Raw genomic sequence first — 72,089 nt, forward strand, 5'->3', positions numbered from 1 at the left:
CTTCCATCTTTATTTTTTTCTTGGTGACAACCTGCAGTTCTTTTTGGAACATCCCAAAGATATCTCTGATCTTGTACATCCAATTTATCTGTTGTCTTGCCTTTCTATTTCACTCCATCTCACCAAAAGAACTAAGGAGAAATTTCCAGACAGTTAGAACAATTAATCAGTGGAACAACTTGCCTCCAGAAGTTGTGAATGCTCCAACACTGGAAGTTTTTAAGAAGATGTTGGATAATTATTGGTCTGAAGTGATGTAGAGTTTTCTGCCTAAACAGGGGGTTGGACTAGAAGACCTTCAAGGCAGGGGTGGGTTCTACTTCCCTTTATTACCAGTTCGCAACGGGGCTGCATGCGTGCACTCGCTTCTCTCGCATGTGCAGAAGCTTCCTGATGACGTCGGGGTCAGTGGGCGGAGCCTCCCACTGGTTTTACTACCGGTTCTTGTGAACCAGTCTGAACCGGGGGCAACTCATCACTGCCCCAAGGTCTCTTCCAACTCTGTTATTCTATTCTATTCTATTCTATTCTATTCTATTCTATTCTATTCTATTCTATTCTATTCTATTCTATTCTATTCTATTCTAAATGTACGGCAATTGTTTTTATTATTATCTGCTCACATCACCAAAGTATGTGATTTCTGCTTGCCAGTCGTCAGCTCAAGGGAAGAGTCAGTCTTTATTTCTTCCAGAACCAATTGGTAGCTTCTTCTGGCAGTTCATAATAAACATCTTTGAATCTGTTTGTTTCTCTTTCTTAAGGTGCAGCATTCATAACTGTACATCACCAACAAAAGAAACATTGTTTTAACAATTCTGATCTTCGTTATGACATAGATAGCCCTCGTTTAGTAACCACAGTTGGGATTGGCAACTTACTTGTTAAGCAACATATTTGCTTATTGAAACTGCAACTGTGCTTATGACTTTACTTCATCTTTCCTTTGCTTTACAGGTCTGCAAGGATTGGTTGCAGTTATTTTTCTCATTACGGTAATAACTGCGAAAGGTTGCAAACAAAGTAGTTGCTAAATGAGGATTATCTTACAACATAGTGTAATAATATCTTTATTATTGTGAAAGTTTTCCACTGCCTTCTTGCCAGGATAAATCTCTACTTTTCTTCTCTCTTACTCTATTCGTGTTGATCTATCCTTGAGTATCAGAATACAAAATTAACTTAAACTTTTTTTTCATTAACCGTGAGTTCACTAAACATGCTGGTTGACATTAACTGTCTTACTGTTTGATCCTGACCCTGATTTTTTTCTTTGCTTTTTAAAATTTTTCCTAAAAAAATGTTTCAAGTTTTTTTATCTTCAGCTAATTCATCTAACACAGTGAGTGTCATCTCAATGTCATAGCTTCTTGTTCACTGTGAATGTTCTTCAAAAGAATAATCAGCTATTCTGGTATACTTACGGTACTAGCTTTCATTTTTTTCCATCATCAGATATGTTCTACATAATCAAGCATCTTGTTATAGTCAGTACAGGAAAGGTTAACCTTCTTTTTATATTTATTCACTCTGTAATTCATTTTATGCTAGCTATTTGATTTTACATTCCTTTGCCTGTTTTTTTTAAAGATTTACCGTAGTTATCATCTCTACTTCCACATATGGCTCTCTGTTTTTTAATACATCTCCTTCCAAGCATGGCTATCTTCTTTATAAAAAAATGATAGTTTGAAAATTTAGTATACCATCTCTTGCTTTTCTGTTCTTTGGTATAAGATATATCTATGAATCTATGATCTTTTCTAGACTCTAAAGTCTTATTTCACACTTTAACTGTCTCTCAACTTTTAAATAACCCACTGGGTATTTCTTCTACATCTGATGGTTTTCTTTTTGACAGGTGGTTATTATGTCTTCTAAGTAATTTTCTAGGGGGATAGGTTTCTGATTTAATGTTTCTGTCATTTTATAATCTTCTTTGCAGAATTTCAATATCAACTTTCTATATTTCTTTATGTCATTTGTCTCTATTGTAATGTCATATCATCCATGATTAGTTTGGAGTAATCTTAACTTAGGTGTAAATTATTCTGTGATTTTCTGTTCTTAAAAATATCTCTTTCTCTCTCTCTCTCTCTTTTTTTAACTTTTTGACATCTTTTTCTCTTATTCTTTCCTTTAAAAATGTGCATTCAGTTGTTCTACATCCTGCTTATTACCCCAGGCTCTCACTACCTGTCATTCTCCGTCTATCATAATAGCTTGTCCTGACAGTTGCTTGGATCTTTTCTTCTTTGAAATTTTGGAATATTTTTTGTTGCTTTGACTCCACAGTGGCCGGATCTGTACTTTCTCCTTGTCCTGGAGCCAGTGAAGACCACACATCATTTGTAGAGTGAAAGCATCATCAGCATGGGCAGGGGGTTGGACTAGATGACCTACAAGGTCCCTTCCAACTCTGTTAATCTGTAATCTGTAAACAGTATTGTCCTTGACAACTCACATCCCATCACAAATGCACCCCCCACGGGTGTAGGATCTTTCTTCCTCAGCCCTCTTATGCCCTACCGAGTGTTTGGTCTACCACGCTTCCTTCCAATTTAGCACCTTTTACTTCTTTAAAATATTTAGATGGTTGCCCTTCTTAAACAGCAGCTTACAACTTCTCAACACCAATCGGCTACAATGCCAAGTCTCTTAGCAATTTCCATAGCTGCTCAGTTTTTCATTTTGCAATAAATTAAAGGTATGCAATTTGCTTCCTTATGTTGCTCTTATATTCTGACTTTAGGATGTTGGCAGGGTATTTGCTGTCACTGTCGGTGTCGGGCACCCTGGTGGGCATCAGCCAGTGCAGGCCACACAACAGTTGGTTCCTCTGGTTTCTCCACCTGCGAGCCAGACCACCAACTGCTTTGTGCTCTCACTGGCCTTATCTGACCTTTGCATAAGGTTGCTGGCCATACTCTGCAAAGTGGCAGGCAGGGTATGGCTGTTATGACCCAGGTGATCAAGGCAATGCAAGCCTCTAGAGCCGTGATGGAGAACCTATGGCACGCATGCCACAGGTGGCATGCAGAGCCATATCTGTGGGCACATGAGCCGTTGCCCTAGCTCAGCTCCAGCGCGCATACTCGCACTGGCCAGCTGATTTTTGTCTGGCCCCACCCATGCTGCCCCTCCCCTCCCAGGAGTCTCCATGTGGGCCGTTTTGGATGCCAGGTAAGTACAGGGCTCACACGGAGGCTCTGGGAGGCCATTTTTGCCCTCCCCAGGCTCCAAGAAAGCCTCTGGAGCCTGGGGAGGGCGAAAAAACAGGCCTACCGGGCCCACTGGTAACCTTTTTGCTGTCACAGGCCAAAAGTGAGGGGAGCGCGGGGGGGCAGGGCACGGGGGGTATTGAATTATGGGTGAGGGCACGCACGTGCATGACCCCTTCTGTGCTCCCCCCACTCTTGGCACACAATGGCAAAAAGGTTAGCCATCACTGCTCTAGAGAGTTCTTTATTTCTCTTAACAAGTGTTCCAGCCAACAACTCTCCAATAACAGGTAAGGCTCCATCCCCCACACTACCCTGAAGGCAGCCACCCTCTGTCTCTCAAACACAGCCCCAGTGTTAACTCTGAATCAAACTTGGCTGAAGCCATCTTGTGCCGCTTCACAGTTGCCATGCACTCTGGTGGGATGATGAAGGGGAAATAGCTAGACCATCTTGTAGATAAAATAAAGAGCTCTCCCATGGGAACCAAGCAGGGGTGAAATCCAGCAGGTTTTGACAGATTCAGAACCGGTCACGGAAATTTTGAGCAGTTTGGAGAATCTGTAGCGGAAATTTTGAGTAGTTCGGAGAACCGGCAAATACCACCTCTGGCTGGCCCCAGAGTGAGGTGGGAATGGAGATTTTGCAATATCCTTTCCCCAGGAGTGGGGAGGGAATGGGGATTTTGCAGTATCCTTCCCCTGCCATGCCCACCAAGCCATGCCCACCAAGCCACACCATGTCCACCAAGCCACACCATGCCCACCAAGCCACGCCCACAGAACCGATAGTAAGAAAATTTGGATTTCACCACTGGAACCAAGGCCATCCCAACAGGTGGCACTTGGAAGAGGAGTAGAAGTGTTCGAGGGAGCCCGCCATCTGCTTTGATTGGACAGTGTGACCTGTGACACTTTGGGAGGGAAACGTTTGTTGTTTTAATTACATGGTAACCACGGAAAACTTTTAGAGTTGATTTTCACTAGCTGTGTCGATATGATGTGTCCAATAAACATGTTCTCTGAGGAACATTCCTGCTGTGGAGTTCTGATTTCTTTGGATGCGTTAATTGGAACACTGACACCCAGTAGTAAAAAGAAAACCCACAGAGTAGGAGCACACTCAGAGGGCAAGATCTGTTCTGCCCCAGCTACGGACCCCAAAGAACGCAACACACACAAAATCTATATAAAGCTTACTTTACTCAAATAACTCAGTCTTTTTCAAACAAAGGCTGTTAATAAACTTTCTTAACAGCCTACAAGAATTATAAGATAAGGTAATCACAGTTTTACTAGGGTTGGCAGAAAGCCCAGAAGCAATTTTGCAGAGAATCCAGATACGAAGGAGAGTGAACTAAAGTTGTTCCCTACAGCTTGTTGCAATCGGCGTTCCTCCTTAAATAGGCTAAGGGAGTGGCCAATTAGCCCCAAGCCTTACTCTCGAGGAGACCCCCTCCTGAGGAGCCACTCCTGCCTTTTGGCAGCTCTGCGCGCCCGTGCATTGAGAAGAGGCTCCTCCTCTTCTTCCTCTTCACTTAAAGGAGCTTCTGGAGGTTCTGAAGGCCCTGGCTGAATCCCTGCCTCTGGCACCACATCTTCTCCAGCCTCCTCACTGTCCGACTCGAGCGCCAGCTGCACAGGCTGCTGGCGCAGCACCACACCAGCCTCCTCATTGTCAGAATCAGCTACAATCTGCACAGGCTGCTGACGGGCCACAACAAGGTCCAGGGTTCCAAGTCCAATCCACAAGGCAGACTCCAGACACAAGACAAGGGCAGTCCTCAGGACAAGGAGCAGGTCCCAGGCAAGAAGCAGTTCCAAAGGCCCAGTGAAGCAAAGGGCCAAAAGCAGACCACAAGAGAAGGGCTAGATCCAAACAAAAGATGAAGAACGATCTTCCAAGCAAGGCAAGGCAAACAGCAACAGGCACAAGTCGAAGCCAGGGGAGTGTAAGCCAAAGCAAACAATTGTTCCTGGCAAAGACTAACTCCCCACTGCTTCTTATTTATTTATTTTTATTTATTTTATTGGATTTCTATATCGCCCTTCTCCCGAAGGACTCAGGGCAGTGAACAGCCACAGAATAAAACACATAAATACAAAAATTTAAAATAGAATAAAAACGAATTAAATAATTTGGCTGAGACAAATTTAAAATACCCAATAATTTAAAAACAAATTAAAATTTACATTTAAAAGGGGAGAAGATTTAGGCCAGGCCAGCTTGATGAAATAAGAAAGTCTTCTCCTTAAATTACTCCCCTTCAGGTATTCCTTGTGAAGAGGGGTGGGTGACTTCCTCCCAAGTACCTTGCAGCCTTTCTCTGGGCTTGCCTATGCTCCACTCTCCTTGCCCTTAGATCGAGTGGAGTAGACAACTATTCCTCATCAGAGGAGGTTGCAGCACTGTCGGTCAGCAGCTGATCCTTCCCTGTGTCTGTGCAGGCAGCCAGCTGTCTGTCTGGTGGACCACCTCCCAATGCCTGAGGGGTCCAGGACAGCATTGTCCGTCCTCAGCTCCTGGCATGTCTTTCCTGTCAGATGGTCCTAGTTCCACCTCTTCCTCCCCCAAACTGGGCTCTGAGGGGGACCATGATACTGGTTCTCTGGCAGCCATCTCTGTGACATGTGGGATGGTGTGTGCTCTGGGACTGCACGAAGCAGCCTCTGCATTTCCCCAAATGGCACCTGCTTCTGGGACAGTGCCACTCAATCTCTGTAGAGGAAAGTCACACAGAAGATTATTTGCATCTCTTTCCCAAAGATGATTCCATGAGGCATCCCTGTTCTTCTTAACAACCTGTGTGATCACTTCATGGCTGCAATGGTCAGAGCAGGGATTGTGGCCATTAGGGGAGACAATTATGTGGGGACTTGGTTTTACAATCACCTCAACCTACAACCATAGTTCTGGGCTCAATTATGGTCATAAATTGAGGACTACCTATACTACTTCAGAACACAAGGGACATTTTATCATTGAACTAGCTGATTACCCGGCGTTGCCGGGGTATTTATTTATCCCAATCTTGTATTAGACAGGAAAAGGAATGAATTATATCTTTAGTGTCAAATCAAAGCAATTTTATTTACAGGATTTTAAAAGTATAAGCACAGTATACAAATTATAAAGTAAAATATTATTCAAATTAAGTATAATATTAATTTAAGACAAAACTTGATTATAAACAACATTTTTAGTTTCACCTCCAGGAGCAAGAATAAATAAATTCTATGGTGAACCCACCCTTGAGCAAGCAACATAAAGTTATCTGTGGGAGAAACATGGTGATCTCAAATCCACTCCACAGTACTTAATAGACTGACCCTGTGACTTATTGATTGTGATTGGGAATGCAAGTATCAATTTAAAAAAAAATATTCATTTTTTCCCCAGAGTAAGTCATCTGTGTACCAAGTTTGGTTGAAATTGCTAGAGGTGTTCCAGAGTTATGCTGGAACACACACACACACACACACACACACACACACACACACACACACACACACACACCGAGGGGTGTTAGGGGTGTCTTACCCCCACAGTATTTGTTTCCAGAGAGTAAGTCATCTGTGTACCAAATTTGGTTGAAATTGCTTGAGCCATTCCAGAGTTATGCTGGATCATATATATATATACATACATAGATCCTTTTGCAAGTTTTGGTGTATTCGGGTCTTTTCCCGTGTAAGATTGAGGTATGAATTCATTCAGGAATGAATTATATCTTTAGTGTCAAATCAAAGCAATTTTATTTACAGGATTTTAAAAGTATAAGCACAGTATACAAATTATAAAGTAAAATATTATTCAAATTAAGTATAATATTAATTTAAGACAAAACTTGATTATAAACAACATTTTTAGTTTCACCTCCAGGAGCAAGAATAAATAAATTCTATGGTGAACCCACCCTTGAGCAAGCAACATAAAGTTATCTGTGGGAGAAACATGGTGATCTCAAATCCACTCCACAGTACTTAATAGACTGACCCTGTGACTTATTGATTGTGATTGGGAATGCAAGTATCAATTTAAAAAAAAATATTCATTTTTTCCCCAGAGTAAGTCATCTGTGTACCAAGTTTGGTTGAAATTGCTAGAGGTGTTCCAGAGTTATGCTGGAACACACACACACACACACACACACACACACACACACACACACACACACCGAGGGGTGTTAGGGGTGTCTTACCCCCACAGTATTTGTTTCCAGAGAGTAAGTCATCTGTGTACCAAATTTGGTTGAAATTGCTTGAGCCATTCCAGAGTTATGCTGGATCATATATATATATACATACATAGATCCTTTTGCAAGTTTTGGTGTATTCGGGTCTTTTCCCGTGTAAGATTGAGGTATCTTGGTGATGTTTCGACGAGGTCCCACTCATCATCTTCAGGCTGGTGTCTTCGGCCGAAGACACCAGCCTGAAGATGACGAGTGGGACCTCGTCGAAACGTCGCCAAGATACTCTCAATCTTACACTGGAAAAGACCTGAATACACCAAAACTTGCATACCTCTACCCGTGAAAATCTACGAAAACATAGATCCTTTTATGTTTGATTGGCAAATCTGGAATTTGGGGTTTTTTTTTCCTGAGGGGCCATATGCTCGGAGGTATTCTGCTCTTAATCACCTCTGTTTTCCATCTGAAGCTCCAGGTTCAACTATTAAAGAAATAAACTGGCTCCTATTCTCCTATTCCCTCACAGGAAAAGTAGAGGCAGGGGTCATAAGTCACACCAAATGTCTTGTCATTAGCAAGCAATGACCACACTGTGGTATTTAGGTTTAGTCACCCCTGTAGTCTAGATTCATTTGTTCAGTTTTAATGAGGCAATCTCTTATTTTCAAAAAGACTTAGAAGATTGTTCTAAGTTTATGATCAGTAAAATAGAAGAGCTTTAAAAAAAAAAAAACCTGAGGACAGGCTTAATTGGACGATTTTAAAAAAATACTACTTTGCAAAGCAAATCCTCAGAGATTACATTTTCCCAGCAATATTATTTGCAAAACCTTTTCCTACCAGTATATTTCATAGACTTTATTTTACACATTTTTAAGAAGGCACAATACACCTACAGCCTAGCATAGTCTAACAATAAACATGATTTTAAGTCCCAGTAAATATTCTGGCCTTACTTGAACATGTTCTCAACATCGTTTTCTAAATCTTTGGAAATTAAGATTTCAACAACAGCCAGCAATCAGATACTAAAGAAGGAATGGAAATGAAATCTTTAGACATAGCATATATGTCTAAACATCATATGCCTTATCACTTCCTTTCGACGTCTTAATTCCTTAAGCAATAATAAAAATGTTTGGTGATTTCTCCTCCTTCTCCTTCCAACTCCATGGAATTCTTTGATATCCTGTTTGATTCTGATGGTGTTCTGTCCCCGTCCCACACACGCACCCCCACAGACGGCCCGGAGTTAATAAGCCACACAACAAAATCTTTGAAGATAAAGCTGGCATAAACCCAGTGGCTAGCTGCCAATTCAGACTTTACTCACACAAAACAAAGATTAGACAGCAAGCATTCCGATAAAGCAGGCAAAGTTTCAGCAATACAAGGATTAGTCCAAATGCAGTCCGACAAGGCAGGCAGAAGTCCAGTAACGCAGAGATCATGGATTATTTCTAGTGTTTGCTCGTCACAAACTGAACCGGCCACCACACCCACATTTATACCCTGTGGGGTGTGGTCCAGTGACTCAGCTAATCTCTGGCACGCCTTCCCGTCTGCTGCACACGCTTCTCCCTGCGCCGCTGCCGAGGATCCAGCCAGCACTTATCTCCTTCGTCACTGTCCACCTGTGGCTGCGGGGACGTGCTTGGCTCTGGGCCTATCTCTTGGCCTTCGGTGTCCTCCAGAGGCATTGCCAGAAAGGAGGGTCCTGAAGATGGAGGCCTTGCCAACTCCTCTCCCTCACTCTCAGAGTCTGCATCTGTCAAGAGCGCAGGCTCAGGCAATGGAGCCACAACAGATGGCAAGAAAGAGAGGAGGAGGAAAAGGAGGAGAACATCTGAACTTCATAGAATAAGTACACGGCTTGAGGGCCCAATTAAAAATATCAGGACACCTCGTTTAATGATGGTTTCTTTATTACACTGACAAGCTTGTAATTTTGGCCATTTATCACAGAAAGGCATAAGCACTCTGAAGCAATCAGTCCTTCCACTGGTGGTTGTACTACGATTTCCAGCATCTCTCAGACTGGCCTTGGATGCTGGAATCTGTAGCTGAGTAATATCTGGAAGGTTCCCAGTTCTAAAGAATGACATGGAACATACATAGTACATATTTGTAGGAAGAAAAATCCGGTCCGGTTCCAAGCAAGGAGAAAAGCGTTGGAAATAAAATGGAGGCTGATTGGAAAGAAGGACTCTGTTTATTGATCAGCAAAACCAACAACAACATGTAGTTCTGGGACAGCTGACAAATTAGCTTGGTGAGTGAATGGATCTTTATAGGGTTCTGTTTGAGATGCTCCAGGGGGTTGTGCAATGTCTAATGACGGTGGGTTAATCCTATTACGTCGTAAAGGTCCTGTTCTGTCCTTAGAATTTGGGTGGGGGAATGCAAATTCTTAATCTCATCAACTCCAGCCTCCTGTGACTGAAGGTGTTTTTCTTATGAATAGGTTGGCCCAGTCTTTCTTAACAGGTACAAAATACCCATCTCTAAAGACTTGAGGCTTCTGCATGAGGCTGTTAGGAAAGACTGGAGCTGCATTCTGCCTTTGTTGAGATTTTTCTCCATTTCTCCTTTTGGGATAATATAATATTCTACCTCTTTTAATATTTCCCAAAATATTTCATTCTCTAGAAAGGGGTGGGGGCTTACCACAATTCTCCCTTTTTGGGATATATATATATATATATATATATATATATATATATATATATATATATATATATATATATTTAAATGTTATTGAGTCAGCAATATGAACATACAGTATATAGCTATGTTGTTCAGCCATCCTGTATAAGATACTGCTCTAATATTTCATTTACAGACTAATCTAGTATCTCATTTACAGTGGGGACGAACAATGTGTGGTTTTCTAATGGCAGGCATATAGGATAAAGGGGCTGCTGCTTTTTTAATTTCTTAAAATTATTTTTATGGCAATATGTTGAGAACCAAATATAATAAACAATAAAGACAGTAATAATAATTTAGCGTTGAAGATCAAAAGTGAAATTAAAACATAATGTGCTAAAACTAACAAAATCCACATACTATTACTATCAAACTAAGCCAGTCCTTTGAAATCTAGACCATAAGAAACTTAAGTGTTCCATTTTCTTATTTCTACAAAATAAAACTATTTTAATAAACCGTAGGGGACACATCTTTTAAAGCTATTCCTTAATATCCGCAGTGTTAATTTTTTTTACATGTATGTAGAATAATTAGTTTTGCCAAGCTATATTCTTCAATATGGAATTGAATTGTTTCTCTAAAACCTTCGGAAGACTACATCTTGCCCATACCTAGAACAGAACAGAACAGAACAACAGAATACTTTATTGTCACTTTGAATGTACACTAATCGGCATACATTAAAATGAAATTACATTACATACAGTTCTCAAAGGGTCTCCACCTCTAATATAAACATAAATATGACAAGATAAATAAATAAATAAACCTGTTTGATATGTCAGGCAGTTTCTTCACATTCAGTGGTTTAACACAGTGGCTCCCAATCTTTTGCGCACCAGGGACCAGTTCTGTGAGAAAAGGTTTTTCTGCGGCCCGGAGGGGCCTTGGTTTCACATCTTGCCTGCATCCCGCAGATGGGCATCACCTGTTTGCGCGACCTGGTTTCTGGCATGCCATGGCCCAGTGCCAATCCACGGACCAAGGGTTGGGGACCCCTGGTTTAACATGTTTCAGTAAAGACTCTTGTCTGCTTGATCAGTGTATTGATGAATAGATGTGCTATTTCACTAATCTTAAATTAGCTTATTAGGTATGCCAAATTAAGTGTGGTACAGTTGATCAGTTGTACAAAAAAGATATGCCTTGTACTTGCTCAATGTATTGATAGATTATATCAAGTGTGGTAGTGATTTCATAAATATCCAAGCAGTCCGTTTTCAGTTTGACTAGTACTTGAATTTATTTTCTGTGCTCCAAACAGAAGAAGCTCATTTAATTTCCAAAAATTTGGGATTTCTCTGATGCAAAATGAGGGCCATTGTCCAATGCTATCAAGAATCTTATTAGAGAAAAAAAGGTTCCTATATATCAAGCTCCATTAACAAGGACTACGTTTTTCCACAGCTGGGATGTGCAACTCACTGGGATGTGCAACTCACAGCTGTGGCAACTTAGTGGCCTCAGTTGTTAAGTGAAGTCTTCACTAAGTGAAACAACAAATGAACTTATGATCTTACTTCAGCTTTCTTTTACTTTACAGACTTGTGGGGGTCGTAATTGTGCAGAGAGATCATAAAGTTACTTTTCCTCGATGTCATAATGGTAACTAAACAAGGCAGTTGATAAAAGAGGACTATTTATTTCTCAATGGAGCATAATATTTCTCTTTTTCCTGCAGTTTGAAAGTAATGTGATTGATACATGTCAACTTCTGTAAAAAAAAATAGCTATTTGAAATACAGGTAGTCCTCAACTTATGACCACAATTGAGCCTAAAATTTATGTTACTAAGCAAGACATTTATTAACTAAGTTTTGCCACATTTTACAACCTCTCGTCACAGTTGTTAAGTGAATCCCTGCAGTTGTTAAATTAGTAACACTGTTGTTAAGTGAATCTGGATTCCCCATGGACTTTGCTTGTCAAAAGTTCACAAAAGGTGATCTCATGATCCCAGGACACTGCAACCGTCATAAATATGAGTCGGTTGCGAAGCATCTGAATTTTGATCACGTGACTATGGGGACACTGCAACGGTTGCAAGTGTGAAAAATGATCATAAGTCACTTTTTTCAGTGCCGTTGTAACTTCAAAGGGTCACTAAATGAACTGTTATAAGTCAAGGACTATCTGTAGTTTCATCTCTGAGACCACAAAACAGTTACTTCCAAAAAACTATCTGAAAGCATTTGAGTCCATCAAACCCAATTCTTAAGAAAACATGGAAAGGTGTATTTTGTTTGCATGCATTTAATTGTTCGTTGGTTTAAGCATTAAAGTTAGCTTATATTTTACCATTTTGGGGATTCTGCTTATTCACCATCTACCTTGCCTGGATAGAATGGAATATAAATCACATAAAGAAAGAAAAGAAAGGATTGCCTTGAACAAAATGGGGTTAATTTTTAAAAAGGCAAATGCTTAGTGCACTTAGAAGCCCAAACGGAAGGTTGTTCTTTGCAAATCTTATTTTGTATTTTAAATGATTGCTTAGATTTGCAACGTTAAAAATTCAATGTGGAGTACTTTTTTTTTTTTTAAATGAACATGTTATTACCAACGTGGATGCCAGCTGGTTTCTTCATTTAGAGCCAAGAGCTTTCACAAAACAACATATAATTTTCACAGCTCTAACATTAAAAAGGGTGAAGATGGCAAGTATCTGTGAGATCAGAAAAAGGAGCGCTCTAAAACGAATAAATCCAACACTGTAGTCTGTAATGTTTACTGCATTACTAATGGAGAAATCCAAAGCCAAAAAGTTGTTTGAGATACCCTAAAGATAGGGATAAGTGATAGGCCGCTTGGGAAAGCCAAGGGAAATTATCAAAAGCAAAAGTTAGAATATTTTGGACATGTGATGTGACACCTGGAAAAATATGGCATCCTTCACTTAATCCTCCAGGGAAAGATTGAAGGCAAATAAGGTCCAGGCAGAAGAACATCATGGCTTCAAAATCTAAGGTGAGTTTGGCCAAAACTCAACAGCACTTTTTCATGCGGCTGTTGATAAAAATAGGATTGCCAGCATCATCACCAACATCCAATGACAGATATGGCACAAAAAGAAGAAGAAGATAACACCCACAGATGTACCTTGTGTAAGAGCCTTATTTTATATTAATTTCAAACTCTTATAGGATGACACCACAAACAAAACAATTCTTGAAATCAGCATTTATTTTAAGTTTGTCATACAATAGCTAGGTGTGCCATCATGGCCCTCCAAATTTAATAACCACTTATTTTTAAGGGTCACCCAGTCTTTCATCCAGATCCAACAGCAAGCATCAAATTACAGGTAGTCTGTAGAGGTAGGTCAAAGGTCATGGTGCCAAGCTTTAGCAGCACACTGCTTTAGCTCATGCGCTGTGAGTCTTTCCTGCTTCTATGATCTCATTTTGGCTCTGATCTGGATTATCTCATCTCACCTTCAGAGGATGGCACCTTGAGAGGGGGGTGAATAGTTTGTCCAATTAGAACACTGTTGCTTGCCTGCCTTTTATCTGCTTGTGTAAAACTGTATAAAAATAAAGCTCTCTGCGAAAGCGGGAGAGACATTTTGGAACAGAGCAAAAGCCTGGACCTCTGATTTACAAAAGTAGTCCTTTGGCTTATGACCACAATGGAGCCCCAAATTTATGTTGTTAAGTGAGAATTCGTTAAGTTGAGTTTTGCCCCATTCTATGGCATTTCTTGGCATGGTTGTTAAGTGAATCACTGCAGTTGATAAATTAGTAACCCGGTTGTTAAATTGAGCTGACTTCCCCATTGACTTTGCTTGTCAGAAGGTTGCAAAAAATGACCCTAGGACGTTGCAACGGTCATAAGTATGAACCAGTTGCCAAACATCTGAATTTTGATCACATGACCATATGGGGTTCTGCTGCAAAGGTTGTAACTGTGAAAAACGGTCATAAGTCACTTTTTTCAGTGCCATTGTAACTTTGAATGGTCACTAAATGAACTGTTGTAAGTCGAGTACTACCTGCACAGTGTTAAATCTGATAACTCAAAACAGTAGTAGGTTGCCCCCGGTTCGGACCGGTTCTATAGAACCGGTAGTAAAACCGGCAGGAGGCTCCGCCCACTGACCCCGATGTCATCAGGAAGCTTCTGCGCCTGCGCAGAAGTGTGCGTGCGCGGCCCCACTGTGAACCGGTAGTAAAGTTAAGTGGAATCCACCCTGACTCAAAACCACCTCTTTCTTTTAGCATCTTGCAACAATTTATATTTAATCTTCTCAGGGTTTTTTTCTTGCCAGATAAGCTTAGAAATATGCTTTTGTCGTTGTTTAAATGGAACATCAGTTGTTCATATTGGTAGTGTCTGGAATAAAAACGGCATCAGTATAAAACATCTTAATTAGAGAGGTTCTATTCAGCAAAGATAATTGCCAAATAATCTCTAAGACATGATTCTCTTAATCGTCTCCAGCAAAGGAAAGCCTCCATATATCACATTAAATAATATTTCATGGAAGAAAAACTTTTATGCAGGCTTCCTGAATATGATATTCAAGGAGATTTGGAAAAGATTGCACTATCATATACAGCACAGGTAGTCCTCGACTTACAACGGTTCACTTTCAAAGTTACAACGGCACTGAAAAAAGTGACTTGTGACCATTTTTCACACTTACGACCATTGCAGCATCCCCATGGTCATATGACCAAAATTCAGACTCTTGGCAACGGACTCATATTTATGACGGTTGCAATGTTCTGGGGTCACATGATCCCCTTTTAAGACCTCCTGATCAGCAAAGTCAACGGGGAAGCCAACTTCACTTAACAACTATGTTACTAACTTGTCAACTGCAGTGATTCATTTAACAACTGTGGCAAGAAATGTTGTAAAATGGAGCAAAACTCACTTAACAAATTCTCACTTACCAACATAAATTTTGGCCTCAATTGTTATAAGACAAGGACTACCTATATATGTCACAATAAATGAAAGAGACTTTTTAATCTAACTGTTGTGACCCAGGCCCAAGTACGTAATAGTTGACGCAAACAGTTCTAAAAGAAACAGACTTTATTAGAACAGCTGAGAATTAACTCATTCTCAGCGTAGTCCAAACTAAATTAAAACAAATTCTTCATAACACAAATTCTTCAGTCTAATCACCAACCTTGGTATAATTAGGCAAACTGCCAAAGGCTTCTCTTGGCAAAAGTTCAGAAGCAGAAGACACCGACAAGAGATAAGTGCAGCAAGACAAGAACAAGTCTATCAACATTGTTTTCTGACAAAGAGCCCAAGAGCCATTGCTGGTCTTTTAAGCCTTATGGGAGGGGTCAATCATCTCTTGGCCCTACTCCCGAGTCGTCCTCTTTGCTTTAGCTGCTCCTGCCTTCTGGCAGCTCTTCTCATATGTGCACTAGGAACAGGCTCCTCCTGTTCCTCTGCCTCTCTACTGTCAGCTTCTGGAGGTTCCGGAGTCCGCACATCACTTCCCGATGGCCCTGCCTCCGACGCAGAGACCTCATCTGGGCCTTCCCCAGCCTCAGGTTCTTCCTCAGCCTCATCGCTGTCCGACTCTGCTGCCAGCTCCACAGGCTCTGGCAGACCACAACACTAACACTGCACACACATAGTGGTAGGAACATGGGAGGGGACATGTTTGAGACCGGCCTCAACCACAGAAATTCCATGAGTGACTTTGGAGTATTATAATCTCTTTCTCTCTCAGCCCAACTGACTTCAAATGATTCCTGCTTTGGAGAAAGTACGAAGAAGGAGCTAAGTAGGTTGTCTGGAGTTCTGGATTAAAAAGGTGGGATATAAATCTAATATGAAAATAGATAATGAACAAACAAGCTTTAACGGAAGGGCCAAACTCTTTGAATTGCTTTAACATGTTGCCTCATTCACCCATCATGCACTCTTGTGACATGGTTGGCTTGGACTTGACTTGGAATTTGTCAGCCAACAATTGCCATTTTATGCTGTGATTTGTGGCTTAGCACAGCCAACAGTGGCTCACTCAGTAAACCAAGGTTTAAGTGAGCCACAGTAATCAAGCCCTGGTAAAGAAGGCACCCATGATTTTAACCATCTGTGACCAAAACATATGGCCAAGTTTCTACGTTCCTGCATATGACTTGTTGATTATCCCACTAACCAATATAGAGTTTTGCCCTGGGAGCCTCCTTTTTCTGTCATGCCTTCTGATATTTTTGTTTGTTTGTTTGCTAATTATTTATCAAATTTTAAAAACTGCCCATCTCTATTATAGAGGGACTCTGTGAGGTGTCCATATATAATATTAGAAACATTTAATAGAATAACAGAATCAAAGACTTGGAAGTCTTCTAGTTTGCTCAAGCTGGAGACCCTATCTATACCCTTCCAGACAAGTGGCTATCCAGTCTCTTCTTAAAAGCCTCCAATGATGGAGCACCCACAACTTCTGAAGGCAAGACGTTCCACTGGTTAATTGTGCTCACTGTTAGGAAATTTCTCCTTAGTTCTAGGTTGCTTCTCTCCTTGATTAGTTTCCACGCATTGCGTCTTGTCCTGCCCTCAGGAGCTTTGGAGAATAGCTTGACCCCCTCTTCTTTGTGGCAGCCCCTCAAATATTGGAATACTGCTATCATGTCCTTCTTTTCAGTAGACATATCTAATTCCTGCAATTATTCTTCATATGTTTTCTATTTATATATTTATGTATTTTCTGCTCTGTATTTAAAAAGCATATAAAATTTTAAAAGATGCAAATAATGCTAACAGTTAATTGTATTGCCTTCATTTCATGTCCAATCCATGAGTGAGACTCTTAGCTATTCTGGTCTTAAAGGAGCATTCTCTCTCTCGTGTCAGCCTCATCTCAAGACAACCAGAAGGGATGTAAAATGTGTTTAGCTTTGCCACCTATTAACTTGCAGCGACTGGGAGTAACAAAATCAGGATAGAGGCGGACAATGAGGAAGGCAAATGTCAGGCTGGTATAATTTTCTTCTGAAGGATGGGAGCAATAAACTCTCCAAATCAAAACACAAAAGAAACAACTGAGCGGAATGGCTAACCACAATTCAGGAAACCCTTTTAATCAGATTAACTGCTGTCTCTCTCTTTTCAAAAGCCACAATAGCACAGATTAAAAACCCTCAGGGTGATTTCAGGGCTGCGATAAGATACACTGATAAACTGGGTGCTTTTGTGTGAAGGAGGGAGAGGCAGATCGATCCGCTTTGGTGGTTTATCTCCTTCCTGACAATCAAGGCAGGTAACCGCACATTGAACTCATGTCATTTAAGAAGGGACTGGACAACCATTTATTATCTGCTAATTTATTTACTTATTGTATTTATTTTCATTCATTTATATTATTTATAATATATAAATTATATATACTATTTTATATTATAAATATTATTATATTTATTCATTTATTATCTGCTAAACAAATAATTCCCTCAACACTGTCCAACTATTCATTACGGCTGCATTACTATTAGTCTTCCCATCGTTCCTATCACCCATCATCTCCCACTTATGACTGCATGACTGTAACTGTTGCTTGTATCCTTACGATTTCTATTGATATTGTTTCCTAGTATGATTTGATTGCTTATTTGTACCCTATGACCATCATTAAGTGTTGTACCTTATGATTCTTGAAGAATGTAACTTGTCTTTTTATGTACACTGAGAGCAGATGCACCAAAAAAAATTGTGTGTCCTATGATCACACTTGGCCAATAAAGAATTCTATTCTATTCTATTCTATTCTATTCTATTCTATTCTATTCTATTCTATTCTATTCTATTCTATTCTATTCTATTCTATTCTATTCTATTCTATTCTATTCTAGTCTAGTCTAGTCTAGTCTAGTCTAGTCTAGTCTAGTCTAGTCTAGTCTAGTCTAGTCTTTGTTGAAAATAGCACAGGGTCTCCTATTTGAGCAGAGGGTTAGACTAGTCCAGGGTTCTCCAACCTTGGCAACTTTAAGACTTGTGGACTTCAACTCCCTGGCTGAGGAACTCTGGGAGTTGAAGTCCACAAGTCTTAAAGTTGCCAAGGTTGGAGACCCCTGGACTAAAAGACTTCCAAGATCCCTTCCAACTCTGTTCTTCTGTTAATCCTGTCATTACTATCCCATTCAAGGGAACTGGAGAAGTGCCTCTAAGAGCCCTTTTCTCAGAGGCTTAAACTTTGCTGGCCCATTTGGAATTCAGCATCAGTTGACATTTCAATCCAGTGGGTTTTTTCTTTTCGGTTGTTTTTTTTTTTTTTTAATTGTAAGGCAGTACACAATTGTGCATTAGGCTCTCCCCCCCCCCCAATTCCTCCTTATCAGAGCGGAAAGCTGCACCTGTAGAATTTCTGCCTCCCTCCCACGACGCTGTGAAGAGCCCAGTCTGAAGCTGGCTCAGGATAGGAAAGAACTCAGAATATTATTATTATTATTATTATTTTTGGCATCGGTAATTTGAGCTGGCTTATTTAGACCCAGCGAAGGGAAGGCATCTTCCCCGTTCTTTCAGTAGCGAAAAACTGGCTAGACGATCCGGGGCGAGTTAATTCCAAACGAGACGCCGGCAAGCAGCTATCCTGCTTCGTGGGTGCATCGCACCCGGGACTGGCTCCTTCCTTCTTCGCCTCACCTCCTCTGCTCGCCTCCGCGTCAAGGGAGCGACAGAGCGCCCAGATTTCGTAGCATCCCAGCGGCTCCACAGCAGCCCCGACCGCTCCAGCTGGGAAGGAGCCGGCCGTTTCCTCCAGGACCATCCAACCGGGACCGGGATCCGTGCTCGCCGCAAGGAAGGCAAGGGAAAGTTTTGGCAATGGAAGCAGAGGCAACTCAAGGAGGAGACGCGCTGTCCACTTCGCTTCTCTCCTCGTCTTTTTTCCCCCCAGTCTGCATTGCCTTGGACCACTCTCAAGAATGAAGGCAGCCCGTCATAGAAGTCTTCATGGGCTGGTTGGACATTATGAAGGGTGATAGGAGAGCAGTGTTATTATCCCAGGATTTGAGGAGCTGCTGCCAGCAAAGAAGAAGGGGAGTCAACTTATTTCCCAAGGCACCAGAAGGCAAGGCAAGAAACAAGGGGTGGAAACTGATCAAGGACAGAAGCGAAGCTGGAATGGAGGAGAAACTTCCCAAGAGAAGTTTCATCGTTCTCATCGTCCGTTTCATCGTTCTTATCGTCCGTTTCATCGTTCTCATCGTCAGTGAACGGGTTGCCTCCAGAAATTGTGGGTGCTCCATCAATGCAGGTTTTTAAGAAGAGGCTGGATAACCATTTGTCTGAAATGGTACAGGGTCTCCTGCTTGAGCCGGGAGTTGGACTACAATAGCAATAGCACTTAGACTTATATACCGCTTCACAGTGCTTTGCAGCCCTCTCTAAGCGGTTTACAGAGTCAGCCTCTTGCCCCCAACAATCTGGGTCCTCACTTTACCCACCTTGGAAGGATGGAAGGCTGAGTCAACCTCGAGCCTGGTGAGATTCGATCTGCCAAATTGCAGGAAGGCAGCAGAAGTAACCTGCAGTACTGCACTCTAACCACGGCGTCATCGCGGCTCTTAGAAGACATCCAAGGTCCCTTCCAATTCTGTGATCCTGATCCTGATTTGAAGATGCTGGCGTTGCCGAACTGCTGATGAGCCTGTGCTGCCCAGGTTCCCTATAAGCCCCCACCAAATTCAGGCTTGGGGAGGGAAAGTTTTTTTTTCCAAAGAAGAAGCTGAGAAAAGGAGAAAGAGAAAGACCTTCCCTGATGGAGAATGCCTCCAACCACAGCTGGGAGGCCTGGGAGTCCCAGGGCCCAGTCAGTGGCTTGAGGGTGTTGGCAGGATGCTTGCTGTCGCTGTTGGTGCTGAGCACCCTGGTGGGCAACAGTGTGGTGTGCCTGGCCGTCCTCCGGTTCCCCCATCTGCGGACCAGAGCCACCAACTGGTTTGTGCTCTCCCTGGCCTTGTCTGACCTTTGCGTAGGACTGCTGGTCATGCCCTGGAAAGCGGTCACAGAAGTGGCAGGTGGAGCGTGGCTCTTTGGCAGCCACTTCTGTGACACCTGGGTGGCCTTTGACATCATGTGCTCCACAGCTTCCATCCTCCACCTCTGCATCATCAGCCTGGATCGTTACTGGGCCATTGCCAACCCCTTCTGCTATGAGCGGCGGATGACACAGTCCCTGGCCTTCACGATGATCACGTTGGCTTGGACCCTCTCTGTCCTCATTTCCTTCATCCCTGTCCACCTCCATTGGCACACCGCCGAGGTGACCCCTGGCCTGCTTCCCTATCACTGTGACACTCGTCTCAACCGTACTTATGCCATCGCCTCCTCCTTGGTCAGCTTCTACATTCCCGTCTCCATCATGATTGGGATGTACGCGCAGATATTTCGCATTGCTAAGGCTCAGATCCATCGCATCTCCTCCTTGGAAAGAGCAGGTGGCCTTGGCTTGGTCAAGGGGAAGGAGCCTGTTTCTTCTCTGCGCAGCTCACTGTGCAAAGAAACCAAGTTGCTTCAAACCCTGACCATCATCTTAGGAGTTTTTGTCTGCTGCTGGATGCCGTTCTTCTTGCTCAATTGCCTGTTGCCCTTTTGTGACACAGGGTCCATGGACAAAAGCCCTGAGCAACTGACCTGCATCAACCTATCCGTCTTCAATATTTTCATGTGGCTTGGCTGGGCCAATTCCACCATCAACCCAGTGATCTATGCTTTCAATGTAGACTTCCAGCGGGCGTTCAGGAGCCTGTTGGGGGGCCACCATCTTCCTTGTTGTGTTCCCAACCGTTCTGCCACCCAGAGAGTCCATCTGAGCGGTGAATTGACCTCCTACCCCCACAGAAAAGAGGAAGATTCCCCATTGTCATTACCCGCACATGCCATTGTAGCTTGGAATGAGCCACTCCCCTCCACAGCAAGCATCCACGAAGAGCACTATGGAAGGCTCGTATCAGAGAAAGAGATGCTTCCACCCTCTCCAAGGGCTTACAGAAGCAGTTCCAATATGCCAGTTTTGCTTCCCTTTCAGTGTGAGAGTGAGCTAATTTTGGAAACGGATGTTCTCCATGATGGAACTTAGAAACTCTCCAACCTCACCTCAGAGTGGTACTGCTGGCCCACGTGTGTTTAGATCTAGAAACCACATGAGAACATGTTAGGACAGAAGAAGAAAATGAGGGACTGACACGCCTGATATGCTCTCTTAAGGGGCTGTTCTGAGTGATTGCTATGCAGATGTAGGCTATCTCTAGAAAGTATATAGCAACCCAACAGACTGCTGAAGTTGGACTAAGTTACTCCGTGAATACAGTCAATTCCTTTCCACAGTCATCTAATTTGGTCGCCATAATCATTACTGACTTTTCTAACTATGGCTGCTTCTGGATAGCAGTTCATATGTTAGTTTGAGAGGATAAATTGTACTTTTTACAAGATGGATTTAACACACATACAGACACATACATTTCCTCTTCCCATATAATGTCAGAAGAAAGAGTTTTAACCTAGCTTTTTAACTAGTACTAGTTACAACTAGTTAACTAGTTTTAAATAGTACTGACATACTAGTTTCCAGTAAGGAAGGTGAGTATGTGTGAATAGGTATCCCTATTTGAAATGCTACAGCTCAGGTTCAAATTTAGCACTGCAGAAAATAGGATGCTTTGCAGAATAGTTGAATTATTGTTGGTTGTGAAGTCAGCCAGATGTTTGGATTGGCCATTATGTTATGTCTATAACATAATGTTTATAATTGTTTTATTATAACAATTGTTTATAATCAGTTTGTGTGATCTTGTGATCTATTGTTTTTTCTGGTGTTTTTTTTTTGTGTTTTTTTTTTGCACAATCTGCACTTTAAATCACTTGATGATTTTTCAATTCGAATCTTGATTTTATTAGTTCAAACAGCTGCCTAAATCAAGCCTTCACTTTCTTTTTTCATGTTCCTGTTGTAAGCCATTGCCAGATTTTATCCTTATCCACCTTCCCCTTAATCTTTTGTAGAAACTGACCACATAATGGATTTTCCTTGCCAGCATTCTGTTTATGTATTTATTACTTTATTTCAATATTCATGTTTTGTTTCCTGTACATTCAGTAAATTCCAATTTTTAACTTGCATCAGTTCTTGTTCTTGGCTGTCTTTTACATAAATACCTAATGCATGCATTTCTTTGACAGTTTGTTTGACTTGAAATAAATCTCAGCCTCCATTTCTGCAGAACAGGTATAATCTATCAATATTACTACGGGGATGTAGTACATAATAAATAGTAATAATTCCTTCCTTCCTTCCTTCCTTCCTTCCTTCCTTCCTTCCTTCCTTCCTTCCTTCCTTCCTTCTTTCCTTCCTTCTTTCTTTTGTCCAAACAGACCAGTACAGCTAGTGCTCGGTTATTGTTATTACTATTATAGTATATTGCAAAGACCCTTGACCAGGATGGAGTATCTAAGAAAATAAGAAATTCCATATTAAATATTAAACTGATTAATGCAGATTTGTACTAAATTAAACCTATAACCTAATTACAAAAATTTAGATTGTATCCAAGTGGAACAATATTCAGTTCTTTCCATCTGGCCCAAAGATATGAGAAAATGTTTAAATCATGCAGATTAATTATTTATTGGGTGTAAAGAAAAAAATAGATATAGTAGTGTAGTGTAGAGATTTTGCTTGAAATGCATACTGCCAATAAATACATTAGGTATGCATGTCTTTGTTGACATAAATTTTGAAAGCTCTGTTCCATGAACTTGGCAGGATGTACAGTTGCAATTGTTTATTTTGTTTGTTTAATTTAGCAAAAAGCAGCTTTGTGTGAAGAGGACAGGTAGCTCTAGGTAAATGATATATCCATTACCACTTTGCAGCCAAGGAATTTAGCTGGTGACTAGGAGAGAATTGTTAAGACTCAAAAATATTTTACTCTATGTCTCTTATTGGATTAATGATATGTATTTTCTTCATGCATAAGAGTTTATGTGCATATTTTAAGGTTCCCATCCCAACCTTTCACAGATGTACAATTTCTAAAGCTAAAATCTTTTTGCTTGTTTTTTAAATGTTAAATAATAGAAGATCAGACATGGTTTCCTTAATACATCTCTGTAGTTTCAAATATTATCAGAATATAATCACTTGGCTAATTTACTTGTGTCTATTGGAGTGACTTTGAAAATACAGTATACTGCTTGTATGCAATTTAACACTTTTGCAGTTGTGTAAGTTACTGTTCTGCACTGTTGTTACTGTGCACGTAAAGTCAGTGGTCTACATCAACCCCGGTGAAAATGTGATTACACAGGAAACGTAAGTATTTGTTTCTCACTTCTTTTGTTCAGCTCCCTGGCAAATAAAATATTCTAGCAAAAATAAATTTCTTTTTGAGGACAAATCAGTCGGACATTAAAGAAGGCATTTTCAAAGCTCAGTATGGTTTTGCCCTAATTGTACCTTTTGTATTGGAATCCAGTGTAATTATATGTGCATGACAGCCTTATTATACTCCTTTTTTGGTCACAGTGACAAAATTCTAATAAACAAAAGAATCTCTACTGATTCTACATTCTGTCATATCTCTATTAAGAACCAAAGTCACATCCATATTCTTAAGTTCCTGCTGCTGTTGCTACCATCATTGCTTATGCCCACCAAAATCTTTGGGGCCAATGAGACTATAATGCTGTTTGCCATTTTGGTTTCCCCCATAATTGTGTTGGAACATCCAACAGAGCATTCCAGACCTAATTGCTGTGCATAAGGAGGTCACATGAATCCTGGGAGTTGGAGTCCTAACTAGTGGTGAAATCCAATTTTTTTTACTATCAGTTCTGTGGGCGTGGCTTGGTGGGCATGGCAGGGGAAGGATACTGCAAAATCCCCATTCCCTCCCCACTCTGGGGCCAGCCAGATGTAGTATTTGCCAGTTCTCTGAACTACTCAAAATTTCTGCTACTGGTTCTCCAGAACCTGTCAGAACCTGCTGGATTTCACCCCTGGTCCTAACCCTACTGAAGAGCACCAGGATCAGGATGGCAGGAGAAGCTCATCCAATATGCCTGGAATCATAGTCTTATAAAATGGAGCAACCAAGGAGCAAGGAAGTCTCTACACCTCAGATCTCCAAAGGTGAGCTTTGACAGTATGATTTTTGGTTTATAAAAGGATGCATGTGTGTTTAAAGTGGTGCACAAAACCTCTGCGACTATCAGCCCTTTGAGATAAACAAGACTAGGAAAGAAAAGTTATGAATGATAATACTACTTATGGTTAGAGTAAGAGAATGCTGCAAGTGTGAATATGCTTCCCCCTCCCTGCTCTTTATCTTCATATCTGAGACACAGTCTCAAATTACATTTCTGCTCTGGACTCAAATTTCTTTTATCAGATCCTTGCCTTGAGAAGGTTGCAGCTCTTCTCAAAGTTATTCCTTCTGCGCAAGACTGCTAATCTTTAAAAAGAAACTCTAGGAGATAATCTCCATCCCTACTCAAAGGGATTAGAAAAGTTGAATTTTTTTCTCCTTGCCCATTGTGGTAATATCACTGCATATTACCTGCAACCTCAAGACTGAAAAAAAATAATCCCAGTCCTATCATCTTTCTGAATGACTTTGGGCCACTGGCAATTTGTCAGGTCAAAGGTCTATGGAGATTCTCACTCATCCACATCATCGTTGCTCCAAGGGAAAAGCATCTTTGGGGTTGCCATCAAATCAACACAATCCAACTATTTTCCAGAATTGTTCCTGGGGAAAACCATTGAAGAACAACGAATGGCGTGTATGTTACTTCAAGCTCCTGGGTGACAGAAGGGATATAAATCCAAAGTATAGATACATTAATTCTATTGATTTAAATTATAGGTAGTCCTTGATTTACAACGGTTTATTTAATGAGTGTTCACAGTTACATCACTGAAAAAAGTGACTTATGACCGTTTTTTCACACATGACTGTAAACAACATCCCCATGGGCATGTGATCAAAATTTGGATGCTTTCCAACTGGTTCCTATTTATGCCGGTTACAGGTGTCCTGGGATCATGTAATCACAAAATCGATGGAGAAGTCAGATTCATTTAACAAATGTGTTACTAATTTAATAACTGCAGTGATTTCACTTAACCACTGTGGCAAGAAATGTCATAAAATGGGGCAAAATTCACTTAACAACTGTTTCACTTAGCAACAGAAATGTTGGGCTTGATTGTGGTCGTAAATCAAGGACTACTTGTATGCCCACATCTTCATCCAACAGAATGATCAAGACCATTGTCAGGGTTCCAAGTAATAGACCCATAACAAGCAAAACTCTGAGGCAGGTAGATTCCTCAAAGAACAGCTTTATTGGATATATTATATTGGCACAGATCTGGTGAAAACCGACTCTAAAGGCTCCCGTGGTTTTCACCTAAATAAAAGTAAACGTTTGTCACTTTCTCAAAAGAATCAGTCACATGGTCCAATCACAGTGTGGTTTGGTTGCCTGGTGATATCACTCCGCCTTCCTCTGACCAGGTGTGAGAATGTCCTTGGTTCCCAAGAGAAAGTATTTTGCTTTGGCTACAAAATCCCAGCTATCTCAAATCCCACCTCCCTATCCCTCAGTTCCAGTGTGGCAACACTGAAGCTGTCAAGATGGCTTTGGTCAGGTCAGCTTCAGAGTTGACAACCATGATATAAAATAAAATTAGTGCCAGAGCTCCAAATGGCACCATATCTATTGACAACCTTCATCTCTTCTGTAATTTTTTTCCAGAGCAAATCTGTTAAGGAGAAAACAATGGGGCTGTGGTGTAGTGCCTTTTAATTAGTAGCTCTCAGGAGCCTTAACATGGAAGCGCCCAGAACCAGCTAATTTATTATCTTTTACATTTGTCAAATTCAGTGCGTGGGTAACTTCTCTTTGCATCAAGCAGATAAAGTGTCTTTAGCTCTGCATTCTTTGCAGGAGTATCTCAAGAGTGTTTTCTTTTTCAAAACAAGGGACCAATTTATCCAATTTGGATAAGCTGAAGCCTTATTTGATTTTTAGATCTCCAGAGATACTTAGCAATGCTTTGAACTAAAATAGGAGCTGGCATCATAAGAAACGAAATGGTGAAATTCAACAGCAACAGCTCCTTTATTTCCTGTGGACTTTTTGCTATTGACTACATGCTATAAAAGGAGATATTCTATGTATAAACTTTGTTTTCCTAGCCCTTCAAAGTTAATGTTCATGGAAAATCTAATTGTGTCTGGGTTTGAGATGATTTTTTTTTAATATTGCTGATATAAATAGCTTAGTTAACAGTTAAAGACCCTGGGAGTTTGGAGGTTGCATGTTTAATTTATAAGGCTCATTGCATCCAGCTAAAAAGTATTCATAAATTCTTCTTATTGGATTAAATCCTTTGATATGCCTCCCTTGATAAATTTATTTTTAACAATAGAACAGAAAGCGGTGACTCCTCTTATCTCTGCACTTCCTATATTCCTTTAAAATACTCCTGCATGGAAAATCCAGTTTCAAAATTAGAATGTGTATTGTTTGTTTGTTTGCTGGTTTACCAAATTTATATCACCCAACTCACAACAAGTGGCTCTTAGCAGCATACGGGCAATGTTGAATTTCATCTATTGTCATTCATATATATGTTGACTACAGTTGCACTGCACTATTTCCTATTCTCAGAACAATATAGATTTACAATTTAACATATGACTTAAGAGGCAGTTTCTTATGGAATAAGATTACAAAATGATTTAGACTTTTTTTTTTTAATTTGATTTATATGCCGCCCTTCTCCGGAGACTCAGGGCGGCTTACAATGCGTTAAGCAATAGCCTTCATAGTTTTGTATATTTATACAAAGTCAGCTTATTGCCCCCACAAACTGGGTCCTCAATTTACCTACCTTAGAAAGGATGGAAGGCTGAGTCAACCTTGAGCCTGGTGGGATTCGATCTTACTTTAATTGCAGACAGCTGGTCTTAAATTACAGAGCTCTGTCTGTTGAGCTATCCAGACTTTGAGATGAAATGCAACACAGGGAGAGGGAATCCTTGTCTTATAGCAGGGGTATCAAACTCAAGGCCCAGGGGCCAGATCCGGCCCACGAGAAGCTTAGATCTGGCCTGCGGGGCCACCCTGGAAACAGCAAAGGATTGGCCCACAGTGCCTCTGCCAGTAAAAACAAAGCTTGTGAGGGCCATGGGCAGCCCACCTGAGTTCTGTTTTCGCTGGCAGAGGGTTGCAGGAAGCCATTACAGCCAAAAATAGAGCTTGCGAGACCGTTTTCACTGTCAGGGTGCTTGGGCCATCACAGGCGTCCCTGACATGAGTAACATTGAGCTGGCCACACACATACCTTGGCCACGCCCACCCCAGCCCCCTGAAGTCAAACACAATCCTGATGCGGCCCTCAATGAAATCGAGTTTGACACTTCTGTCTTACAGAGTCTAGAGAGGAGCACGGTAGCTCTTGTGGTTAGGAAGATGGGCCAGACGTTAGCAAGCCTGCATTAGAGACCAAGTGCTGCTGTGGGACAGGGTGAGCTCTTGTCCTTTGCTCTAGCTCCTGCTGGGGACATAAAAGGAGGCTTTTGATACTTTTCCAATTTAGAATTTCCAAATCTAAGTGCAAATTTTGTAACGTTTGTTGGATTTTAACAGCGATCCCAAGTTTTGGAAAGCTTTACCATGAAACCTTTATTTTTCCATTTAAAACCATAAAAACTTTAATTTGTTTCACAATAATTTTTGAAAGAATTAGAATCGGTATGTAAGCCTCAACATTACATAACATTAAGAGTCATTATACTATCTTAAAATAGTGGTGTACTTGAAAAAGCATGCTTCCATCTGCTCCAATTGAGCCCAGAAGGAACCTCCTGTAAGTAGCCTGCTAATTCCTATGTTTATGCATATAAACTAGACATACATTAATTCATAAGTAGACCCCAAAAAAATATAGTTGCAAAGCTATAAATCATTTGTTACTTGACATCTGTTCCTTTAACTTGTGTTGGTTAGTTTTTTTAAAAGAAAAATCCTCTCTAACAAGGGTGGGCAAAGAAAATATCTAGATGTGTAAAAGATTTTTCCATAAACCAAAAATTGTTTTGAGTGTATTGCTTAATAATATCATCAATTGCATGCTTTTTTCCCCTCACGACTGTTGAGCTGGATTCGAGATAAGGGGTGGGTGGGATTGAGGGATTGTGGGCAATCCATTTTTCTATGGGTGGTATCTTGCCTTACTTTACCACCTGGTTTTTAGGTTTTTAGATTAATTAGTCATTAATCTCTGTTTTCCTCCCACTATCAATTTCAGCATCCTATTCGTGGCTCCTTCCTTATATGTATTGCTTAAAACTGATCACCTTCCTTGCCAATTCAACCATACCAGCAACTGGGGAAAAAGACCTCTGGTTATAACATTTCAGAGATGATATTATTTCACCTTCACAACTCCAGAAGGTTGATGAGCCTTGACACATTCTTAATATCGTCATCATCATCACACAAATGCTATGTGTTATATACTTGTAATTGTGTAGGGCGTTATAGCGGCATGGTGGTCTAGAGGTGAAGACACTCGCCTCCCATTTGAAAGGTTGTGAGTTCAATCCTAGGCAGCGGCAGATGTTTCTCTATCAGGGTGCAAAGAAAAAATATCTGCTGTGAACTCCACATAGGCATCAGGAAGGGCATCCAGCTAATAAACTCTCAACTCCATTCAGTTGCCGCAACTCCACCCCAAAGAAAGGGATTAAAGGGTCGTAAAAAGAAAACAAATGTGTAGGGGGTTATGACACAAGCATGTAATGGCAACATGCGCATGATATCATGACACCCTTGCCCTTTTGGCATCATTGTAGCTTTCTCCTGGCCCTCAGTGGAAGCGCTTAACAGGGGAAAGGAGACAAGATGGTAAGAAATCGTCTGAAGGCACTACAGTAGGTCTTTGTGTAACACCAGCAAAGGCTGTTTTTAAATGAATAATTTAAGACAGATTGGTTTAAGCCAGTTTTTCCTTCATTTGCATGATAGCAAATGTATGTTTTCTTTGGTTTCAGCACGATGTGTTTGGTGTACCTTATTAGGAATTCGATAGCGGAAAATTAAAAAAAAAAGATTCCTTACCTGCTGTGCAAATCTATTAGTGATGTAAAACAAAACATGGTGTAAGTGAGTAAACAACTCTTAAAATGTTCTTCCCAAGGAGATCCCAGGGTAGAAGCAATCTGTTATTTCAGGCCCAATTGCATTCACTTGCAGCAAGGAAGAATGTTCCATTTACATAAAACGTGTTGTGTATTCAAATGTGATACATTTTGCTTATGAGAAGAGGTCTCATCTATTGGTATGAAAAGAACAATAGTTCAAAGGAGCTTTCTATAATGAAATTAGAATCGGCTAGAAAAGTTAAAAAAGAAGAAAGAATTGCTGATAGGGAAGAGGGGGAGAGAGAGAGAGAGAGAAAGAGAGAGAGAAACCTCAGTTCAACAAGTATTGATTAGTCAATAACTAATCATTGTGGCTGGAAACAGAAGTCTCATGCATCTCTTTAAACAGACCTACATATGGCTAGGGAGGCTTTTTTAAAAAATGTATCCTTTTATCCTTTTAATTCTTTCAGCAGAGTTTCTCAACTTTGGCAACTTAAACATGTTTGGACTTCAATTCCCAGAATTCCCCAGCCAGCTTTTAATTGAGGAAAAACCTTTACATTCTATTATTCTGGTTTCTAGACTTCTAAAACTCCTGTAAGCCAGAAGAGGACAAAGAGCAATGCTGAAGCTCAAAGCTTCCAAGGGGATGCCAACAAATACACACACGAACAAAATATTTGTTCTTTTGATAAATGGAATAACACACTGGCTAAAAGTTCAGAGGTATGCTTTGAAACAGGGGTGAAATCCACCAGGTTCTGACAGGTTCTGGACAACCGGTAGCGGAAATTTTGAGTAGTTCAGAGAACCGGTAGTGGAAAATTTGAGTAGTTCGGAGAACTGGCAAATACCACCTCTGGCTAGCCCCAGAGTGGGGTGGGAATGGAGATTTTGCAATATCCTTCCCCTGGAGTGGGGTGGGAATGGAGATTTTGCAGTATCCTTCCCCTGCCATGCCCACCAAGCCACACCCACCAAGCCACACCCACCAAGCCACGCCACGTCCATCAAGCCAAGCCCACAGAACCGGTAGTAAAAAAAAATGGATTTCACCACTGCTTTGAAAGGTAGGCGAATATGTCTGTTGTGTCCCATTGTTCTAATTGTTATTAAGATTGTGAGAAGTGGGGGCTGGACACACAGCTGATGTGTAAATGTTCCAAATCTGGCAGCAGCTGTTAGGAATCAAGCAGGAATTTTCTCAGCTTTATTTGGAGATGTTCAGCTACTGGGCTAAACCCATCCCACTCACTTTCTTTTTGCATAATATATCATAATTAACATGTTTTTGTGTTGTTAACATGTGTATTTATGTTTACCATTTATTGAATAATAAATATTTAAGAGATAGAATTTTGAGAATGTTATTGGGCTCTAGATAGAGAATGTCAATAACCAACAAGCATCCAGCTTCAAGGATGTAAAGTCCATGGGAGAACATAGAGTGAATTAAAATTGCCATGGGTATAAGAAGAAACTCTATCTTCATGCCAATTGAAGGCAATCAACTGTCCTGTGAAATTGTGGCTTTATTCTAGTTTGCAATAAAGATTCTATTTGCAACTTGTTATGTCTGAAAAACCTCAACTTTGTCTTAATCTTGCAGCCAAATTTGATTTTTTTTCTTTTTGAGTAAGGGGACTGAGATTTACTAGTAAGTCCTGGCTCAGAAAGCTTGACAGCTACCATGTTTCCCACAAAATAAGACCAGGTCTTATATTAACTTTTGCTCCAAAAGATGCAGTATGGCTTATTTTCCGGTTAGGTCTTATTTTGGGGGAAATACAGTATTAAACGCCTCTGTCTGGTTGACAATCTTAACTGGGGCTTATTTTTGGGGGTAGGGCTTATATTATGTGCATCCTGAAAAATCATGCTAGGGCTTATTTTCCGGTTGTGTCTTATTTTTGGGGAAACAGGGTATTAGTGCCTAATAAACATATTTATTTTTCTTTCTTTTTTCAGCAAGCCGGGCTGGCTTAACATATTTTTTTAATATTTTTTAATTTTTAATTGGTCTGTTATCTTAAATTGGGGCCAAATTAATATATATCCTTTTAACTGTTTTTAATGTTTATATTGTATGTTTTTATCTGGCTGTACACCGCCCTGAGTCTCTCGGGAGAAGGTGCGGTATATAAATTCGAGATAAAATAAAATAAAATAAATAAAGCAACTATTTAGAATGGAGACATGAAGCCATGGATACCAAATGCCTGGGTTTGCTGGTGAATGATGAAAAATTATATTCCACTATTTTAAAGGAATTATTTTGAATGAGAAAAAGATGAAATGGAGATGGTTAAATAATGGAAAGATGGACTCAAATGGTACTGATGGCTGTCACCAAGTGAAAATATCATCCAAGAAAGTAAACCAGACTAAGAAACCAATCCCATATATACCAGGGCTACTTTTATTCTAACCGCTACAGTAAATCTGAACATGCTTTAATTTTAATTTAATTTAATTAATTCGCTTCTGGCGAGTCTGAATGTGCTTCTCCTCTCCCCCACCCCCTTATTTTCAGTGAACTAGGGAGGGGCTCACTGAAGATGTTCTCTGAAGTTATTTTGCTGGCCAAGCAAAATAAGCCCTGCTTATCTCACTGTTGCCTTGGTAGCAGCTCTTCTGCCTGTCCTTCAAGGCCATTCCATATGCCCTCTACAGAAAGTGGAAACTGGAGCTGACCCATTCATTAAAAAACCCATTACATGTAATATGCTGATATTCTTTCCCAAAGAAATCAATTCCTCGCAAGACTGAAGTGTAGCAGCTCACCTGATAAAGCTATTGGGTGCAGTTTTTCAATTTATCCCTTTTTTCAACATCATCTATTTTCTGCCAAGTCTCCAAGGAACTTGTTTTCCATGGATACCTTCCAATAATATTGCCCAACCTGGTACGTTCTAAACAGGTTTGATGGTAATCGATGCAATTCTCACTCAGACATTGATCAATCTAGTTAATAGGATAACAGAATAATAGAGTTGGGAGGGACCTTGGAGGTCTTCTAGTCCAACCCTCTGCTTAAGCAGGAAACTTTATACCATTTCAGACTAATGGTTGCCCAATTTCTTCTTTAAAACTTCCAAGGTTGAAGCACCCACAATTTCTGGAGGAAAGTCATTCCACCGATTAATTGTTCTAACTATCAAGAAAAATTCTTCTTAGTTCTAGGTTATTTCTCTCCTTGATTAGTTTCTATCCATTGTTTTTTGCATTGCCTTCTGTTGCTTTGGAAAATAGGTTGACCCCCCCCCCACTCTTCTTTGTGGCAGCCCCTTAGATATTGGAACACTGCTATCCTGTCACCCCTAGTCCTTCTTTTCATTAAACTAGACATACCCAATTCTTGCAGCTGTTCTTAGTTAAATTACAGGGACTGCAACCCACACATTTGGGATCAAGATCATTTGGTAAAGTTGCTTTCAAGCAATAATCTAATAAAAATTCTGGTGCTCAATTCATTTTTTTTTTTTTTTGCAGTAGAGTTCATCTACATTTATTTGGCCATCCTGTATATTATCTGACCTCATCAACAAGCTTGCTTCATTTTCAGTTCTTTACAGCTTCTGGAGTCTGTGGGAGGAAGGAAAAATCACGCCGTGAACAGACTTCTGCCTCCACATTCATCTCTATCCTTGCCTCTTCTCCCTTCTCCTGATATATCTCCACATATGTAAGAGCTAGAGAAGCCGTGATCCTTCAAACATTGTCAAAACTCAATAGCCGGTAGCTCCAGCTAGCACAGTAGTCAAGAAATGTGGAGGTTTCTGAAGCTTAAGGAATATATTTTGCTGAAAAAAATGCTTTTCCACTATTGGAACTTAGTGGCAAAGGACAAAAAGGGAGCATCCTACTATTTATTAGATCTTGGAGCAATGGTGAAATGTAAAATTTGTTACTACCGGTTCTGTGGGTGGGGTGTAATATGACTGAGTGGGTGTGGCCAACTTTTTTTTTTAACTTTTAAAACCATTTTTTAAAATGGGCTCTTCGGCTGAAGAGGTTGTAAAAAAAATGCTTTTAAAGCCTCTGATGATCCCAGCTGACTTCCCTGATCGGCAGAGGCTTTTTTTTTTTAAAGCCTCTGACGATCCCAGCTGACTTGCCTGATCAGCAGAGGCTTTCTTTTTTTAAAAAAAGTTTCTGACGATTCCAGCTGAGCTGCGCAATCATCAGCGGCTTTTTTTTTTACTTTTAAAAGCATTTTTTCAGCCAGAGGTTATAGAAAAAAATGCTTTTAAAAATAAAAAAAAAGCCTCTGATGATTGCACAGCTCAGCTGGGCAATGGGGGGGAGCAGGAATTTTTGCTACCAGTTCTCCAAACCACCCGCCTCCATCACTACCAGATTGGGCAATCCGGTCCGAACCGGGAACATTTGACCCCTGTCTTGGAGCCATTCTCTACTGTGTCTCTAGAACAGGAGTAGACAATAAATTTTTCTCGAGGGGTCACATCAGGGGTGGGTTCTACTTACCTTTACTACCGGATTGCAATGGGACGGCGCGCACGCACTTGCTTCGCTCGTGCGCGGGCAGAAACTTCCTAATGATGTCCGGGTTGGTGAGCAGAGCCTCCCACCGGTTTTACTACCAGGTCTTGCGAACCGGTCCAAACCGGGGGCAACCCACCACTGGGTCACATGGGAACTGAACCCCTCTTGGAACTGAACCAGATGGATATTTCTTCCAACAGCCTGAAAAATGAAAGAAATCCATATGGCCCGGAGAGGATCAGCCAAAGGGCCAGAGACTGTAAAATGCAGAGGTCTGCTTTTTACAGTCTCTGTAAATAAAATAAAACCAACAAAATAGAACAAAATAACAAACAACAAAATAGAACAAAATAAAAAAAACGACATTAGCTCTGAAATTGACATTATTGTCTTTTCAAATATTTAAAAAGTAGTAAGGTATAGGAACTCATGGTATGGTACCAAGGCAGTGGTAAAATCTAAAATTTGTTACTACTGGTTCTGTGGGCATGGTTTGGTGGTGGTGGTGGTGGTGGTGGGTAGTGTGACTAGGTGGGCGTGGCCAATTTTTTTTTTTTACTTTTAAAACCATTTTTTTCTACAACCTCTTTGGTGAAGAGGTTGTAAAAAAATGCTTTCAAAAGGCTCTGACGATTCCAGCTGAGTTGCCTGATCGGCAGAGGCTTTTTTTTCTTTTAAATGCCTCTGACGATCAGGCAACTCAGCTTGGATCGTCAGAGGCATTTAAAAGAAAAAAAGGTTTTTTTTTTTCTTTTAAATGTCTCTGACAATCCAAGCTGAGTTGCCTGATCAGCAGAGGCTTTTTTTCTTTTAAATGCCTCTGACGATCCAAGCTGAGTTGCCTGATCAGCAGAGGCTTTTTTTCTTTTAAAAGCCTTTGACGATCCCAGTTGAGTTGCCTGATCAGCAGAGGCTTTTTTTTTTTACTTTTAAAAGCATTTTTTCAGCCAAAGAGGTTGTAGAAAAAATGCTTTTAAAAGTAAAAAAAAAGCCTCTGATGATTGTGCGGCTCAGCTGGGCATGGGGGGACAGGGATTTTTGCTACTGGTTCTCTGAACCACCCACCACCATCACTACCGGATCGGATGATCCGGTCCGAACCGGGAGCATTTCACCCCTGTACCAAGGGTATATATTCCTTACCTGGCTGGAATTTCTGTAATACATTACTATCTTTATAAAGGCCATCCATAATAATAGTCTCCAAGAAGCTCCCAAAATATTAAAATAAAGCATTTTCATAATGATGCAAACTCAGTGAAATGTAGCATAAACTTTCTTGTACTAGCTGGAAAAAATGCAACCAAAGTACAGGCAGTCCTCGACTTACGACCACAATTGAGGGCAAAATTTATGTTGCTAAGTTAGACATTTGTTAAGTGAGTCTGGCCACATTTTATGACTTTTCTTGCCACATTTGTTAAGTGAATCACTGCAGTTGTTAAAATAATAACATGGTTGATAAGTGAGTCTGTCTTCCCCATTGACTTTTCTTGTCATAAGGTCGCAAAAGGAGATCACATGACCCCAGGACACTGCAACCATCATAAATGTGAGTTAGTCATCGAGCATAGGATCCGGGTACCTTCGAGACCGACTTCTGCGACCAACAGGCTCCCACCGGCCAGTTCGCTCCCACAGAGAGGGCCTCCTCAGGGTGCCATCAGCCAAGTTATGTCTACTGGCGACACCCAGGGGGAGGGCCTTCTCTGTGGGAGACCCTGCCCTGTGGAATGAACTACCCCCGGAAATGCGTAAGATCTCCGACCTCCGTGTATTTCGTTGTGCCCTCAAGACCCTGCTGTTCTGCCAAGCCGGGCTATCAATGTAATGATTTTTAAATTGGGTGTTTTAAATTTTTGGGGTTTCAAATCTGAGCCGAAATTATGTAATAATTTTAATTATTTTTAACTGATGTTTGTCTTTGTGTTTTTAATAGGCTGTACACCGCCCTGAGTCCTTCGGGAGAAGGGCAGTATAGAAATAAAATTATTTATTTATTTTATTTATTTATTTATTTATCCGAATGTAAATCACGCCACCATGGGGATGCTGCAATGGTCATAAGTGTGAAAAAATGGCCATAAGTCACTTTTTTCAGTGCTGTTGTAACTTTGAATGGTCATTAAGTGAACTCTTATAGGTTGAAGCTCACCTGTATAGGTACAAAGGTAAAGAGTCTCTCAAGTTCAGTTCTCCTGGTGAATACAGCAATATGGATTCTGTTTTCCCATTCCTTTTTACCACCCAAGCTATCCTAACTCAATGGACTTTTCCAGTGCTCACCATTGAAGTACTAGTCAGGAACAGTGGTGGGGTTTCAAATTTTTTTACTACCGGTTCTGTGGGTGTGGCTTGGTGGGCGTGGAATGGCTTGGTGGGCATGGCTTGGTGGACATGGCAGGAGAAGGATACTGTAAAATCTCCATTCCCTTCCCAATCCAGAGGAAGGTTACTGCAAAATCCCCATTTCCTCCCGATCAGCTGGGACTTGGGAGGCAAAGAAAAGATGGGGGCGGGGCCAGTCAGAATTTTTACTACCGGTTCTCCGAACTACTCAAAATTTCCACTACCGGTTCTCCAGAACTGGTCAGAACCTGCTGAAGCCCACCTCTGGTCAGGAAGGAGATGTTGGTATCATGTTGAGAACCCTGATTCTGTTCATGGCATTCTGGATGACACCGATGTCCAAATGCAGATGTTGGGATGACTGCATTCATTAGTTCCAAGGAAGACTCCATGAACACAATGGATGAAACTCTGAAAAAGGCAGAAATCAGGATCTCTTTTCTTCTTTGATGAAACCCTTATTCTTGGCTGCTTTCCTCAGTCAGATAAGGTGGAACTGTAGGTCACTGTTCTTAGCCAAGTAACTGGGATCCCTGGAGACCAGGACATTGCCTTACCTGGGAGGCCAAGTTTGGTTTAAGCCAAGCTCTTCCTTGGATGTTTCAGGAGATGCGCTTTGTAGTTCCTGCAGCAGACAAGGAATATGCCCCCTCCCAATTTTCCAACAATTTTCCAACTTTATTTACAGAAGGTCAGATCATCAAATATATATACAATGCAGTCTCCATACAATCAGCTGAAAACAAAGGGTGAAACAAGAAATAGAGCCAGTCTGATATAGTGGTTAAGGCATTAGGCTAGAGACCAGTGAGTTCTAGTCCCAAATTAGTCACTAAACCAGATGGGTAACGTTGGGCCAGTCCCTCTTTCTCAGCCCTAGGAAGGAAGGAATAGCAAACTACTTCAGAAATCTTGACAAGCAACTGCAAAGACTTCTCCAGGCAGTCACCAAGAATTAACACTGACTTGAAGGCACAAAAAAAAGAAAAAAAAAAAAAAGAAAAAAAAATATAGCTAGAAGGCAAAGCAAAATTAAGTTACTACATATGCACCAAGACAAATTCCTTGTATGTCCAATCACACTTGGCCAATAAAAAATTCTATTCTATTCTATTCACATTAAAAGAACCAGAAGAATGAAAAAAGAGTGAGGAGTAGGAGCAGAAGAAGAAAAGAGGGAAAAAGGGAGGGAGGGAGCAGTGGTGAAATTCAATTTTTTTTTTACTACTGGTTCTGTGGGCATGGCTTGGTGGGTGTAGTGTGGCTTGGTGGGCATGGCAGGGGAAGGATATTGCAAAATCTCCATTCCCACCCCACTCTGGGACCAGCCAGAGATGATATTTGCTGGTTCTCCAAACTACTCAACATTTTTGCTACCAGTTCTCCAAAACCTGTCAGAACCTGCTGGATTTCACCCCTGGGTGGGAGGGAGGGAGGGAGAGAGAGAGAGAGAGAGAGAAGCATTCATTTCAATGAAGACTTGCTTTGAAAGACAATAAATAATATTGCATTAATAGCCATTATGGTCTCTTAAGAAATTATCCAATTCAGAGATTTCAATTGTCTGAGAAAGTTCAGTAAATGCACTGGATAATAATGATGTATTCAGACTGAAAATGGCTTCTTTTCTTAAATTAACACATTTCCATCACTTTCCAATTACCTGTTTCACAGCATGACGTTAAAAGGCTGCTGTTGTTTTAATGTGTTTATGAGCGGATGATATAAAAAGCAGCTTTGAACTTTTGTGAGGATCACTTTAAAATATCTAAATCTGCCTCCTAGCCATTGATGGATGCTACTCCAGAGATGGCTTTTACAAGGTTTGTTTTAAAAGATGCATTTTAAATCCTAGCTAGATGTGGCCAGTGGTGACAGAATCTCTCCACAACTGCAGGGTGGGCTCTGTTACCCACTCTGGCTCCTAGGTTGAGATGCTAGAGGGTCCTTCTTAGGGCTACTTTATCTAGATTACAAAAATCTACTGTCAAAGAGTAATGATGGCAAGATGCTCCTGGGAAGGAGCTTTGTTGTATTTTTCTTCCATGTCTTTCCCAATTACCATATGACTCTTTTCGATGACATTTTGGCATTTTCAAGACTCAATTTCATTGAGGACCACATCAGGGTTGTGTTTGACCTCAGGAGGGTCGGGGGGGGCATGGCCAGGATGGGCATGGCCAGCTTGACATCACTTGTGTCGGGAGGCGCCTGTAGCCCAAGTGCTCTGCCAGCGAAAACAGGCTCCCAAGCTTTCTTTTTGGCTGCGATGGCCTCCTGCAGCCCTCTGCCAGTGAAAATGGAGCTGAGGGGGAGGCCACACGCAGCCCTCACAAGCTCTGTTTTCGGCCACGATGGCCTCCTGCAGCCCTCTGCCAGCAAAAACGGAGCCATGAGCTCCGTTTTTGGCCGCAACAACTTCCTGCAGCGTTCTGCCAGTGAAAAAGGAACTCGGGAGGGTAGCACACCCCTCGGGAGCTCTGTTTTCAGCCACAACGGCCTCCTGCAGCCCCCTCCATTTTTGCTGGCACAGGAACCGCAGGCTGGACCTTCACTGTTTCCAGGGCAACACCATGGACCAGATCTAAGCACCTGGCAGGCCGGATCCAGCCCACGGGCCTTGAGTTTGATACCCCTGTTCTAATACATCTATTTATTCCAAGAAAATGCCAAGCATTTTTCAAATTAACTTTATTAACTACAATGATCCTGATTCATTCAAATATTTTTCTTTTGTTTCTGTTGCAATATTTTCAGGATCAGACTCAATAAAGATAATAGAAGTTAGAGATTTAAATATATTTCTCTTTAATCATAATAGGCATTCTATATTCGCTGAATATTCAAGATAGAAGCAAGGAAAATGGGGAGGATGGCTCCTTATATATACAAGGGGTGGAGCCAGGAATGGGAGTGGTAAATTATGAATACATTAAAGTCTAAAGAATAAGTTAACCCCTGATGTTCCATATATACATTATTTACATATTAGAGAATAAGGCATTTACATCTGACAAATCCCCCTCTAAATGCCGGTTCGTTATACAACACCAGTTACATTCAGATTCAGGACAATATAATACATATAATTTAGAAGTTAAATATTTGTGTTGTTTAGAAGGTAAGGGTTTTGTTAATATATCAGCTAATTGTTCAGAAGTATCACAATGTATTGCTTTGATGAATCCGTCTTGAGATAGTTGTCTCACGTGCTTAAATTTTATATCAATATGCCTGGACCTTTGTCCAATTGCATCGGATCTAGATATTTCAATGGCCGCTTTATTGTCTTCATGCATAATAAATGGTAAAGTAGGTTTCTTCCAAACATCTGTGATCAAATCATTGAACCATACAAGGTTATTTGCAGCTTTAGACAAGCAAACATATTCCGCTTCTGTGGTAGAAGTGGCTACCAGTTCTTGTTTACCAGTATACCAGTAAACTGGACAATCGTTCAAAAGAAAAACATAACCAGAGGTACTCTTTCTGCATGATGTATCACCAGCCCAATCTGCATCAGCATAACAAGTAATTTTTGGTTCTTTGTCATTATTTGGTTCCAATATTAAACAAAAATCTAATGTACTTTTCAGATATCTTAAAATTCTTTTGACAGCTTCCCAATGATACAAGGTTGGTTTGCTAACATATCTTGACAATAAATTGAGAGGTAATGCAATATCTGGCCTAGTCCAATTAGATATATAAAGGAGTGAACCTATAACTGATCTGTAAAATGTGTTGTCTTTAAACTCAGGGGAAGATTCATCAGTGTTTCTAAGAAAATCAGTTTGCATAGGTGTGTCACATGTTTTGGCATTATTTAAGTTACATTTGTTTAGGAGTTCAATGATTTTATCTTTCTGAGTAAGTTTGAATCCCCTTTTAGTTTTGTTAATTTGTACACCAAGGTATTTATTCACTCTACCTAGTGATTTCAATGAGAAATGTTCGTTTAACTTATTTACAAAGATTTCCCTGCTCTCTTTATGCTTTCCAATATATAAAATATCATCCACATAAATTAATACAAATTCAATATGATCATTACTCTTTTTTACAAAGAAACAGTTATCAGCAGTGGTGGCGTTGAAATCCATGGTCTTAAGTACTTTTACCAAACAATCGTACCATCTTTTGCCAGATTGCTTCAATCCGTACAGACTCTTATTTAATAACCAAATTTCGTTCTTATTAGTGTATTGACTGTGTGGTGCTCTTACATATATTTCCTTATCTAATTTTGCGTGTAAGTATGCAGTCTGTATGTCATATTGAAACACGTCCAGATTGAGTGCAGATGCTACTACAAGAGCTGTTTTGACACTCTCTGTTCTCACTGTTGGTGAATAAGTGTCAGTATAGTCTTCTGGATATTTTTGTGCATAACCTTGTGCAACTAGTCTGGCCTTGTATAAGGTATTACCTCCTTCTAAATTCTTAATTTTATAAATCCACCTGGTACCTATAATTGTTTTATCCTTAGGTGCGATCGCAGGTGTGAATACATTTAATCCTTGTAAACTTTCCATCTCTTTTTCCATAGCTAGTTCCCATTTTTCTCTTTCTTCACGGGGAAGTTTCAATACTTCCTCATATGTATTAGGTGTTATTTGTTCTCCATCCATATGCATTATGTAATCTTTGTATTTATTTGGTATTTGGTTTCTATTGTTTCTAATATTTCTTTCAGGTTTGCTATGGTTGTCATGCAAATATCTGGCTTCCTTTTTTGTTAATGTGTCTGTCTTTATTTTATGCTGACTATTTGTCCAAGTTTTGGTTTTGTTCTTACTTTTGTTAATATTTTGATTTTCTGTTGTTCCTTCCTCGCAAGATATATTATCTTTGCTTTTATTAGGAAATATTTCATTAAGGTGCAATTTAGACCAATTGGCCTGCTCATGGAACACAGCTGTTCTGGATACTATAAATTTGTTATTATTATCAATGAATCTGTACCCTTTGGTTCCAGTTTCGTATCCCATGAATCTTAATCTCCTGGATACGTTTTCTCCCTTTCTCCTCAATTGTTTAGGTATGTGTACGTCTGCAGTAACTCCAAATATGTGCATGTGTGCTAATTTGGGTTTTCTATTGTACATCACCTCATATGGTGTCTTATTCACAATACTGGACCATGTTCTATTTTGAGTGTAATTTGAATAATGTAAGGCTTCTGACCAAAATTGTTTGCCTAAACCAGCATCCTCTAATGTGCATCTAATCATGGTTTGTAGTGTGGAATTCTTTCTCTCTGCAATCCCATTTTGAAATGCAGAAAATGGATTGGACGTGAAATGTAGCATCCCTCTATCCTTTAACCATTGGGAGAATTCTTTAGACATGAATTCACATCCCCTATCTGTCATAATTTGTTTTATTCTGATATTATGCTGTGTTTCTATGCGTTTGTAGAATTCCTTAAATTTCTGAAAGGTTTCATCCTTGTGCTTTAATGTGTAAACAAAACCATAGCGACTGTAATCATCCACTATTGTTAGGAAGTAACGTTTTCTATAGGTAATTGATGGAGTTAATGGACCAACTAAGTCCATATGTACCAAATCAAAAATATTGTTAGTTGATCTGTTAGATTTTTTTGGTCTGGGACTGGTTTTTAGTTTGGTGGATTTACATACTGAGCATTCCAAATAATTTTCACAATTTTTTATTTTGACACCTTCTGCGTGTTCAGTCATTTTTTGTACTACGGGAAAGCTTGCATGTCCTAACTTCCTATGTAAGATGTGAGCACACTCATCATGAATTGGTTTACCTATTTTTGGTTTCTTCTCATTGTGTGTATTTTTGTTATCATGAGTTATTTTACATTCATCATTGTCACTGTTACTGACATTTTCATCATCTGCTTCAATACAATCTTCCATATTTGAATCAATGTTATGTAACCATCTTTCTTTGGTTATCAGATAGGGTAGACCCCCTTTTATCATCACAGTACCTACATTTGTTTTGTTCTTTTCTATAGTTGCTTTCCCCTTTGAGAAAACTATATTGATGTCAGATTCTCTGCTTAGTTTTATAGCACTCAGTATGTTGTGAGGTATTTCTGGGATTAATAATACCCCCTCTATTTTCCCTAAACCAGGCAAGGTCACATTTCCTCTGCCTAATACTTGAACCTTTTCTTGATTAGCTACCTTTATCACAAACTTATCTTCTGTAAATGAAGATAATATACTTTTGTTGTTAGTGGTGTGATTTGTTGCACCAGAATCAATAAGCCAATTATTGTTCTCATCTTGTTGTGTTCTGGTGCTGTCTTGTTTATTTAGCCCATTTAGTGACCCAGATTTTCTCTCTTTTGAATTTTCTCTACCCCCTCTACTTTCTCTGTAATTTGGTGGACTTCTATATTTGTGTCTATCTGTGGAAGATTGTCTGTAATTGTATTTGCTCCTATATTCTGGCCTATGTCTCTCCCTTGGGACTTTGGGACAGTCTCTTCTACTGTGTTCCCTGGATCCACAATTGTGGCATCTAAAGGCCTCATTATATTTATCTTGAAAGACTACTTTCCTAAAAGATTTGTGTTCTGTTTGGTTACTGGAACGATTTTTTCTTGAATTGTCTTCTGCTATCAATTTGTTAGATAGACTTTCTATTGATAAATATCCCAAATTAATGGTATCTAAGTGTGACATAAAGCTATCCCATGATGGATCAAGTGAATTGATAATAACACTTTTCATTGTTTGATCTGAAATCACTTCCCCCCTCAATTGCAGCTCAGCTCTTATTTTGTTTAGATTTATCAAATGCTCACTTATAGAAACCCCTGGTTTCACTCTAGAAGAAAAGAAATCCTTAGACATTCTTGTGGTTGTGGCTACGCTATCGCTGTGAAATAGATTAAACATGCATTGAATTATTTCTGATACAGTTAGGTTTGGTTTGATGCTATGATACATTGCAGGAGACACGCTAGAAATTATTATGAAAAATGCTCTATGATGTAAACAATCTATTTTTAAAGTCCAAGGTCTTCTTGGAGGACTAGTTATAAAGAATAGTAAATTTTCTTTCATGAAAATAACCTGAAGCTGTTGGTACCACTCTTGTAAATTAATGCCATCAACTCTAAGTTTTGGGAAGTCACTGGGTAAGTTCCCCACATTATTTTGTCCATTACTTACAACCTGAGGCAGTCCGTGGTCTCTCAAGTGCAGGAAATTACAGAACGGCATTGGGATGCTTGTAACGAGTCTGCGCGGTTCTCTGGCCAGTTCAAGTCTTTCGGGTCCGTCTACGTAGTTTTGCACATGCGCGTTGCTCATTTCTTCTTTGGCGCCGTTGTGGAAGGTTCTCTCCATTTCAGCTCTCTCGATCCGCTCCTCTTCAGATGAGTCGGTCTCTGGCTCGGTTTTTGGGGCTTTGGTGATGGCGACGGTTCTTCTCTTTCTCTTGTGTGCGCTGGCACTCGATTCTGTCTGCGGTGTAGGACGGAATCGGCATGGCTCTCTGGGCTCGGGTGTCGTCGTTTTCGAAGTCAGGATGGGAGCGTGCAGGTCTTGAGTTGTCGGTTTGATTTCTTGCTTCTTCGTTGATGTCTTGGAAATTTTCAATCTTGGCCCAAAAGCAGCAAAAAGCATTTTCATTGCTGACTTTACTTGAGACTTTGTTAAATCGTCTTCACTTTCTGATTTTGATTCATCTGAAGAGTTTGAGACTTCTTTTTCACTTTCTTCGTCTGATAGCGTTTTTCGCGCCAGAAATTTTGAACTGAGCGTTTTGATTGGCTCTGCTTCACTCTCTTTTGAAGTTCGTTGAAACCAAGATGGCTGCCATTCAAAATTTTGCGCGAGGTCACATCTTTTCTTTTTTACAACTATTTTCTCAGTAGTCATTTCACTCACAGTTTTTTGATCTTTGGGTTTTTCTTTAATGACGTTTTTCTCTCTCGCTGCTCCGCTGTTCCTCAGCATCTCTTGGAGGTCCGCGATGAGGCTTTCATCATTCTTTTGGCTTTTTAGTATCTTTAATATCTCTGACCTGAGTTCGTTATTTTCTATCTCAATTTCTTCCTGGTCGTTATTTTCACTCATCAGTTCTTCTTCTTCAGTGGTGTATTCTTCGGATTCTCTCGAAATCGCATTAGTGGATTCGTTGATCGTCTCTTGATCAGTTTCTATTTCTTTGCTGTAGGCCCTGGTGTTGGGCCTATCTTTCTTGGACATTTTTAATTACTTATCGAGTCAATTAACCATCCTCTGCTACCAGCTTGTTGCAATATTTTCAGGATCAGACTCAATAAAGATAATAGAAGTTAGAGATTTAAATATATTTCTCTTTAATCATAATAGGCATTCTATATTCGCTGAATATTCAAGATAGAAGCAAGGAAAATGGGGAGGATGGCTCCTTATATATACAAGGGGTGGAGCCAGGAATGGGAGTGGTAAATTATGAATACATTAAAGTCTAAAGAATAAGTTAACCCCTGATGTTCCATATATACATTATTTACATATTAGAGAATAAGGCATTTACATCTGACAGTTTCAGTTTTTAAAGAATCATTTTTTGTACTTAGTAGGGTATTGTTATTGTTATTCGCCATGTAATTTTTTGCATAAACTTTATTGTTCCATTGAGAAAACAATACTTTCTTCCATAAATCAGCGCATAGTAGATTTGTAATAACTGAAATGTTGCAGGCAATTTCTTTGGCCTGGTTGTCTAGCAGCAGGAATTCAAACCCATAACGTGCTTGTCACATGATGCCAGGGAACTGTAACATTCATTGTGGCCCCTTGTGATTGACTTGGATGACATTGATCTGGGAGGAAAAATTGTTTACTAGTCTTAACCATTACAAATGGGTTGTAGGATGCACTTACTCTGGTTAAAAGTCTATGGAGATTCTCAGTCATCCAAGTCATGGTTGTTCCAAAGATGGTTTTTCAGGAGGCAACTGGATTTTCTTGTTTATACTCCTTGCAGACAGCTGGTCATTTGCATCCTTTTAGAGAGTCATTGAGGCACTTGGAGGCACTTCCAAGTGGCCTCAAGGACTCTCTAAAAGGATGCAAATGACCAGCTGTCTGCAAGGAGTATAAATCCTTCCATTCCCCACTATCCTGTCAGAGCTGAAGAAGCTTCTTGGATGAGAAGTGAAACGTCTTCAAAGAAAAAACAAGAAAGTCCAGTTGCCTCTTGAAAAAGCACCTTTGGGACAGGGGTGAAATTCAGCAGGTTCTGACAGGTTCTGGAGAACTGGTAGTGGAAATTTTCAGCAGCTGGGAGAACCCATAGTGGAAATTTTGAGTAGTTTGGAGAACCAGCAAATACCATCTCTGGCTGGCCCCAGAGTGGGGTGGTAATGGAGATTTTGCAATATCCTTCCCCCAGGAGTGGGGAGGGAATGGGGATTTTGCAGTATCCTTCCCCTGGAGTGGGGTGGTAATGTAGATTTTTCAGTATCCTTCCCTTGCCATGCCCACCAAGCCACACCCACCAAACCACATCACGCCCACCAAGCCATGCCCACACAACCAGTAGTAAAAAAAATTGGATTTCACCACTGTTTTGGGACTTACTCTAGTTCCTCAATTGAAGTCTTCTTGAATGGACAATCCTTCCAGCACAAGGTTTCTACCAGAATACTTCTCAGTATCACTGAATCACCACAAGAAGCCATCCCATAATGGGCTCTGTATTTTGTTATTGTTACAATTATTATTATTTCCCTCTAAACACATATGTTGCCCAATTCCTCCCATGGTACTATTTGGTGTTTTCTGAAATGGAAAGGAAGGAAAGAAGGAAGGAAAGAAGGAAGGAAGGGAAAGAAGGGAGGGAGGGAGGGAGGGAGGGAGGAAGGAAGGAAGGAAGGAAGGAAGGAAGGAAGGAAGGAAGGAAGGAAGGAAGGAAGGAAGGAAGAGTGATGCTAAGTTTAGGAGAAAAGTTGAAGAACTAAATCTGAATAATATTTTCTCCCATGGTTTACTGTTCCCATGGTTAGTCATATAGTAAATATTTTCCACCAGTAAAATGTTATGATAGCAATATCCATGTTGCTGGACTATACTATGTCCACCTGCCATAACAAAAATAACATAGACTTCCTTGTCTGTAACACCACTTCACTTGACATTAAAGAGTGAAAATGGTGTAAATTGGGAACCACACTGAACATTATGTTGCATTATTTTATGATACTAAATTTATAAACATTTACTCAAAATTATGTAATGATTTCACAGATCACCAAGTGTGAAGTTATTCAACTTTGCCACATTCCTTGAATGCATAGGTTGGAGCGGTGTTTCTCAAGCTCTGTAACTTCAAGATGTCTAGAATTCAACTCCCAGAATTCTCCAGTCACAGGCCATAACATTGCTGAATTTGACAACTCGGTGTGTTTGTGTCTGTGTGTGTGTGAGAGAGAGCGAGATGGAGAGAGAGAGAGAGAGAGAATTTCAAATACCACTAGGTGTCTCTTTTGAGCTGTAAAAATATAGATATTCTCCAGTAAGTTCTTTCACATTTCAAAATAATTAGTGCCTTCACAGTATGAAATAGAAAATAAATGTACTTACTTTCTTAATATTTATTAAATCATTTGTAAATAGTCATCTGTTTATTCAGTTGTAGCATGAATCTTCATACATTCGTGGAGATGTATATCTTTTTGCCATTTATATCTTTCTTCTCCTGTATCTTTCTGCTGTTGACTATAGATCAGGGCTGTCAAACTCCCGGCCCACGGGTCAGATGCATTACACGCTGCCAACGCCCAGTTTAGCAAAAGGGGAAAAAAATCCCGATACGTCATGTGACACCCCTGCTATAGATCATCCCCAAACCACGAATTAAACAAGCTCACCTTAAAATTAGATTGTCACTTATAACAACCATTTTAAGAAATACATGAAATTTTTGAATAAAAACAATAAAATAGTAAGGGTAAAAGGCATGAAGTATGTCACCCAGAATATCCTTGTTGAGATGGGCAGTTATAGAAATCAAATAAATAAATAAATAAATAATAACCAATTGTGCAACATAGCAAGAATGTTAATAAAAGGAAAGGAAAATAATTAAATTCCGAACAGCCTGCTAAAAATATTCACAGTGGGATGAGAGAGGCTCTACCAGTTTAATGCTGCTAGAGAACATACATTTCAGTGTAGCAGAACTCTGAATATTAGCAAACTGTACAAGGTCAGAGACTTCTTTGGGTAAAGACTGAGTAGACCAAGGAAAGTATAATTCTGATAGCCTTTATTGAAAAGTTACTATTTACATTTTCCTTTCAAAAGCAACTGAGGTCGTCATCGTCATCATCATCATTTTTTAAAGATCACAGTTCTAGACTCAGTCAGGCCTCAAATAAATAATTTCCACCTTACCTAGCCCAAAGGGATTATGGGAATAGTGGTTCAGTACCTGGATTTGGAAACGTTGATGAACATCCTTCGAAGAGCAGTTCCATAATATCAGAGTTACATCAGTGAAGCCTATCTGCCGGTCACACAACTCTGTTCTTACTTTCCTTATGTGCGTACTCCAGAACCTGTCAGAACCTGCTGGATTTCACCCCTGCCTTGAAACAGTTTTAAAAATATAGAATCAAAATAAATGAAAGTAGGACTTTCACATTTGCATGTTCTATTTTTCAGTTACATCACAAGATTGATTATCCTGAAGATGGTGGGACATATGGTTCAAAAGATACTGAAAGCACCAGATGGGTGAAGATACTTATCAAGATTTTTCAGGGAATGAATCAGAAAGTTAACTCTTTTGCACGACCATTTTGGAAGCAGCAAATTATCTGGCCAAAATGGTAATCTAGTGATCCCTGTTAACATAGATGGGTAGGATTATACACACACGCACACACACACACACACACACACACACACACACACACACACACGCCGCCCTTCTCCGGAGACTCAGGGTGGTTTACAATGCGTTAAGCAATAGCCGTCATACTTTTGTATATTTATACAAAGTCAGCTTATTGCCCCCACAAACTGGGTCCTCATTTCACCTACCTTAGAAAGGATGGAAGGCTGAGTCAACCTTGAGCCTGGTGAGATTCGAACTTACAGTAATTGCAGACAGCTGGTGTTAATCACAATGCTTTTAGTCTGCTGAGCCACCAGGCCCTTTAACAACAACCCAGGTCAAACATTAATGGATCTTGATGAGCAATCAATGAGAATGTTTGGTTTGAGAAGTTTTCTCCTCAACAGCCCACCTGCCACAATATCATCATGGGTCATCTGCACATGCGCAGAAGAGCGCACAAAGCACGTGCACGCATTCCCACTGCGAACCGGTAGTAAAGATAAGTAGAACCCACACCTGGTGCAGCTAACTGGTCCACTTGATGCTTCCATTCAAACTGCTGGGTTTTTTAAAGCTAAACTATAACTCCAATCAATGGTCGGTACAGAACTCCCTTCTTCAATTTATCCTCACAACTCAGCAAGGTAGATTAAACAATGCAGTATTTTCTTAGTCCAAAATAACCAATGGTCTTTTGTGGCTCAGATTGCTGTTGATGGGAACCCCATAAAGCTAAATTTAGCTTCATCTTGATTGTGCAATGAGATTAATATTGCATTTGTATCATATTTCTAATTATAAGAAACCCAAAATACAGAGAAATTGCTTATACATGTGTGTGTGTGTGTGTGTGTGTGTGTGTGTGTGTATGTTTGTATGCAATTTTAATACATACCTACCAGGGGTGGGTTCTACTTATCTTTACTAACGGTTCGCAGTGGGGACACGCCCACGAGAAAAGTGCAGAAGAGTTTTGATGACATCGGGGTCATCGGGGTCATCGGCGAGCCTCCCGCTGGTTTTACTATCGGTTCTATAGAACCGGTGTGAACCGGGGGCAACCCACCACTGATACATATATACCAGTGGTGAAATCTAAAATTTGTTACTACCGGTTCTGTGGGTATGGCTTGGTGGTGGTGGTGGTAATTTGACTGGGTGCGCGTGGCCAATTTTTTTTTTTACTTTTAAAACCATTTTTTCTACAACCTCTTCAGCAAAGAGGTTGTAAAAAAATGCTTTCAAAAGGCTCTGACTATTCCAGCTGAGTTGCCTGATCAGCAGAGGCTTTTTTAAAAAGCCTCTGCCAATCAGGCAACTCAGCTGGAATTGTCAGAGGCATTTAAAAGAAAAAAAGGGTTTTTTTTCTTTTAAATGCTTCTGACGATCCAAGCTGAGCCGTGCGATCATCAGAGGCTTTTTTTTTTTTTACTTTTAAAAGCATTTTTTCGGCCGAAGAGGTCGTAGAAAAAATGCTTTTAAAAGTAAAAAAAAAAAGCCTCTGATGATCGTGCGGCTCAGCTGGGCATGGGGTGGGGGGCAGGGATTTTTGCTACCAGTTCTCCGAACCACCCGCCTCCATCGCTATCAGATCAAGCGATCCGGTCCGAACCGGGAACATTTCACCCCTGATACATACATACATACATGCATACATATATATGCACCTGTATTAGAATAGAGCAGGGGTGTTAAACTCAAGGCCCGGTGGGTTGGATCTGACCCATGGGGTGCTTAAATCTGGCCTGCGGGGCCAGCCTGGAAATAGCAAAGGACTGGCCCGTGGTGCCTCTGGAAGCCAACACACCCCATTGTGGTGGGCAGGGTATAGGGTTGCCAGGTCTGCTTCCAAAAAAATAGCGGACAAGCGGGGGGGTGGGGGTGGGGGTTAAGTAGTAAAAAAATTTAAAAAAATTACAATTAAATTATATATTTTCTTACAAACATTTTAACACGCCATTTTAGGTCAGTCGACACAAGCTACAATACATTTTAAAAATGTGAACTGTACATAATTTTATAATATATTTTTATTTTAATCTCATCATTAATTTTTTCGGAGAATCGAGTTCAATGGATATTCGATCTTTGTCTCATTCTAATTTATGAAAAAAAAGACAAAACGCGATTCTCCTATCCTTATTCTCTTAGACTGTACAGCTTTAGATTACGTACCATTTCATCATAAAGCTTTTGAATAAAAAAAATGTCCACTATTTTGTGAAAAAAAATAGTGAACATAATGTGAAAAAAGTGGACCGTCTGCTCAAATAGTGGACACCTGGCAACCGCTGCAGGAGACATCTGTCCCATCTCTCCCCCCCCTCTCCCCCCCCCCTCGGCCGACAGAGGAGAACTACAATGCTGATCTGGCCCTCGAAGAAAGTCCAGTTTGACATCCCTGGCATAGAGCATTATCAATTCTAAGGCTGCTATGAAATATTAAGAAGTATTATAGATATTTTATCTTCCTGTGGCCTACGCAGCCTATTAACCTTTGGCATTATGTCCTATTGCTTGTATGCTTTGTCTGGAGCAAAATGAAATTAGTGGAAGTACAATGAGACATAAATTCAGTCATGCAGAGAATATATTTGCTCTGACCCTGCTACATAACATCACAAATAATGTAAGATTGCCCATCTTCAGGAAGGAAGGCATGAAAAAACAGCTTGGAGACATAAAAATCCCATATTTTAAAAAAACTGCCTTTGTTCTGTGGGTCTCCTGGGTCAAAGAACAATAATAACAAAGAATTAGATGAAATTAAGTAATGAAGTAATGAAGGGAAAAAAGAACAGCATGAGCAAGACTTTATAAATGTTATGGGTTTTGCAAAATTCAAAAGCAGCTGAAATAACATATCAGCAACATGACCTTTTACTCCATGCTGTTGTTAAAGTGATGCAGACCAACAGTGAAGAGCTGTGTCTTATAGTATTCATCTTTCATAAAAGCTTTGGTTTTAGATTCAGTATAGATAATCTGAGACGTGTAAAAAACTAAGAGGGAGACATGAACTATTATATGTTTCCTTTAAGGTATGTGCACCAGTGGTGGGTTTCAAATTTTTTTACTACCTGTTCTGTGGGTGTGGCTTGGTGGACGTGGCATGGCTTAGTGGGTGTTGTTTAGTGGGCGTGGCATGGGAGGGATTGTAAAATCTCCATTCCTACTCCACTCCAGGGGAAGAATACTGTAAAATCTCCATTCCCTCCCCAATCCAGGGGAAGGTTACTGCAAAATCCCCATTTCCTCCCAATCAGCTGGGACTTGGGAGGCAGCGAATAGATGGGGGCAGGGCCAGTCAGAATTTTTACTACCGGTTCTTTGAACTACTCAAAATTTCCGCTACCGGTTCTCCAAAACTGGTCAAAACCTGCTGAAACCCACCTCTGATGTGCATGCACATAACATGATAAAAGGAGGAGGAGGAGGAGGAGGAGGAGGAGGAGGAGGAGGAGGAGGAGGAGAAGAAGAAGAAGAAGAAGAAGAAGAAGAAGAAGAAGAAGAAGAAGAAGAAGAAGAAGAAGAAGAAGAAGAAGAAGAAGAAGAAGAAGAAGAAGAAAGTTTCTTGTTTTTTCTTTGAAGACATTTCGCTTCTCATCCAAGAATCTTCTTCAGCTCTGACAGGATAGTGGGGAATGGAAGATTTATATCCCTTGCAGACAGCTGGTCATTTAGAAGCTTCTTGGATGAGAAGCAAAATGCCTACAAAGAAAAAACAAGAAAGTCCAGTTGCCTCCTGAAAAAGCCATGATATGGATGACTGAGAATCTCTACAGATTTTTAGTTTAATCATTTGTTTTCTATAAGCTATTTTTTAAAGGATAGAACAGGATAGAAAGGTGTTAATATTAAGACTAAATAAGTACTGAGAATTAAAGCTGAATCTAGCACTGAATGAGTGCCTGCTTTTCCTTTGGTGCCCTAAACACGTGCTTATTTTGCTCAGTGGTTAATGCAGAGCTGTTGTGACCATGAAAGGAACAGAAATGAAAAATGGTGAAAACCTCAGCAATGATTCATGGATGGATAATCCAAACTCCTTCATTTTGAACAACAAAAATTAAACCTCTGTGCTTGAAGAAAGATTAAGATCAGAATGGGATTCTGATTTTAGTTTGCAAAGTGACCTGATAATAAAGATCAAAAGTTACCAGGCAGAAGAAGAAAACCAAGAGGGAATTTGCAAAGCTGAAGTTAAAAATTGCTATTGTTAGGTCCCCTTATTTCATAGGTGGGGGAAACAGCAGCAATCTTAGTGATGCTAGAGGTGATATTCAGCAGGTTCTGACCAGTTCTGGAGAACCGGTAGTGGAAATTTTGAGTAGTTCAGAGAATCAGTAAATACCACCTCTGACTGGCCCCGCCCACATCTATTCTCTGGCTCCCGGGTCCCAGCTGATTGGGAGGAAATGGGGATTTTGCAATAACCTCCCCCTGCCACGGCCACCAAGCCATACTACGCCCACCAAGCCATGCCCACAGAACTGGTAGTAAAAAAATTTGAGTCCACACCAGGTGGGATCTAGATTGATGCTTAGTCAAACTCAGAATGTCTTCTGCAACTCGAGAATCAATTGGATTGAAACAGGCAGCCCTAGAGATTCTGTGAATAAATATATATACCGATAAATACTCCTGTCATTCATTTAGAAGGATCAGTACGGACGCTCAATGCTTTGAAAGCTTGTGCCAACTAATAAATACAGATTTTTTTTTCCATCTTTGAAGAAGTAGTTTGTTTTATAAGATATTATGATCCTCAAAACACACTGATCAAAAGTCTCTCTCTTTCTGTGTGTGTGTGTGCAATATTTGTGTGTGAAGAAAAGATAAAATGGTTTGAAATGCAAAGAGATGTACAGCCTAGTGTAGATCCTGCATTAGAGATACTAAGTGACCTTTAAAGTAAATGTTTGAATAAAAAGAAACTTGCTACCCTCTTCAGAGCCACCTACACATTGAAGACTTTTTATATGGCAGTAATGGTCTTTACTTTTCATCAGAGGTAGTTCAAGCTACGGAATCACAAATCTGAAGATAGGACATTGGGGATTCCATGCACAGCCACTGAACATTTGGGCTAACTACACCAGTCAATCTCTGTTCAACTGGACTGTAGTGCAACTGTGACAAACTACAGATAGTCCTTGACTTACAACAGTTCATTTAGTGACTGTTCAAAGTTACAAGGACACTGGAAAAAGTGACTTATGACCATTTTTTCAGTTACAACTTTGTAGCATTCCCATGATCATGTGATCAAAATTCAAATGTTTGGTGACTGGTTCATACTTACGACCACTGCTGTGTCCCAAGGTCATGGGATCCCCTTTTGCGACCTTTTGGCAAGCAAAGTCAATGGGGAAGCCAGCTTCACTTAACAACCGAGTTACTAACTTATCGACTGCAAGGATTCACTTAACAACTGAGAAAAGTCATAAAATGGGGGCAAAATTGACTTAACCAATGTCTTAACAACAGAAATGTTGGGCTCAATTGTGGTTTTAAGTCAAGGAGTACTCGTATTCCATTGTAATCAAGAGGTCTTTTAGAAAAAGAGTGTGCCAAATATATGTTTTTCTAATCAATTAAACAGGACAAACAGTAACAATTTTCCCAGTGACAGAGGATCATATTTGTAAAACTATCTGATATGGTTTAGGCACCCGAACGTACAAGGATCAAACAAAACAGCTTTCTGTTTGCTTTTTGAGGTTCTTTTCTTACTCTGTCTCTGAGTCGTTTTGTGTGTATGTGTGTGTGTGTGTGTTTGCATGCATGAGGAGGGGCATAGGCTGTGGTTAGCCCCTCCTGGACTCTTGATAATGCAGGCATGCTCTGAACGCCCCTCTAACAGGCTAATCTTGATCTTAGACTGGCATTTCTCCTGTAGAGCTGTCTTCCACTTGCAATCAAAGGTAAGTGGAACCAGCAAGACGTTGGGAAGTGGGAAATATTGAGTGTCAAGATGGGCTTCATTGTGCCTGGAGATTTGGGCCATGTTGGGTTTGAAATTGTTGCTTCTTTAATAAGAAAGCAACTTCTTTTCCCCACATTGTATTCGCAGTAACCTCATGCTCTTATCTGCACCAGCTTGCTGGTATTTTAAAAAAGACACCAGGCTTCAGAGATCTGTTTGCAGTTAGGGAATGCAGGAAAGAAAAGACTGGGAGAGATATTTAATGTGCAGGATCTTTGTTAAAAGTATAGTATAGTATAGTTTATTGAATAGCCCGAAGACCTTTTCAAACAAAATTGTTAAAAGTAGGAACTAGGAAGAGTTGGCGAGAAAGGAGAATTGTGTCAAGAAGACAAGATAAAAAGAACATTATGAAACTTTTTTCTTTCTTCACTGGAGTTTCAGAAAGACTTTCGCTATAAAATCAAGCTATGCACATTTGGGCTTGCAAAAAAAAAAAAAAGGATTCAGAGCATTTACATTAGATGAAAGCAAAGAACAATTTCATGCTGTAGATAGAAGGCAGTGTTTCTATTGAGGCGGACTATTCTCTTTAAGAAGAACAAGAATGTTTATCTTGGTGAAATATGCAGAGACTTATAGGCTGTGGGCTGAGCTAAAATGCCACTAATATAAATGGGAACACCCCAATGAATGTCCTTATGAATCTAAAGCAATCAGTCAACATCGCTGCTGGCTGATTGGATAACAATAGAAAGTATCTACTTTTGTAAGAACAACCATCCCCATCTGGGGTAGAACTTAACCACATCGGATGGGGGTTGCAGTTTATTGTTTTTAGGGAAAGTAGAATTGTTCTCTGCTGAAAAGTTGGGGGGAGGAGGGACAATGTGCTTGGTCAAGTAGAAGACATTCTTTGCAATTAGCTGCTGCTGCTCATCCTTCTTGATGGTGCCTGTTCCAGATGGTTCATTGTATTTCTGTCTCCATAGGACCTGAAAGACAGCACGGAGTCCTTGGCCGAGCTTTTCCCACTAATGCTCTTGAATGAGGGGTGCCAGCACCTCCCTTGACTTCAGGAAATGAAGCTGCCCCAAACATTCCCCCTTACTCTTCTCTTCCTCAGTTGCCTAGAATGTAACCCTTCTAAGAAGGGTAGGGATACCAGTGAAAAAGGAAAACCTTCTTTCCCTTGGGCTCAGTCTGGACAGTTCTCCACCCGTGACAAGTATTTGTGCAGCTGGCAACTCATCTCTGGAGAGAGGGATACGGAACTCCAGCTCACCTGTCAGCCAGCAGAAGGAGAGGCACAGAGGTGTGTCTATCGGGGCCAGCCAGAGTTATGTGCGGCTTACGGCAACAAAGGCCGTCAGTACTGGAAGCAGATCTTGGGAAAGCTCCGCCGGAAGCACCATCCCTGCGAGGACACCAGCCCTCTCAAATCCCGGCTTTGTAGCAGCAAGGAGACATCTGAAGCCCAACTGCACCTGGTACAAACCACACCAAGCGCAGACATCCCGGTGGCCACTTTAAGTGTCACTCAAGGAACTCCCAAGGGGAAAAGCCATGGTAAAAACTTACCAGCATCACAGAGATCACCACAAGCACACCAAGATATGATCGTCACCAAGCCAACAAAGAATGGTGCCTTGAGGAAGCAAAAGAAAGGGGGGAAGAGAAAAGGAAACCCCAACTCTCCAACAACCCCAACTCATTCAGCCCATAGGCAGCCTACAACAGCAGTTGTGGAAGGCACTGTACGGCCCACAGAGCTCAATGCTGATGTAGTAGATGCTTATTGTGAAGAGAAATGGCATTCCTTGTGTACCTTTTTTGTGAATTTCTGGAATGGCTGAACTTTCAGGGTAAGAGGAAGTGTGGGGGGGGGCGATGGAAGTGTACAGAAGAAGACTTAGTGATAAATATGGAAAGGTTGGTTTGATATAAGGGCAGAAACAAGCAGTCAGGTGAAATGAAAAGATTGTGAGGCAACAATGAAAGATTTGTAATTTTGTGCAGTCTGGGGCTTTATGTGATTCATAATTTACTCACTTCTACTAATCTTGATAAGGAAGACACTAAGGGTGTGTGGAAGTTACTTTTGCATAGGATTTGTGCATTAATATACAATACAGCTCCTTCCTCATCCTATACTAGAGGGGATCCATTTGTAGTACACGGCTCTGCTGCTTCAGATAATTTCTTGCTTTACAATCACTGAGATGCTAATCTGTAATTGTAACAAATTTTACAGGATTATCAGTCGCTTATGGAGCTTTATTTTGTATTTTGGAAATGTCTAACTGTAACAACTGTATAATAAATGCTAATGTACCACTTGCTATTGGGTGTTAAACAACTATATTAATGGCAATAAAAAATGAAGTTCTATTATACAGTCCTGCTATCACAATGCTATTGTGCAATTATAATCTTTGTGTTCATGTTGGGAGAATATCATCAAGGACACCGAATTTATTTATTTGATAAACTTGTATACAACGGAGGCAGAACACTATACAAAGTGTTCCCAGATTGTTATTTAAATCTAAACTTTTTTGCTTGGCTTCATCAAAATAGTTTACCCTATATCGTCCGCCTGGATAGCTCAAGAGCTGGGTATAATAAGGGAAGTGAATGCATCTATATTGACTTTTCCAGTTCTAGATGATTGTGAAAGTCATCTTATACATGGCTGAATTAATTTTGAAACCTTTCCGTCCTAATGAATCCAATTATTTTATTTGTTTATTTACTTCTTTACTTATTTGTTTATCAACTGTGCATGCCCCCCTATTCCCAACAACTCTGAGCACAGATATACACATGCTTGAGATAGTTTATGCAATAGCTTTGGTCAAATGCTTGAAGACTACTAGTCGGTGTTTATGAGATGAGAAAAGAAGCTATTGCTTTCTTGGTTTCACACCACTCGCCTTGTAGAGCCTTCAAAAGTTCTGTATGCTTTTTCCCTGTTTTCTGTTCTCTGACAAATTAGTTGTTCCTTAATGCTTTGGAAGCGGAAATACTGAACTAGGATTTGAAGTCATGATTACAAGGTCTTCTACATTCTCTTCTCATTTTCATTTCGGTTTGTACTAAGCACTCTCCCAGTCTTTCATGGGTACTCTGGATAAAACATCAACAGACCCTCTAACAAAAATATGTAGGATCTAATCCCCTCCACTTGTGCCATTTTCCTGTAATCACTACATTGCATCATGGTGCTTTTCAAATATCCAACCCCATGTTCCAAGAACCTCATCTCATTTGCCTCTTGAGAATTATTTTTCAGTGCAAATATTGATTGATCTATGGATGCAAATCATTCAAACTGTATTGAATATTTCAAATTGTATAAAAATGCAATTTTTATTGCAACTATTGTTTCACCCTACAAGTGAAGAGCACACTTCAGATGAGGGGTTCCTTATGCTCTTGAAAGGCCTGATCCTGGATTTTTCTTTATACTTAGTATGGAGTCCCCCCCCCAAATAAAAAACAAAGAGGTAGCAAGGGGGGGGGGGAAATAAAGGGAAGATTCAAAATGATTTTGTCTGGAATGGACTCCCTCACACACACATGCACAGACAAAGAGCGTGAAATTCCATGAATGAAGCCAGTCACCAATTGCAGTATAAATTAAAAGCCTTGTTAGGCAGCTTTAGAAAAAGTTTGAGAAAAAAAAACAAAACCCTAAAGTTTGCACTTAGCTCTTTCTGTTTCCCAACGGAACACAGTCCAGCAGAACATCAAAATGCTGAGCAAACAATTTGGTGAAATGAAGCAACCGTCCGTAATGCAGGATCAGGAGGATGTGAAATGGAGACTGTACCACTGCTTCTCTAGGGTGGCTGTATCAGGTTGACCACCAAAGGAAAGCTAATAATAATAAAAATATAAAAATCTGAAGCTTTCACAAGGAAACCACAGTGGCAGTGAAAAGTACCGAACAAAGTAAAGGGCTGTTGGAAGCTGTTGCTAGGTTACCCAGACCTGCACATGAATAGAGAAGGAGCTTTGGAAAGCCTGTTTGATGGTTGCAAGCTCCAGAGATAGTCGGTCACATGACCCAGTTCAGACAGCAACCTTTGACCCCTTGGCTCTTTTGTTCTGGTGTACAAGGAACTGAATGGAAGTGATTGGTCCAGGCACCACACCAGCTTCTTAGCTCTCAAAATTGGAGAAATCAAAAAAGGGGCCTCGAGACAGCTAATTTGGATGTTGAGAGACATTACTTCTCCTAAATGAAAGGCATTCAGCAAGCAGACACTATTTCCTTGGTCTAAAGCCATGGAGTTCTTTTTAGGGTTGTGAGAACTTTTTCCATTTCTTCTTGGTCTTCTCTTTAGGAAGATAAAAAAAAAACAAAAAAAAAAAACCTGGATCCTAAGCAGAAGTGGGTTTCAGCAGGTTCTGACCAGTTATGGACAACCGGTAGCGGAAATTTTGAGTAGTTCAGAGAACCGGTAGTAAAAATTCTGACTGGCCCCGCCCCAATCTATTCTCTGCCTCCCAAGTCCCAGCTGATCAGGAGGAAATGGGGATTTTGCAGTAACCTTCCCCTGGAGTGTGGTGGGAATGGAGATTTTACAGTATCCTTCCCCTGCCACGCCCACCAAGCCATGCCCACCGAGCCATGCCATGCTCACCAAGCCACACCCAAGAACCGGTAGTAAAAATTTTTGAAACCCACCAATGATCCTAAGTGGTATTTTATCTTCTCATGTTCCTGTTTGCTTCCCCTTTTCATTGGTTATTGGGCTTATAGTGTGCTTTTCTTCCAAACACGCATAATGGTACATATGGTCCTTGTCCAATTTTTTTTCACACCACAAATAACCCTGTGAAGCAGAGATTGCCCCAAAGTCACCATTGAAGTTGGGTCTCCCAGTCTTAAATCATACCTTAACCATTAAACCAGCGGTGTCAAATTCGATTTCAGTGAGGGCCTCATCAGGGTTGTGTTGACTTTGGGGAGCTGGGGTGGGCGTGGCTAGGGTGGGTGTGGCCAGCTCGACATCAATTGTGTCAGGGGCACTTGTGGTGGGCTAAGTGCTCTGCCAGCAAAAACGGGCTCTCGAGCTCTGTTTTTGGCTGCGACGGCCTCCTGCAACCCTCTGCCAGCGAAAACAGAGCTTGGGAACCCTCCCAAGCTCCGTTTTTGCTGACAGAAGCACTGCAGGCCAGTCCTTCATTGTTTCCAGAGCGGCCCTGTGGGCCAGATGTAAGCACCCGGCAGGCCAGATCCGGCCCCCGGCCTTTGCGTTTGACACCGGTGCATTAAACCAAATTGTCTACTTCTGGAAAGTGATGTCTAATTTTATCTTTTATTTTGTCCTACAACACAAATTTGCATAAACAGAGAATTATTCTGATATATTGAAATATAACGTATAACGTATGAAATATTAAAAGTAAGGAATATTAAAATATTTAAAAAAACTATAAAGTATGAACTCCTACAAAGCAGAGTTGTGATGACTGTATTCTGTTGCCATCCTGATTCTCCCAAAGGGATCAAGCACCAAGCTCTTCATCAACAGTTAAGGTTTGTTAAGTACTGTGAGAAATTAACATTGTGAACATTTTTGACACTGCCTTACTCAGAACAGTTCAACACTAAAAGTATAGGGCACATTATGATTAGCTACTACTAAATGTAGCCATCATCACACATTTTTGTCTTTATTTATGATGAAAACATTTGCAGGTGAGACCATATGTGGCTGTCCTCGCTTTCTAGATGTTTGATTATGTAAGTCAGATTTTGCTGGAAAATGTTCAGTGTGTACGTACAAACCTATGAATAACTCCTTAGCCCTTTTTATTTTTAAATCTTCAGTTCTACATGCAGAAATATGCTTGCCCTTGCTAGATGTTTTTAAAAAGAAACAACCTAAAACAATCGACACGACTACTCACTTCCTCCACGAATTTAGCAATGGCAATATGAAAAATGTGTGATCTTCCAAACATCTTGATTTCTTTGTAAACACAACCATTACTGCAGTAATGTTAATTGCTCTGGGACCAGATAATATAACTGAACAATTTGGAATTAGAATTCAGAGCTGCAGAATTCAATGGCAAAATGGCAAAGATTAAGCAGCACAATTTTCCAACAATTTCTGGCAAGATTTGGATAAAATCTTGCCAGATTTTATATACAGCTGACTTTGTATAAATATACAAAAGGATGACGGCTATTGCTGAGCACATTGTAAGCTGCCCTGAGTCTCCGGAGAAGGGCGGCATATAAATCAAATTTAAAAAAAAAAAAAGTGATAGGCTTTTGTGTAGGGCTAATACTCCTGCTTTACCGCTACTAGCAATGGAGAACCACCGCAAAATACTTGCCACAAAAGTTGCCACCACTTGTTTATTGGCGATCATCATTCCACAGCAACCCCGAGCTATGGAAAGGGATGGAAAGAAAGGGTTTTTTTAAATCCACACTTGCTTTAAAACAATTGGTTGGAAAATATGACTGCAATGGATTCATTGGAATGGAAGGATCTCTCTTGTAGATGGTAGTTAAGGATACTTCTCCTTTCCCCCTCCACTTAGCTGCTCTTCTGGATTGCTGGAAGTTGGTCTTTGCTACTCTCCTTTCTCTTGGTCCTTCCTTCCTCATGTTCATCTTTACTATCACCTCCCAGTGGTTTATTCAGCAGAGCACCACTATTCCTAAAAATGAATCTAATCCCCCCAACAGAAAAACATTTTAGGATGGAAGGATTGAAAGCTGTTGTGCTGAAGAAGGCATGGCCTGTGCCATTGAGCTATCTACAGCAGGATCTAGAATGCTTGTTTTCTTATGGGCGAGACATTGTGGTGGAGGTTCTTTTGCAAAACAAAAGTTTCTTATGCACATGTTAGAATAGCACAGAATATGTTAGATATGGGGTAAGCACAATGCACCATTCACAGCTAGCTAATTATGGCCTTATCTGGGGACAGGAGACCTGGCTACATGTCCATTCTTTGTGGTAGTCCAGACAAGAAACCAAGACCATGAATATTAATACTGTAACTTTATTGTAAAGTTATAGTAGCAGAATCTTGCCAGTCTCTCCTCTCTACCTTTACTCTACAGAGAACCAAGGAGGGTCAATTCTAAGATGGCTTCTCCACTTCCATTTCTCTTTGGACTCAATTCACTTATCAGACTGTTGTCTAGGCTGCAGTTCATCCATCTTCCAAGGTTATTCTCGTTGCTCATTACAATATAGCAATTCCTGCCTTCACCTGCCTTTACATGGGGCTGCCTTTAAAGACTACTTGAAGATTGCAATTGGTCCAGAATATATTGTGTGCTTACTGGTACTTGTTCTTGGAAGCATGTAGCAATGATTTTTCTAGTTCTGTGCTGGTTGCCAATTTCAGAGTACAATTTAGGGTGGTAATATTGATTTGTAAAGCCCTTAATGCATTATACATGGAAACTGTGAGGATCGCCTTCTTTAGGATTGTCAGACCAGTCTCCTTGTTGATTTTCCTGAAATTAAAAAAAACAACTGAATAACTTTGGAGGGCCTTTCCTTGAGTTTACACTGGATGCCATCTTATTTTCTATTTCTTGTTTTATTCTTGGTTTCTTGTCAATTTTTGTATTCTATGGGGACTGATGTGGCTATCGTTATCATTGTTATGATTGGTTTGATTAGTTTTAGCCTCAGTGTGGATGTTTTAACTTTAATTTCTCTTGCCTGGACGCCACCAATAGCCATCTGAGCTGGAGTAAAAGTACAATAAATCAATAAAAAGGAAATGAGTGTATAACCAATAATTCAGTTAATATAGTAAAAATGAAAACTGCAGTTCAGTTCTGTATTTAAGCTGGTTTTTAACTGTCATTTGCTATCTGTAAGCACATACATATTGAATTATTTATCAATTGTTCCTTAATATTTTATAAAAAAAATTATTAAGTAAAAAACCACCTTTCACACTCACCAATGTTTTAAGGGAAGCTGTTGTAAAAAGTGCACCTATTCCTTCCCTCTAATTTTTGTCACTTTACCCTCTCTCTATTCCATTTCACAATTCAATCCCCAGAAAACCCAGTAGTCAATTTCATTACAGGCAGTCTTTGACTTACAACCAAAATTGAGTCCAAAATTTATGTTGCTAAATGAAACATTTCTTAAGTGAGTTTTTCCCCATTTTTACGACCTTTCTTGCTGCAGTTGTTAAGTGAATCCCTGCAGTTGTTAAGTTAGCAACACGATTGTTAAGTGAGCCTGGCTTCCCCATTGACGTTGCTTGTCAGAAGGTCACAAGAGGTGATCACATGGCCCCGGGACACTACAATTGTCATAAATATGAACCAATTGCCAAGCATGCAAATTTTGATCACATGACCATGGGGATGCTACAAATGTTGTAGGTGTGAAAAACTATCATGTCACTTTTTCCAGTGCCGTTGTAATTTTGAACGTCACAAAATGTGTACTCCATTATTTGAAGGGGAACCTGCTGACTTCAATTCCTGCCCCCATCAACCTCGGGACAGACTACTGTGCTGTGTTCTACATGGGGCTACATTTGAAGACTATTCAGAAACTGCATCTGGAGTTAATAAATTAATCCTTCTATGGCAGTTATGACAATTTGAGTTTGAAACTACTGGTTCCAGTGAATTTTCTTTTGGATCAGAATGTAATAGGATGAGCTCAATCAATTTGTCTCAAAGTTGTTCTGTCGTTGTTCATATTTGGTTGAACTGGTCAGATAAAGAAGACTTAGAATAACTTTATTGTCACTTTAAATGTACACTAATCGGCATAAATTAAAATGAAATTACATTGCAGAGAGCTCTCAAAGGGTCTCCGTCTCTAATATAAACATAAACATGACAAGATAAATAAAATAAATGGAATAAATAATTATGCATGTACCCACATATATTATGACACGGAGAAATTGAACTTGTTAATTTTGCTTTGGCCCAGATGTAATATATTTAATGTTCATCCACATCAGGGGTGGGTTCTACTTACCTTTACTATTGGTTCGCAACGGGAGTGCACGCACACACTTCTGCGCATGCGCAGATTGTCAATTATGATGTCCGGGTGGGTGGGCGGAACCGGACAGAACCAGGAGCAACCCATCACTGATCCACATATATTATTTATGCAACATTCAGCTTAGTTATGTGTTACTATATTTAAATTAATTAATATAATAAGGCCTGTGTAGTAACAGCATTGAAGAAATTTCTCATAGAAATCCACTCTACACCACTTTCTCAAAAACATTGAACAGGGTAATGATGAAGGTGGGAGGAATGAAATAACAGACATTCCTTTAACACAGTTTCCAACCTTCTCTTCTCATAAACCATGTTACTTTATTCATGACATTTTCTCAGGGATTTAAAGTTTAAGCACCCTCAGAAATACCAAAAGAAGAATGTTGGAAATGCTACAGATTCAGGCTAACGTTCTTGGCCCACAAATGTTTCATTATGGAAAAAACAAAATCTTTATAGTGAGATCTCATATAAAATATTAAACAGCTTTGAAACTAATCTGGCATTTTAGAACTGGGCTGTTCCTTGTCTGCCTTACGTGCTTTCCTTGGGGAAAATGCGGAGCTGTACAATTGTTCAGGGCCAAATTTTCTTTTTCGAGCTCTGAAGTTTTCAAAAGGCTGATTATGTGTGTACCTTGGTGAGGGGGAAGACAAGGAAGGACAGGCTGGGCCATCTTTAACTCAGCCCTCTTTCCCCTTGAATGGAGGAAGTGGTGTGATGTGCCTGTGGGGTGATTTTACTCATGGACAACTGGCCTTTCCACAGAAAAACACCCCCCCCCACTCTGGAACACATCCGGTCTTTCTTGTAATTCACATTACATTCCACTTGAATCATACACACAGTTTTTAGTGTGACCAGGCCATGAGAATTCCCAGGGCTGGAGAGATTTGGGGTGGGGTGGGGTGGGAAACACAATGCTACGTCAACAATGAAAGCTATGTCGTATGTCAAAATGGACATTTTTCTTCTCAGTGCCTTATTCAGGGACACTTTTATTGTACATTCATTCCTTCGGTCAGTTGTACAACTGCCTAGCGTCAGTTGTAAAGTTAACACACGTCTATATTGGTGAATGAAGCTCTGAATAGAAGGAATCAGCAAGTGGGAGAAAGGAACAGGATGATTCGAATCCAGTGCTGAATATAACATACGTAAATGTGTGTTGCTGACAACTACTCCAGTACAGGTAGTCCTCGACTTATGACCACAATTGAGCCCAAAATTTCTGTTGCTAATTGAAACATTTGTTAAGTGAATTTTGCTCCATTTTACGACTTTTCTTGCCACCATTGTTAAGTGAATCACTACAGTTGTGAAGTTAGTATAACATAATTGTTAAGTGAATCTGGCTTCCCCATTGACTTTGCTTATCAGAAAGTTGCAAAAGGTGATTTACATGACCCCATGACACTGCAACCGTCGTAAATATGAGTCAATTGCCAAGTGTCCTGAATTTTGATCAGGTGACCATAGGGATGCTGCAATGGTCATAAGTGTGAAAAATGGTCATAAGTCACTTTTTCAGTGACATTGTAACCTTGAAGAGTCACTAAATGAATTGTTGTAAATCGAGGACTACATGTAGAGAATCGCCTCACTCACAGGGGCACCCTTATTAATTTCTAATGAAGGCAGTGTACAAACTGTATACAATGGTGTATACTCCTGCGTGAGCTGCACTCGTTACCGATGGTCCTTCAGATCCGCTTCAAGGTGCTGGTACTTACCTATAAAGCCCTCCATGGCACAGGCCCGGGGTACTTGCAGGATCACCTCCTACCGGCCTCCCATCGCCCAGTGCGTTCACATAGGACTGCCCTCCTCCGGGTGCCTTCGGCCAGACAATGTCAGCTGATGGCACCCAGGATGAAGGCGTTCTCTGTGGGCGCACCGACCCTCTGGAATGGGTTACCCACTGAGCTCTGGATGGCCCCCGACCTCCGCTCTTTCCGTGGTGACCTGAAGACATGGCTTTTCCAACAAATTGCCTGATCTGCTGGGAGTCTTAGTTTTAACTTCTTGGGGATTTTAATTGGATTATTTTAGTATTAATTTTATTGTTCTGTTGTTTTATCTTTGTGAGCCGCCCTGAGTCCTTCGGGAGAAGGGCGGGATATAAGTATGAATAAACTAAACTAAACTAAACCTTTTAAAATAATATTGATTGAATATAACTTTAAAATAATATTGACTGGATATAAGCTAAATCTAAAGAAGACCAATAAATGACAATGGGAAGTTGAAAAACATTTTGTTGGCTGAAAAATGTAATTTAGATTGGCAGTGTGATCCAAGACGTCACCCAGAGCTGAGCTCAGTTTGAGAGATTATTTCTTTGTAGACCAAATGTCCAAGAATGCTATTGAACTGTTTTTTCCCCATGATTTTATGAGAATTTTGTGTTCCTGTGAAAGTATGGGGGAGGGAGAAGAAAGAGGAGGAGGAGGACAGGGGTGCTGTCACAACTGGCCTTCAGTGAGGCATTTTTAAAAAGAAAAAAAAAAGGAATGGTGAATATAGTTGCTATTGACATGCTGCTGATAGGAAAGAGATAACAAAAAGGCCACGTGGGACTATTGCTACATATTTGTAGATGTCAAGGATTTAGAAGTGAGCCATTATCTCAGTTCAGGGCCAAACTATTTAAAAATTATGGGCATGTTTCTGCTGTCAGAGCAAAGGCCTTTCAGATGCCTGTGATGGAGGGTTAACAGCTCTTTAAAATTCCTCTCTGAATATTCTTGGGCATGGGTTTACAATTCCTCTTTTCTTTTAATAGTAACCGCAAGCAGATTTGGGGGAAGGAGTGTATGTGTGTGTGTGTGTGGGGTGTCTCCATTATCTCAAGGCAGGTTGCCCTTTCATTGGGTCTGAGACCACATAGTGGGAGTGTCCTACCTCCCTCTTGGTTTCTTTTCTTTGGCAGCCACGAATAACCTATTGAAGACAAGTCATGATGTCATGCCACCCAGAGAGAGACCAATAAGGACCTGGCTCTGGAACGAACGCACAACCCCGTGATGTATACACTTCAGCAGGCCCCCAGGAATATTTAAATCTACTACTTAAGATTCTTTCTGGGGAAAAAAAGCAGTTGCATTTCCCTTTTGCAACGTGGTGGCTTCTGCTTATCAGATCTGCTTTGCTAGGAGACTTTACCAAATTTTAAACGCCTTTCTCGCCTACTGCTAAGCTACAAGCATTAAAAGTCATGAGAACAATATCTGAACCTTCCATCGCTGGATTGGATTAAAAAACCCTACCACTCACATCAATCCTGAAAATTTGGGAAGACTAGAAAATAAGACTAAGGTTGAAGGATACTATTTGTTTATTAAATTGATATGCCGTCCATCTTCCTATCCTTTATTGGTCAATCTCCTGAATTATTTGTTTGGAAAACCAAAAAGTTGATTTTGGTTTCATTCTAAGTTTAGGTAAAGTTTCTTTGTAAATTCTTTCACTAAGTAGCATATTCTGAACATGCCAGGCTAATGACTTGCTTTTTGGGTTCTGCCAGATTGCACCTCCATGTTTGATTTCTGTCTGAAACTGAATTTCCATCCATGTGCCAACCAGTATGATTTGGCATGTGAAATAGAGGTAATTCCTAACCTGTCAGTCTTGCTTATCTTTCCTACCACTTTCCTTTGATCTTTTTCTTCTCCAACTTTGCTCTGTATGAATGACATTGGTGAATACTGGAGCCATTGACAATCTTGGCTAGAATGCCCAACAGATCAAAAGGTCTGAGTTAGAGAAGATTGTATTAGTATTGGGCATTCTTGTTCAAGCACCCAATTCCTGAAAAATGGCTTCCTTCTTTTTACTACAGGTACACAGAATGGATACTATTTGCATAAGGCCTCCATCTTTATCTGTTGTCTTATCCTGACTCTAAATAACTCCATTTGCTCCCACTATTTCCTGGGAATTGCCATGTGAGTAGTACTATTTGTACCCCAATAACTGGTTTGACATAGCAACCACACAAGAAAGACACAGACTTCAACAGATAGCTAGGAAAGAAAAAACAATCGTAACCAGCCTGTCTTCTATTGAGGACCTGTATAACGCAAGAGCCAGGAAGAGCTCTGAGAAAATATCTACCAACTCCTCACATCCTGGACATGATCTATTTCAACTTCTCCCCTCAGGATGCCGCTATAAAACATTGCATGCCAAAACAACCAGACATAAAGATAGTTGCCCCCCCCACCCTCCGTGCCATAACTCTGCTGAACACTTAATTCCCACAGCACTGTCTCATTTCTCAACTTTTGTCATTTTCTCATCTTTCCTCCTATTGGTTCTTATGATTCATCAATTGTTGTTTGTAACTTATGATTATTGGTTGTAACCATGATTATGATCTATGACCTATTTCTTGCTGTTTATATGTAGACTGTGAGCTTATGCATAAGAGACAAATTCCTTGTGTGTCTGATCACGCTTGGCCAATAAAGAATTCTTCTCTTCTCTTCTCTTCTCTTCTCTTCTCTTCTCTTCTCTTCTCTTCTCTTCTCTTCTCTTCTCTTCTCTTCTCTTCTCTTCTCTTCTCTCCTCTCCTCTCCTCTCCTCTCCTCTCCTCTCCTCTCCTCTCCTCTCTTCTTTTCTTCTAACCTAACCTAACCTAACTTAACCTAAATTGGTTTTATACTGTCCTTTTTAAAATTTTGTTAAATTTATATGCCACCCATCTTGATATTAAGCAACTTTAGGTGGTAACAACAGTATAACATTGTTGGGCAAAAGGTCCAAAATAATGGTAATCATGTTGCTTAATAAGAGAAAGAACTTCAAGATATTCCTTATTTTGAGGCTGCCAATACCACTGATGTTTCTTTATTGAGAGACACAAGAGATGAGTGATGCAATGATGTCATCTGAGAATGCAAAACTTGAATTTTCAGCCCTCATGTTTACATTTCTTCTGTTTTTTTTTTTTTATTAAAGGGAAAACTACACTGCTGTGATTTAAAGGCCTGTTTCTGAATTTTGGAACAGCTGTCTTGGGGAATTTTAAGGTTTGCAAGTAAAGGGACTGGATAGGCCCTGTGGATTGCTCACTATTAGTCTAGAGCAGCGGTTCTCAACCTGGGGGTCGCAACCCCTTTGGGGGTCGAACGGCCATTTCACGGGGGTCGCCAAAGCCCTCTCTCACCCTCCCCATGCCTTCACTCACCCTCACCCTCTGCCTCTGCTGGATCGCCCGGTCGCCGTTCGCTTACCCCGCCCAGTCCCAATCTATTGCTGCCTCCGGAGTCCCAGCTAATGGCTAGAGGGGAAAAAAACTTTAAATTCTTGCCGCTGGGCTTCAAAGAGCCGCCCTACTCTCAGCTGTTTTGCAGAGGGCTCTGTTGCTAGCTAGCTGCAAAGAGGTAAATTCCTGGAGCAGATTTTTTCCCCCCTAGCTATGCTGAAAAAGCAAAATTGAAAGTAAGCAGGGTCTTGGTGGAACGTGACAAAATGAGGCAGAGAGATTTCTTTTTCTTTTTTCTCACCAAAAAAGGTAGGTGCAAACTGCAAACAATGGGAAATTTAGGGCAAGAGGAGGTTCAAGATTTTAAAACACAGAAGAAAAAAAGCTCTATTTAACTAGGGAATTGTAATAATTGAGATACTATTAATTGCATATTGTGTTGAAAGCAGAAATGGTTAAGTTGTGGTTTGGAGGAATATATAGGGGAAATTATTTGGTTTATTATTATTGGTAAATATAATTAATTGATTTGTAAGAAATTGGATTGCATGGAAATAATTGGAATATTCATGTTCATATTGATTAATATACAAAAAAGGTAGTTATATAACTAATTGATTTATATTAAAATGTTGAATTTGTATTAAACAACTGTATTACATAATTAACCAATGTGAGGATGGATATAAAAATAGATGACAATGGGAAGGGGTATAATATAGAATAGAAGGGAAAATTGAATTTGATTAAGATTAGAGATGAGGATGAAGGGTAATATTGGTTTTTTAAAAAAATAGATGAGGAATAAATATGGTAAAAAGGAAATATAAAAATTGTAAATTTAATTGAAATGACTAAATACTGTGTTGGAAGAAATATCTTTCTGGGTTCTACTCCAAGTGGGGAAAAAGACACTGGAAACATGGAGACTGCTTGGAAAGATGGTTTAATGGTGGGCAGGATCACATGGCTTGATGGGGCCCATTGTGTTAGTTTCTGTTGCTATTGTGTTGCAAATGTCCTTTGACAAAGGATTGAGTTTCTGCCTCTGGCCCATTAACAAAGGGTGGGGGGCAGGAAGGTGGGAGTTGCTTTGTCTGTAAAATATGCTTCTCCATTTCTCATACAGGAAAATATAATATTCTGCCTTTTTAATATTTCCCAAAATATTTCATTCTTCTAGGAAAGGGGTGGGTGCTAACCTCCTACAACTGTTTAAATTTGTGAACCGGCCAAATACTCTGTTCAAAGAAAATACGTTGTATGTTTGTATGTGTTTCTAATTATTGCTATTTATTGCTATTTGTTCTCTTTTATTCTTTAAAGTTTAACAATTCATTCTTTATCTTAATATCTTAATATTTGTTTGGGGTTGGCTTTCTTCCCTTTCATTTTTTTTATTGTACAGCAATCTTTCTCCTCAAACCTACCACCTCTGTCTTTTCTTTCTTACTTACTTTCTCTCCCCCCCTTCTTCTTCTCCCTACTTCCTCTTTCTTTCTCCTTCTCCTCCTCTCTTCCTCCCTCTCTTACCTTCACTCCTACTCTAATTTCCCTTCCCTTCCTTCATCCCTCTCTATTGCTGTATCCTTTTATGCATATGGACTACTCAGAGGGCTGAAAAAGTTATTTTTGACTGGTCCTTGCACTTTTGACCAGTCCTCGAACTTACGACTGTCCTCACATTTTACGTTTTTTGCCCTATCTTATACCATGTTGAAGAGAAGCAGTAGTGAAATGAGTGACATGGTTGTTAAAAATGCTGCACAGGCATAAATGTGAGGATGGTCATAAGTGTGAGGACCAGTCAAAAGTGCGAGGACCTGTCAGAAATGACTTTTTTCAGCCCTCTGAGTAGTCCCTATACACATAGCCATGGCCACCCGGTCACATGACCAGCTAGCCACGTCCACTCAGTCACATGACCTCCAAGCCACGCCCACAAAATAAGCCACACCCACAGAACCGGTAGTAAAAAAAATTAGAAACCACCCCTGGTTGGGGGTCACCACAACATGAGAAACTGTATTAAAGGGTCGTGGCATTAAGAAGGTTGAGAACCACTGGTCTAGAGAACTGGCTCAAGTGACTATTATTATAGGGTCATGGGTAAGGCATTTTAAATTGGGGAGCCATTTTGGATTTAATTCTGTTTTAAATGTATTTTAATGTTTATATTGTATGTTTTTTAATTTTGGCTGTTCACCGCCCCGAGTCCTTCGGGAAAGGGGGCGGTATAAAAATCTAATAAATAAATAAATAAATAAATAAATAAATTTCATTTATCATCATTAAATCCTGCATACAAAACTGGATAACACAATTATCGTGCTGTTCTGTACATTTCAAAATTATCTTAGCAAGTAACTGCCACTGACTTTGTACTGTTTTAGGTCCTAGGCTGATACTCTTTGCAATCTTGCTTTTAATCAGCCATGCTGGAGAAATGAAACATTCAGTTCAGTTCATGCTGGAGAAATGGAAATGGAAAAGTTCAGCTATGGCTGCTTTTTTTAAGGAAAAATGAGCAATTGCTGAGGTGTTCTCCTGGACAAGTATGGAGAATTCCAGGATTATGGAGTTTCTTATGAGTTGGACGAGAAGAACATGCTGATATTAGATTAGAATAGAATAACAGAGTTGGAAGGGACCTTGGAGGTCTTCTAGTCCAACCTCCTGCCCAGGCAGGAAACCCTAAACCACTTCAGACAAATGGTTATCCAACATCTTAAAAATTTCCAGTGTTGAGGCATTCACAACTTCTGCAGGCAAGTTATTCCACTTATTAATTGTTCTAACTGTCAGGAAATTTCTCCTTAGTTCTAAACTGCTTCTCTCCTTGATTAGTTTCCACCCATTGCTTCTTGTTCTACCCTCAGGTGCTTTGAAGAATAGTTTGACTCCCTCTTCTTTGTGGCAACCCCTGAGACATTGGAACACTGTTATCATGTCTCCCCTAGTCCTTCTCTTCATCAAACTAGACATACCCAGTTCCTGCAACCGTTCTTCATATGTTTTAGCCTCCAGTCCCCTAATCATCTTTGTTGCTCTTCTCTGAACTCTTTCTAGAGTCTCAACATCTTTTTTACATCGTGGCGACCAAAACTGAATGCAATATTAAATCCAAACAAAATGAACGCACAATGGGCAGTAAAGAGGCAGCTTCTGAGATTCTACCTGTTTTGGATAAAATTAAAGTCCTTCTGAAAAAGCATTATTATTATCTGGGGGCTCATTAATCTTCTGCAATCATTATATTCATAGCTGGCAATGTGGTGAAGACTACAATTGTACAGTAATGATTGGATTTGGTGACATGTATCTATGCCTTGACTCTATCCTGTCTTAACTATTGCAATACATTCTGAATGGGATTACAATTGAAAAATGTCTGGGTGCTTCATTGAATGCAAGGAACAGCTACTTGGGCTGCTACAGGGTTTCTCATGGCTGGCTGGGGAATTCTGGGAGTTGAAGTCCACACATATTAAAATTGACAAGATTGAGAAACACTGGGCTACTAATTGGTGTATATTGCTGGGAATCACATGATAATGCTTGTTAATAGACCTGCATCAGTTGCCAATTGTTTTCAGAGCAAAATATAAACTCCTACCCTAAATCCTTGTCCTTTTATCATTCACTGAAAGTGAGTTGGGTGGCCATAAAAATTTTCTGAAATAAATAAAATAGTTTATGACCTGGTGGCCAAGAGAAAGACCACCTATCCTGCTATCAAGCTGTTAATTTCTGTAAGAAATGGTCCCTTTTTAGAGAGTCTATCATTGCACATATAGGCAACAAGCTATGGGTCGCATTTCTTCAGAAATTTCACCTGCCCTCGATTCTCTGCTTTTAAACGAGTACCCAAGCCATAGCTCTGCTTTCTGGTATTTCATGTTTAATAATGATAGGAAACCAGAATATATAAATGTCACAATTTTGCAACCATAAGCAGTC

At 40.2% G+C, this 72,089-nt stretch overlaps 2 protein-coding genes across 2 annotated transcripts; both read left to right on the forward strand.

Moving 5' to 3' along the window:
* The first annotated feature begins 19,864 nt into the window (after positions 1-19,864).
* On the forward strand, positions 19,865-21,184 carry LOC139318396 (D(1) dopamine receptor-like). The gene has a single exon (XM_070945820.1). It carries the CDS (start codon positions 19,865-19,867, stop codon positions 21,182-21,184), a length of 1,320 nt encoding a protein of 439 aa, XP_070801921.1.
* A 32,628-nt stretch (positions 21,185-53,812) lies between these two features.
* FGFBP3 (fibroblast growth factor binding protein 3) lies at positions 53,813-56,182 on the forward strand. The gene is made up of 2 exons (XM_070945960.1): positions 53,813-53,878; positions 54,873-56,182. Exon 2 carries the CDS (start codon positions 54,963-54,965, stop codon positions 55,734-55,736), a length of 774 nt encoding a protein of 257 aa, XP_070802061.1. The 5' UTR covers positions 53,813-53,878; positions 54,873-54,962; the 3' UTR covers positions 55,737-56,182.
* Positions 56,183-72,089: the final 15,907 nt, after the last annotated feature.

Source organism: Pituophis catenifer, unplaced genomic scaffold (assembly GCF_029215685.1).
Source record: "Pituophis catenifer annectens isolate HBS135680 unplaced genomic scaffold, rPitCat1.0.hap2 SCAF_6, whole genome shotgun sequence".
In the NCBI taxonomy this organism is placed as follows: domain Eukaryota; kingdom Metazoa; phylum Chordata; class Lepidosauria; order Squamata; family Colubridae; genus Pituophis; species Pituophis catenifer.

Coding starts and splice junctions, on each gene's coding strand:
- LOC139318396 (XM_070945820.1), top strand. CDS start 19,865: ATGGAGAATGCCTCCAACCACAGCTGGGAGGCCTGGGAGTCCCAGGGC.
- FGFBP3 (XM_070945960.1), top strand. CDS start 54,963: ATGAAGCTGCCCCAAACATTCCCCCTTACTCTTCTCTTCCTCAGTTGC.